This window comes from Bos taurus, chromosome 7, assembly GCF_002263795.3.
Source record: "Bos taurus isolate L1 Dominette 01449 registration number 42190680 breed Hereford chromosome 7, ARS-UCD2.0, whole genome shotgun sequence".
NCBI lineage: Eukaryota > Metazoa > Chordata > Mammalia > Artiodactyla > Bovidae > Bos > Bos taurus.
The window spans coordinates 8,415,263-8,487,351 of NC_037334.1; the positions used below are offsets into that span (position 1 = coordinate 8,415,263).

The following is a 72,089-nucleotide window of genomic DNA, read 5'->3' on the forward strand; positions in this document are numbered from 1 at the left end:
TTTTTAAGAAGCTTTAAAAAATTAGCTTTATTAAGGTATAGTTAATATTTAAAATCATAAGATACTTGAAGTGTACATCATGATGATTTGATTTAGGTATACTTTGTGAAAGGAATTCTCCTTTAACTTACACACTGATTACTTTACACACTTATCTTGTTTTTGTGTGTGTGTGTATGTGTGAGAAAATTTAAGTTCTACTCTCTTCCATTCAGTTCAGTCACTGAGTTGTGTCTGACTCTTTGCTACCCCATGAACTGCAGCATGCCAGGCCTCCCTGTCCATCACCAACTCCTGGAGTTCACTCAAACTCATGTCCACTAATTTGGTGATGCCATCCAACCACTCATCCTCTGTCATCCCCTTATTTCATCTTCAATCTTTCCCTGCCTCAGGGTCTTTTCAAATGAGTCAACTCTTCGCATCAGGTGGCCAAAGTATTGGAGTTTCAACTTCAACATCAGTCCTTCCAATGAATATTCAGGGCTCATTTCCTTTAGGATGGACTGGTTGGATCTCCTTGTAGTCCAAGAAACTCTCAGTTCAAAAGTATCAATTCTGTGTTGCTCAGCTTTCTTTATAGTCCAACTCTCACATCCGTACCTGACTACTGGAAAAACCATACCCTTGACTAGATGGACCTTTGTTGGCAAAGTAATGTCTCTGCTTTTTAATATGCTGTCTAGGTTGGTTATAACTTTCCTTCCAAGGAGTAAGCATCTTTTAATTTTGTGGCTGAAATCACCATCTGCAGTGATTTTGGAGCCCCCCAAAATAAAGTCTGCCACTGTTTCCACTGTTTCTCCATCTATTCACCATGAAGAGATGGCAAATATGCTACCGTCTTAGCAAATTTCAATTGTACAATCCAGTGTTTTCAAAATAGTCATCATGATTTATTTGGTTGGCCAAAAAGTTCATTTGGGTTTTCTGTATGATATTATGGGGTGTGTGCATGTGTATGCATATAAATTTAGATTAGTATTAGACTACCCAGATGAATGGAAAAAGAAGATATGGTACATATATGCAATGGAATATAGCTCAGCTATAAAAAGGAAAGCATTGAGTCAGTTGTAGTGGGGTGGATGAACATAGAGCCAGTTATACAGAGTGAAGTAAGTAGAAAGAGAAAAACAAATATCATTTATTAATGCATATACATGGAATCTAGAAAAAATAGTACTGATGAACCTATTTAGAGAGAAGAAATGGGGATGTAGGTTAGAGAACAGACTTGTGGGCACTGTGGGGGAAGGAGAGGATAGGACCCACTGAAAAAACAGCACTGATACATAAACACTATCATGTGTAAAATAGGCAACTAGCAGGAAGCTTCTGTATAACACAGGGAGACCAGCCTCGTGCTCTGTGATGACCTAGACAGGTGGAAGGGGGGAGTGGGAGGGAGATTCAAGAGGAAGGGTATAATAAATATATGTATATACATTTATGGATATAAATGTATGTGTATATATATATATATATATATAAAAAATTATGACTTATTCACATTGACGTATGGCAGAGACCACAGCATTGTAAAGCAATTAACCTCCAATAAGAAAAAATGTCAAACACATGAAAAGATGCTCAACATCATTCATTATCAGAGAAATGCAAATCAAAACCACAATGAGGTACCATTTCACGCCAGTGAGAATGGCTGTGATCCAAAAGTCTACAAGCAATAAATGCTGGAGAGGGTGTGGAGAAAAGGGAACCCTCTTACACTGTTTGTGGAAATGCAAACTAGTATAGCCACTATGGAGGACAGTATGGAGATTCCTTAAAAAACTGGAAATAGAACTGCCTATGACCCAGCAATCCCACTACTGGGCATACACACTGAGGAAACCAGAAGGGAAAGAGACACGTGTACCCCAATGTTCATCACAGCACTGTTTATAATAGCCAGGACATGGAAGCAACCTAGATGTCTATCAGCAGATGAATGGATAAGAAAGCAGTGGTACATATACACAATGGAGTATTACTCAGCCATTAAAAAGAATATGTTTGAATCAGTTCTAATGAGGTGGATGAAACTGGAGCCAATTATACAGAGTGAAGTAAGCCAGAAAGAAAAACACCAATACAGTATACTAATGCATATATATGGAATTTAGAAAGATGGTAACAATAACCCTGTATACGAGACAGCAAAAGAGACACTGATGTATAGAACAGTCTTTTGGACTCTGTGGGAGAGGGAGAGGGTGGGATGATTTGAGAGAATGGCATTGAAACATGTATAATATCATATATGAAATGCGTCACCAGTCCAGGTTCGATGCACAATACTGGATGCTTGGGGCTGGTACACTGGGACGACCCAGAGGCATGGTATGGGGAGGGAGGAGGGTTCAAGATGGGGAACACGTGTATACCTGTGGCGGATTCATGTTGATATATGGCAAAACCAATACAATATTGTAAAGTTAAAAAAAAAAATAATAAATAAATAAAAAATGTCAGGTTGTATATTTGTAACTCTGGGCTTCCCTGGTGGCTCAGATGGTAAAGAATCTGCCTGCAGTGTGAGAGACTCAGGTTCGACCCCAGAGTCAGGAAGATCCCCTGGAGAAGGGAAAGGCAACCCACTACAATATTCTTGCCCTGAGAATCCCATGGACAGAAGCCCTTGGAGGCTATATTCCGCTGCTGCTGAGTCACTTCAGTCGTGTCCGACTCTGTGCGACCGCATAGACTGCAGCCCACCAGGATGCCCCGTCCCTGGGATTCTCCAGGCAAGAACACTGGAGTGGGTTGCCATTGCCTTTTCCAATGCATAAAAGTGAAAAGTGAAAGTGAAGTTGCTCAGTCATGTCCCACCCTCAGCGACCCCATGGACTGCAGTCTTCCAGGCTATTCCATCCATGGGACTTTCCAGGCAAGAGTACTGGAGTGGAGTGCCATTGCCTTCTCCGCTAAGGGGTCACAAAGAGTTGGGCATGACTGCGTGACTAAATATTTGTAACTACATAGAAAAGTTGTAGGGGGTGGAGATAATAGGGAGAGTGTAGTAAAATCTTTCAGTTACAGGATGAATAAGCTCTCAGGCTCTCATCTTTCTTATAATAGCCATTCTAAAGAATGTGACATGATTTCTTTCTGTTTTGATTTGCATTTTCCTGGTAATTAATGCTGTTGAAACATCTGTTTATGTGTCTGTTTGCCACTTGTATGCCTTTTTGGAAAAATACCTAGGTCATTTTAAGAATATTAATGATTTCAATCCATGAACTTAAGGTATGTTTCCATTTATTTGTGACTTCTTCAATTTCTTTCCTCCATGTTTTCTAGATTTTAGTGTATAAGTCTTTTCCCTCTTTCATAAATTGTGCCAAGTTATTTTATTTTTTATGCAGTTTTAAATGGGATTGTTTTCTACATTTCTTTTTCTGATAATTCATTATTAGAGTCTAGAAACATGAGAGGTATCTGTATGTTGATTTTGTATCTCATAGTTTCATGAAATTTATATATTAGTTCAAAAAGTTCTTTGTTAGAATTTTTAAATATGTAAATATATATATAGTATCATTTTATCTGTAAATGCTGCTGCTGCTGCTGCTGCTAAGTCGCTTCAGTTGTGTCCAACTCTGTGTGACCCCATAGATGGCAGCCCACCAGGCTCCCCTGTCCCTGGGATTTTCCAGGCAAGAACACTGGAATGGGTTGCCATTTCATTCTCCAATGCATGAATGTGAAAAGTGAAATAGTGACAGTTTTACTTCTTCCTTTCTAATTTGGATTCTTTTATTGCATTTTATTGTCTAATTACGGTGGCTAGGATTTCCAATACTATGTTGAATGAAAGTGGCCTGAGTGAGCATTCTTTTCTTTTTTTGATCTTAGGGGAAAGGTTTTCATCTTCTCACCACTGGGTATAATGTTATCTGTGGACTTGTATTTATAGCCTATATTATGTGGTGGTATGCTTCCTCTGTACCCACTCTGTTGAGGGCTTTTATCATAAACAGACATTCAGTTCAGTTCAGTCGCTCAGTCGTGTCTGACTCTTTGCAACCCCATGAATCACAGCATGCCAGGCCTCCCAGTCCATCACCAACTCCCGGAGTTCACTCAGACTCATGTCCATCGAGTCAGTGATGCCATCTAGCCACCACATCCTCTGTCATCCCCTTAAACATTAAATTTTGTCAAATGATTATTCTGCATCTGTTGAAATGATTGGGCTTTCCAGGTGGCGCTAGTAGTAAAGAACCCACCTGCCAATCCAGGAGACACAAAGTTTCAGTCCCTGGATTGGGAAGATCCTCTGGAAGAGGAAATGATAACCCACTCCAGTGTGCTTGCCTGGAAAGTCCCATGGACAAGGGAATCTGGCAGGCTACAGTCCATGGGGTCACAAAGAGATGGACATGACTGAAGCGACTTAGCACAGCACACTGAAATTATCATATGATATTTATCCTTCCTTTAGTTAATTTGGTGTATCATTTGACTGATTTGAGGATGTTTAACCATTCTTGCATCCTTGAAGTGAGTCCCACTTGATCTTGATGTATGATCCATTAGATATATTTTTGAATTATTTGCTAATATTTTTCGAAGATTTTTGCATGTGTGTTCATCAAGGATATCGGTCTACAATTCTTTATTCTTTTACTGCCCTTGTCTGGTTTTGAATCAAGGTAATGCTGGCCTTGGAGAAGGCAATGGCACCCCATTCCAGTACGCTTGCCTGGAAAATCCCATGGGCAGAGGAGCCTGGTAGGCTACAGTCCATGGGGTCGCTAAGAGTCGGACATGACTGAGCGACCTCAGTTTCCCTTTTCACTTTCATACATTGGAGAAGGAAATGGCAACCCACTCCAGTGTTCTTGCCTGGAGAACCGCAGGGATGGGGAAGCCTGGTGGGCTGCCGTCTATGGGGTCGCACAGAGTCAGACACGACTGAAGCAACTTAGCAGCAGCAATGCTGGCCTTGTAAAGTGAGTTTGGAAGCATTTTTCCTCTTTGATTTTTTTGAAAGTTTTTGGAAGATAGATACTAAATCTTTAATGTTAGAATTTATCATTGAAGCTTCTGGTCCTGGACTTTTGTTTGTTGTGAGATTTTTGATTACTGATTCAATATCCTTACTAGTAACTAGTGTATTCATATTTTCTGTTTCTTCATAATTCCCTCTTGGGAAAATGTTTGTTTTGTAGGAATGTTTCTGTTTCTTCTAGGTTGTCCAATTTGTTAGTATAAATATTCATAGTAGTGTCTTGTGGTCCTTTGCATTTCTGTGATATTAATTGTAATTTTTCCTCTTTCATTTCTGATTTATTTGAGCCCTTTCTGTTTTTTTTTTTATGCTGCCATCTTGAACTGTCACCCAAATATTTTATATTAGCCCAACAAGACTCATTTTAGGCTTCTGACATCCAAGAGAATAAATGTGTTTATTTAAGCAACTAGCGTGGAAGTATTTTGCAATTGGACTAGAAGTCAAATGTAGACACTTATTTAATAAAATTTGTTTGCAAGAATAAAATTTAATCTTCTCCATTCATTATCTTAGCTTGAGTAAGGGCATGTTATGTCAAAAACCCATATTAAGTAAATAAAAGCCCATATTAAGTAAAAAACATACTAAATCAATTTGAAGATATTCTGCCTCATTAACTGATACAATGGATTTTTTATTTTATATATGTAAATGTCAACTCTCTTCCTAAGTAATTCACATCAAATTGAGGTTACTCATTTCACTTTAAATTTTTGTGTCCATATTTCTATATTTTTACTTTATATTAATTCAAATGTTCATTATTTTCATTTCCATTCTTTCCCAATTTCTCTCATTTCCTTTCCACAGAGAAGATGTCTGTGTGCATGCACACATGTGTACTCCAGTGTTTATTTGAAAGAAAAAAATGTGTACACACAGAAATGAACTTTAGTCCTTAGCTGTTTTCTTTGGATTAACAAAGAAATGTGCACGCATTTCATTTGTTTCTCATAGCATCCATATGAAGTTTTGTTTAGTATTTCACAACACCTTCATAAACAAGGAAACAGGCTCAGGAGCTTAAATTTTTTCACGATTACATAATAAAGCATGTAAAGCTATGTGCACTGTCAAATTAAACACAAAGAGAAATAGGCATTATGTTCTCGGTTTTGGATAGCTTTTTATTTCATTAAATCATACACTTTTTGTTTATTTACTTATTTAGACTCCACAGGTTCTTCACTATGGTGTGCAGGCTTTTCTCTAGCTGTGGCATGTGAGCCTTCTAGTTGAGGTGCAGGGGCTTAGTTGCCCTGTGGCATGTGGGATCTTAGTACCCAGACCAAGGATTGAACCTGTGTCCCTTGCATTGGAAGGCAGATTTTTAATCACTGGACCATCAGGGAAGCCCCTCAAACTGTACCCTTTAAATATGCAGTTTATTTGAGTAATTATATTCCAATAACTTAATTAAAGGGAAAAGAATTCGATGGTGAATGGCTAAGGGTTGAATCTAGGGCCTAGGCAGTTGATTCTCACTTAACATTGGTGAGAGTTGTCTTCTAACTGAGAAGGAAGTCAAATGTCATTTATGGATATAGAAATGCTGAAATTAAATATAAGTAATTCGCATGAAAAACTCATTTTTTTTCTGTAAATACATCAGCATAGATACAGAAATAACCATAAACCGATTCAAGACAAAAGAGCATGGCATCCTTACTCAACATCACTTCAGTTCAGTTCAGTTCAGTTGCTCAGTCATGTCCGACTCTTTGCGACCCCATGAATCGCAGCACGCCAGGCCTCCCTGTCCATCACCAACTCCCGGAGTTCACTCAGACTCACGTCCATCGAGCCAGTGATGCCATCCAGCCATCTCATCCTCTGTCATCCCCTTCTCTTCCTGTCCCCAATCCCCCCCAGCATCAGAGTCTTTTCCAATAAGTCAACACTTCGCATGAGGTGGCCAAAATACTTGAGTTTCAGCTTTAGTATTATTCCTTCCAAAGAAATCCCAGGGCTGATCTCCTTCAGAATGGACTGGTTGGATCTCCTTGCAGTCCAAGGGACTCTCAAGAGTCTTCTCCAACACCACAGTTCAAAAGCATCAATTCTTTGGCGCTCAGCCTTCTTCACAGTTCAACTCTCACATCCATACATGACCACAGGAAAAACCATAGCCTTGCCTAGACGGACCTTTGTTGGCAAAGTAATGTCTCTGCTTTTGAATATGCTATCTAGATTGGTCATAACTTTCCTTCCAAAGAGTAAGCGTCTTTTAATTTCATGGCTGCAGTCACCATCTGCAGTGATTTAGGAGCCCAGAAAAATAAAGTCTGACACGGTTTCCACTGTTTCCCCATCTATTTCCCATGAAGTGATGGGACCGGATGCCATGATTTTCGTTTTCTGAATGTTGAGCTTTAAACCAACTTTTTCACTCTCCACTTTCACTTTCATCAAGAGGCTTTTGAGTTCCTCTTCACTTTCTGCCATAAGGGTGGTGTCAGCTCCATATCTGAGGTTATTGATATTTCTCCCGGTAATCTTGATTACAGCTTGTCCTTCTTTCACCCCAGCATTTCTCATGATGTACTCTGCACATAAGCTAAATAAGCAAGGTGACAATATACAGCCTTGATGTACTCCTTTTCCTATTTGGAACCAGTCTGTTGTTCCATGTTCAGTTCCAACTATTGCTTCCTGACCTGCATACAGATTTCTCAAGAGGCAGGTCAGGTTATCTAGTATTCCCATCTCTTTCAGAATTTTCCACAGTTTATTATGATCCACACAGTCAAAAGCTTTGGCATAATCAATAAAGCAGAAATAGATGTTTTTCTCTCTTGCTTTTTCGGTGATCCAGCGGATGTTGGCAATTTGACCTCTGGTTCCTCTGCCTTTTCTAAAATCAGCTTGAACATCTGGAAGTTCACGGTTCACATATTGCTGAAGCCTGGCTTGGAGAGTTTTGAGCATTACTTTACTAGCATGTGATATGAGTGCAATTGTGCAGTAGTTTGAGCATTCTTTGGCACTACCTTTCTTTGGGATTGGAATGAAAACTGACCTTTTCCAGTCCTGTGGCCACTGCTGAGTTTTCCAAATTTGCTGGCATATTGAGTGCAGCACTTTCACAGCATCATCTTTCAGGATTTGAAATAGCTCAACTGGAATCCATCACCTCCACTAGCTTTGTTTGTAGCGATGCTTTCTAAGGCCCACTTGACTTCACATTCCAGGATGTCTGGCTCTAGGTCAGTGATCACACCATCGTGATTATCTTGGTCGTGAAGATCTTTTTTGTACAGTTCTTCTGTGTATTCTTGCCACCTCTTCTTAGTATCTTCTGCTTCTGTTAGGTCCATACAATATCTGTCCTTTATCGAGTCCATCTTTGCATGAAATATTCCCTTGGTATCTCTAATTTTCTTGAAGAGATGTCTAGTCTTTCCCATTCTGTTGTTTTCCTCTATTTCTCTGCATTGATTCCTGAGGAAGGCTTTCTTACCTCTTGTTTCTATTCTTTGGAACTCTGCATTCAGATGCTTATGTAGAGAGATTTACAGCTGACTACACACTCATGGGGAGCACAATAGAAGTTGGTACAATTCCCCAGTATATAATTTCATTTGGTAATATAATGTCGAGGCCTTGAATTCAATGAAATGGAAATTTGGGGAAATAAATAGAAAAATCAAGTTCTACTTCAGCAACCTGATCAAAGAATTGGGCTCTGAGATTTTGAGCCCTAAAATCACAGGCATTTCTCCAGCCCCGATAAAACTGGTCCTTATATAGCTGCCATCCCAATGATCCTTTTCAGAGCCCTCTTTATGTCTTTATTCCTCAGACTGTAGATGAAGGGGTTCAGCACGGGTGTGACCACAGTGTACATCACCGAGGAAACAGCACTTGATTGTGAGCTGTGAGTAGCAGCAGAGCTAAGATATACTCCCAGGACTGTACAAAAGAATAAAGAGACAACTGAGAGGTCAGAGGCACAGGTGGAAAATGCTTTATACTTCCCCCGAGCAGATGAAATTCCTAGTATAGAGGAAACTATCTTAGAATATGAGTAAAGAATTCCAGTGAGGGAAATGCCACCATACACCCCAGTTGCAAAATACATCAACAGGTCATTAAGAAAAGTGTCAGAACAAGCAAGTTGAACCACTTGATTAACTTCACAGAAAAAGTGGGGGATTTCCAAGTCTGTACAGAAGGCCAGCCACAACACCATTACGCTTTGTATCAAGGAATTCAGAGCACTCATGATCCAGGAGAGCAGAACCAGCAGTCCACAGACTCAGGGGTTCATGATGACTGTGTAGTGGAGGGGGTGGCAGATGGCCACAAAGCGGTCATAAGCCATCACAGTCAAGAGAAACGCATCCAATGTCACAAAAAGTATGAAAAAATGCATCTGGATGATGCAGCCTTCATAGGTTATTACTTTGTTCTGTGTCCTTATGTTCTTCAACATCTTTGGGATGGTGGTGGAGATGAAGCAGATGTCTACAAAGGACAGATTGGAGAGGAAGAAGTACATGGGGGTGTGGAGGTGGGAGTCTGAGCTGACAGCCAGGATGATGAGCAGGTTTCCAATCACAGTGATCAGGTACATGGAAAGGAAAAGTCCAAATATGAGGGGCTGCAGTTCTGGTTCATTTGATAATCCCAGGAGAATAAATTCTGAAATTGGTGTCTCATTTCTGGGTTCCATGTGATGCAAATGACTTCCTAGAAACAAAAAATAGCATGACTAGTTTTTCAAAAATTGGCATTGCAAACATAGGTGAACTCTAACATTTATATTTTGCATTCAAAAAATATTCATGACTTTGTATAGAAATTTCCCCTTCAAGCCAATTTCCTGTGCCATCTCCAAAGAGGAAAGCCTATCTTACAGTCAGCTTTTCCCCCCAGTAGTCAAGTATTCTACATTCGTAATGAGGGATTTTGTTATGCATTTGAGGGAATACAAATTTAAGACCTACCGAATTCTGGAGAAAGAGGAGAGGGTGCTGAGAGACAACAGATCATGTAGTTCAATGGTGGAGAAAACATATAAGGAAAAAACTTAAAAACTCATACAAATGATCATATGTTGACAAGTGCTGTAAAGGAAAATAGATCAAATATAAAGAAGAGAGTTGACGAGGGTATTATTTTTTACTGCGTGTTCAGGTAGCCTGGAAAACATTTGATCAGAAACTTCAAGAAAGAGGAAAAAGGAGACATGGGTCTCTCTGGGTAGAAGTGTGTGCTAGTCAGAGGGAACAGCTGTGCTTCAAAACAACCAACTCCCTGACTTCCTTCTCTCCCTGTGACTCCCCACTGTGAAACAAGCCCCAAATTCCACAGCTTCAAATCCTAGCCTTGACTCTCTGTGACTGAACCACCACTTCAGCCTTGTGCTGCCTTCACTCACATCAATCTCATGAATATTCAACTTGAGTCACAGCTTCACTTGATGCCACAGGCTCAAGACTCAGAACTTATATGCACCTCCTTAGAGAATCAACCACTCTATTTGGAATTTTCACCCCTCCCTATCTCCAAAACACCATCTTCTTTTTTCAGACTTCTTTTTCAGATCGTTTCTTTCATGAATTCTCCTCTTTTTAAAAAAATTTGTACAGAAAACAGGGGATTTCATTTATAGTCATTTAGATACAGGATTATCATTATGAGGTTTTAATTAATTCTGCATCTGTTATTCTCTGCTAGACTATAAATGCCATACTCTTCAACTCCTTAGATTTTGTTTAGTTGTGAGCAGTACCTGAATAAATACATACTGCATGAAGGAATGAAAAAGACATGTTCTCATAGAAATCTCCAAAAAGGTCCAGGGAAACATTAACAGAGTTTTCAAAGACATGCTGGAGAAACGTTTCCCATATTCTGAGATTCACACCTATTAGAGTTTCAGACTATGTAGTTTGTAAAAATAAAATAGCATAGAAAAAATAAAACGCAAAATTAAACTGTCAGACTGCATCACATACAGTAGGATTTTTCTGATTCTCTTTGTTCAGAAGCCTGTGTTTGTGTATGTTCATGCCCATGCATGCAGGTATGGTTAGATCACATATGAAAGGCATGTCTTAGCTGGGACAGAGTCAAAAAAGTTTCTTATACACTGCGATAAATGCAAGAAGACATTTATAAGAGACCAGTCCCTGCCAAGGGAGAAACAGTATAAATAGAGTACAAGGCAAGAGCAGATTGCAGAAGGAGCAGATGGCAGTGTGGGGCTGAAGTGACCTCAGGCTCAAGGGCCCACACACTGACTGCACTTCTATTCCTCCAGTGCCTCACTACCGTGTCCACATCAGGCCCTCGGTCAATTCTTTATTCCATATTTATTTCTGTGTATTTGTCCACACTTATTTCCATATGGTCCAGTAGTGAATGAGACTTTCCCTTCTATTGCTTTTCTTTCTTTTTAAAAAAGATTTTATTTATTTAATTTTGGTTGTGTAGGGTCTACATTGCTGTGCGGACTTTTCTCTAAATGCAACAAGCGGGGGCTGCTCTCTAGTTGTGGTGCGGCTTTCTCATTGCTGTGACTTCCCATTGCAGAGTCCAGGCTCTAGGGTGTGTGGGCTTGAGAAGTTGCACCTCCTGGGCTCTAGATCACGGGCTCAATAGTTGTGGTGCACAGGCTCAGTTGCTCCACAACATGTGGGATCTTCCTGGATCAGGGATTGGGCCATGTCTCCTACACTGGCAGGTGGATTCTTCACTACTTAGCCAGTACATAGGTCCCCTATCACTTTTATTAAGTGGCATTTTTGTTATTCCTGTGCTTTGATTTTCTTTCTTTCTTTCTTTTTTTTTTTTTTGATGGCAAACCCCTTGGTCACACTCTACTTCTGTTTCTGAGACTTGTCCCACCTGTGATAAACTCCTCATAATATACCCTACAAAATCCTGTAAACACCACAGAACCTATCCCTTCCTTCATGTGATTTGTATCAGATGACACTTTGCAATATATGCGTTTATTTTATTCTGAAATATTTCTCCATTAAAATGTTAGATCCAAATAATCAGAGACCTCACCTGTTTTATACATTCTGTTGCCTTCATAGAGGTATGCATAAAATTACAGAGGAAATGATAGAGCAAAAAAGAAAGAAACAATAACACTCAAATGCCAGTATATGAAACAATGTGCATAGATAATACATAATAGAAAAGCAAATGATTAATCACCCCCCCAAATATATTCAGCCTCCCAGGTAACAAACCTAATGCAAAATTAAGCCTTTTAGCATAATGTGACTCTGTATACTAAATTCAATTTTTTTCAAGTGAATACTCAATGTGAGAAAAGATTCTATGAAATGTGTCTTAAGAACTGTAAGCTTCAGGGTAGTAGCTATTCCATTGACCTGGATCTTCTTTATGAATATAGAACATGCTCAAATATACCCCATCTCAAAAATCAAAAATAAATACATAAAATGTCATCACTTCACTGCAAGTAATTCTTGACCAAATAGTATGTTTCCCTACTCTCTTAAACTGCAAATATCCTTGGAAATATTCAAAGTTTACTGACACCACTGTGCCTGCCATTTCTTATTGAGTCTCCCCTAACTAGGTTTTCATCCCCATCGCATAATTATCAACAATTCTTGAACTGCTGAATGCAATAGGCACTTGTCTTTTTTACATATGAAACAAATTGATCATAAGTTATTAAGACACCCTTGGCTCTGGACCAGCAGTTTGGGCTTTCAGGTGACCTCAGGTAAATGTTTTTGGGTTTCATCCTCTCTGACTTTCTCCTGCTAGGCTTTCAGACTCACCCAGATAGGAAGTCTGAGAGGAAGGTCTCTGTGTGGAAATCCAAATTCCTCCTGAAGGGTTGATGGTGGAGACTGAAGCTCTGAATCCAGACAAGAAAGAAGGAAAGAGTGAAGCGTGGGTCTCTGAACCATACTTAAGAATCCAAATGCAAAACCATGCCCCATTCAGCTCAAGGTGGAGCTGCTCAGACACTGCAGCAGTGGAGATATTTATAGCTCTGTGTATTTGCCTTATCTGCTCATTATACATGTTCAGCACATTTTCCACTATTACCTCAATCTTCAAACACATCATTTCCTCAGGGGAACTTGTCTGGACAGAATTGAATTTTTTCAACTGATTGGTCATTCCCAGGAGACCAGGTTAGAAGTCGTGTATCCAATTCTTATTACTACTCCATGAACCCACCTGTATTCCAGAGTTCTAACACTGACACTTTCTGCAACCCTGAGTCAAAATGTCCTCCAAATCTAAGTCTGAGGAACCTGTCTGGACTAGGTCCCTTGGTTCCAAAAGCACTATCTTGTGATGGGGAATGCAGCTCTTGAGATATCCGGAAAATTATTATTTCCTCCTCCATAATGGATAGAGCTGTGTTCCTTTGCTATGAAAACATAGGTAAAATAATCCCTGACTTCAAAACGCTTTTGACACATCAATTAGGTGTTTTCTGTTTTAACACAAGTAAAAAGCTAGGGTTTAATCCTTTAATCATAAAAAACTTGGTAATGATAAGAGATCCACATGGGTCTTTTAATGCACCATGGACTGAGCTTAGCATCTTATATCTGTTGTCTCATTTGTTACTTTGCAACAGAACATCTTATGAGGATGTACAATTATAAGCTTCATTCTAAATTTGCAAAACTGTGGTTCAGAAGGGTGAGGTGATTAAACTGATTATTAGGGAAATGCAAATCAAAACCACAATGAGGTATCATCTCACTCCAGTCAGAATGGCTGCTATCCAAAAATCTACAAACAATATATGCTGGAGAAGGTGTGGAAAAAAGGGAACTCTCTTACACTGTTGGTGGGAATGCAAACTAGTACAGCCACTATGGAGAACAGTGTGGAGGTTCCTTAAAAAACTGCAAATATAACTGCCTTATGACCCAGCAATCCCAGTGCTCGTCATACACACTGAGGAAGCCAGAATTGAAAGAGGCACGTGTACCCCAATGTTCATTGCAGCACTGTTTATAATAGCCAGCACATGGAAGCAACCTAGATGTCCAGCAGCAGACGAATGAATAAGAAAGCTATGGTACATATACACAATGGAATATTTCTCAGCCATTAAAAAGAATACATTTGAATCAGTTCTAATGAGGTGGATGAAACCTATTATACAGAGTGAAGTAAGCCAGAAAGAAAAACACCAATACAGTATAGTCAACCTAGATAGCATATTCAAAAGTAGAGACATTACTTTGCCAACAAAGGTCCGTCTAGTCAAGGCTATGGTTTTTCCTGTGGTCATGTATGGATTTGAGAGTTGCACTGAGAAGAAGGCTGAGCGCCGAAGAATTGATGCTTTTGAACTGTGGCGTTGGATAAGACTCTTGAGAGTCCCTTGGACTGCAAAGAGATCCAACCAGTCCATTCTGAAGGAGATCAGCCCTGGGATTTCTTTGGAGGGAATGATGCTGAAGCTGAAACTCCAGTACTTTGGCCACCTCATGCGAAGAGTTGCCTCACTAGAAAAGACTCTAATGCTGGGAGGGATTGGGGGCAGGAGGAGAAGGGGACGACAGAGGATGAGATGGCTGGATGGCATCACTGACTCGATGGACGTGAGTCTGAGTGAACTCCGGGAGTTGGTGATGGACAGGGAGTCCTGGAGTGCTGCGAATCATGAGGTCGCAAAGAGCTGGACACGATTGAGCGACTGAACTGAACTGAACGCATGTATATGGAATTTAGAAAAATGGTAACGATAACCCTGTATGTGAGACAGGAAAAGAGACACAGATGTGAAGAACAGACTTTTGGACTCTGTGGGAGAAGGCGGGGGTGGGATGATTTGAGAGAATAGCAGTGAAACATGTATATTATCATATGTGAAATAGATCACCAGTCCAGATTCAATGCATGAGACAGGGTGCTCAGGGTTGGTGCACTGGGATGACCCAGAGGGATGGGATGGGAGGGAGGTGGAGGGGGGTGCAGGATGGGGAACACAGGTACACCCATGGGCTGATACATGTGAATGTATGGCAAAACCCACTACAATATTGTAAAGTAATTAGCCTCCAATTAAATTTTTAAAATAAAGAAAACCCAAAGCTATGAAGTGAGTAAGGTGTGTGTGGTGATTAGAACATGAGAATTTTCTAGTTCTCTTGCTCTAGGTCAGTGGTTCTCAGTCATTATTCTGTATGAGATAGAAGAAAAGGCCTGATAAAGTGAGTTACTTAAATTACATAGTGAAGGTGCCAAGTAGAGCTTATTCAATATGAGTAATACAACTTCTAACTATTCTTTTAGAAAAATAAAAGAAAAAAACTTGAAATGATATATGTCACTTGAAAAGATACTATTCTTAAATTCACATAGACTCAAGAAATAAAAGGGAATTTGCACATATTTCTGATATAAGTTTGGAAGAAAATATGTGAAAGCAGGAAAATGAAATACATGGGAAAGCTTAATAAACTGAATTATTTACATATAAACAGAAGTTGAAGTCAAAAAATGTAAAATTAAGGAAGCAATAGAAAAGACAAATTATATATTCACAGTCTAATGGAAGAATGGCAATTTCTGGATCCACTTATTAGCTGCAGAAGAGTTTGTCCTTTTATTGCTCAATGAATCTTTTCAGAGCCTCTTTTATGTCTTTATTCCGAAGACTGTAGATGAAGGGGTTCAGCATTGGGGTGACCACAGTGTACATCACTGAGGCTATTGCACTTGAGTGTGAGTTGTGTGCATCAGCAGGGTTAAGGTACACTCCTAGGGTTGTACAATAAAATAAGGAGACAACTGAGAGGTGAGATGCACAGGTGGAAAATGCTCTGTACTTCCCCTGAGCTGATGAGATTCCTCGTATGGAGGAAACTATCTTAGAGTAAGAGTAAAGGATACCAATGAAAGGACCACCACTCAGCAGCCCAGCTGCAATATACACCATCACATCATTAAGAAAAGTGCCAGAACAGGCACTTCGGACTACCTGATTGAGTTCACAGAAAAAGTTGGGGATCTCCGGGACTCTACAGAAGGACAGCCGCAACATCATTAAGATTTGTATCAAGGAATTCAGGGCACTCATCATCCATGACACTAGAACCAGCAGTCCGCAGAGCCGGGAGTTCATGATGACTGTGTAGTGCAGGGGGTGGCAGATGGCCACAAACCGGTCATAGGCCATCACAGTCAGGAGGAAGTCATCCAACCCTGCAAAGAGTAGTAAAAAGTATATCTGGTTGATGCAGCCTTCATAGGTGATAACTTTGCTCTGCATCTGGATATTCCACATCATCTTTGGGATGGTGGTAGAGATGAAGCAGATGTCTACAAAGGACAGGTTGGAGAGGAAGAAGTACATGGGGGTGTGGAGGTGGGAGTCTGAGCTGACGGCCAGGAAGATGAGCAGGTTTCCAAACACAGTGATCAGGTACATGGTGAGGAAAAGCCCAAATATGAGGGGCTGAAGTTCTGGTTCATTTGATAGTCCAAGAAGAAGAAATTCTGAAATATGTGTTTCATTCTCTGGCTCCATGTGGTGGAGGGAATGACCTGGAATTAAATCCCCCAAAATGATATGACCACTTTTCACAAAAATGAGCATTACTGGCATAGTCAAATGATACAATTTATATTTTGCAGTCATGAAATCAATGCCTATAATTTTGGTGTGAAATCTTTCCCCTTCAGGGCATTCCCTGTTCCATCTCTGATTACAAATTCCTGTTCTTTTGCAGCCATTTCCCCAAGAGTTCAGGTATTGCATACTTTTAATGAGATTTTTGTCAATCCTTTGGGACTCATAAATTGAGTACTTACCAGCTTCAAGGCAAGAGGTAGAGTGTGCTGAGAGACAAAAGTTCCTATAATTGGATGATGGAGAAATAATGTTAGCAAATACAAAATCATATAACATGTTAAATGGTGACAGGTAAAATGAAGGAAAAGGGGGCATAATGGAGAGAGGCTGGGGTATTATTCTTTACTGGGTGTTCAGGTAGGCTGGCAAAGTAGGTAACATTTGAACAGAGATCTCAAGAAAGAGAGGCCTGCCTGGTAGAAGGAATGGCCGGTGCAAAGGCCCTGAAGGAGACACCTGTTTCAGATATTCAGGCTCCAAAGAAGCCAGTTTCCCAAGGGGAAGATACAAGAGGGAGAGTGATGAGAGAGGGGGCCAGAGGATGCTAAGGAATGAAGTGACCTTCCTGCTGCTACTCAACCTTAAGGTACTGCTGCTGCTGCTGCTAAGTCACTTCAGTCATGTCCGACTCTGTGCGACCCCATAGACGGCAGCCCACCAGGCTTCCCCGTCCCTGGGATTCTCCAGGCAAGAGTACTGGAGTGGGTTGCCATTTCCTTCTCCAATGCATGAAAGTGAAAAGTGAAAGTGAAGTCTCTCAGTCGCGTCCAACTCGTAGTGACCCCATGGACTGCAGCCTACCAGGCTCCTCCATGCATGAGATTGTCCAGGCAAGAGTACTGGAGTGGGGTGCCATTGCCTTCTCCGACCCTAAGGTACACGGAGTCCGTAATTCACAAGTTGTTCTTTGCACCTTATTAATTTTATCTCCAAGGAATCCTGAGCACAAAAATCAATCCACTTTTTGTTTTAATATTTGGTTGACATTCTGTCATCTGTATTTTCAGGAGAACATTTTGGTGTACACAAGTTCACACACACACACGCACACACACACACACACACACACACAGCACTGTGGTGGGGCTATTCTTCTCTCTGTAACTTTTATTTAATCCCATGTCTTTTTCCCCTGCTAGACTGTGAGAACCTTGACACATGCAGCAATATTTTACACATTCGCCACCTTTTCCCTACCCCATTCCGAGCAGATTTAGTGGGGAACTGTAACTAATTCAATATATATTGCATGGACTTGAAAGAATATGGCCTCACAAAAATTACTGCTAATAAAAGACAATGAGAGACAGAAAAGGTGCAGGGGAATACTAGAATAGGCATGGAGAAGAAGCAAGAGGAATGTTTTCATGTTCTCAGATTAGGTCCCATTGGGGGTTTTAACTATGGTTTGCAAAAATTAAATAGAATGTAATACATGAAACACGCAAAAAGTATCAGAGTGTATCATAACTAGTAAGGATACACACAAAATAATTTCTGACCATCTTTGCTCAGTCATATGCGTGGGTAGGTACCTGTCTGTGTGTGGATATGTGTGTTTGTCTATGTTTGTCTATACAGACATGCTAGTGTGCATGTGCAATTGTGGAGTCACGTCTGGTTCTTTGCAATCACCCCAGGATCATGATGTGAAAGGCATATCTTACTTTGGGACTTAGTCAAAAAGTCTGGAATCCACTGCAGTAAAGGCAAGAAAACTTTTAAAAGGGCAGTTCCTGCTACTGAGGGAAAATCAATATGAATAGAGAGCCCAACAGAGGAGCCAGGTTTCAGAGAGAAGAGGGAGCTGTTTGGGTGCTGAAGTACCTTGGATTCAAGGGAGCACAGACCACTGGACCTTTATTGCTCCACTTGCTTCATCATGTCATCAGTGTCAGGTCCCTGATCTAATTTTTAATCCTGTACCTATTCCTATTTGTTTACCACACTAGTTTTCATATGGTCCAATAGTGAATAAGGTTGGCCTTTCTCTTATTTTTCTCTGTGTAATTCTTCTTTGTTACTCTTGGGCTGTAAATTTTTTTTTTTTTTTCCCTTTTGGACATATCCAGTAGGCTTCCTTTTTGACACTAGTCCAGGTTCTGCTCCTTATACATCGTGCGAAGTTCTCCCCAGCTCACACTCCATAATATACTGCATTTGCCACAACTGTCTCCATTCTTCAGATGAATTATTCCCAAGGATGTTATGTTATTCATGCATTTATTTTACTGTGTTCTGTTTTCTCTATTATAATATCCACATGAGCAAGAATCTCCTCTGCTTGGTTCACATTTTTGTTTTCATAAATGTGTACACATATATGGAAAAAAAATTGAAAATGAGGTGGAAACAAAACTAGGTTACATATGGCAGTATAAAAAAATTAAGTGAAATATAATTAAAGTCTGGCAGGCAGATTCTTTACCACTGTGCCACCTGAAAATCCACTAATGAAGTACTTATAAATAAATTAGCCAACCAACAAACAAACATGTCCAAGTCTTGGCTCTGAACTAGTCTCCTGAGAATCTCTTTTGACCTTGGGTAAAATTTTTCGTCTTCCGTTCTCTCTGAATCTTACCTGAAGTATCTGTGAGTCCTTAGACCCACCTAGTTAGGTTCTTTGAAAGGAAGATCTTGTGTGGAAGTCTGAATTCCTTAAGGATGGTTTATGATGGAGTCTGAAGCTGTGTTCTCAGACAAGACACAAGAGGAACTAAAGCCCCTTTGCAGATGCAGGACTCCAAAAGCAATGAGCATGTCTCCTCTACTCTGAGGTGGCAGAAGCGGAAGGACTGCAGCATGTGAGATATTTATGGATGCCTAGATTTAGTCATTAGGGACATTTCCCCCTGTTACTCCATCCTCAAGCATGTGATTTCTCCCAGTGAACTGGTCTAGAGAGAAGTTTCTCGTAATGATTTTCTGTTCCCAAGAGACCAAGTTAGAAGTCAGGTGAATCCTGTTTATACTAATCCTTCTCCACGACTCTTCTGCCTTCTAGAGTTCCAAACTTCTAGCACTTTATCCCAAGTTTTCCCTTCCACACTGACTTTGGGGTCTTCTGGAAATAAGCCCTATTGTCACATATTTGGTGACTTGTCTTTCTGGTGCAGGTTCCAAGGGTTGACACATAAAATGTATGGCACTAAACTGTCATCTTTTAGGAAAAATTGAAGTCGCTCAGTCATGTCCAACTCTTCATGACCCCATGGACTGTAGTCTGCCAGGCTCCTCTGTCCATGGGATTTCCCAGGCAAGAATACTGGAGTGGGTTGCCATTTCTTTCTCCAGGGGATCTTCCCAGTCCAGGGATTGAACCTGGGTCTCTCTCACTGCAGGCAGACTTTTAACCGTCTGAGTAACCAGGAAAAGATCCCTGTAAATGTGAAATCCAGCCTATTTGTGGGTTACTATGCTGGGGGTGGGGTTTTTGAAGAGACTACTTCTCTGCCTCTTCTGCCATGTGGATGTGGTCCTATTATCCTTTGTTGTGGAGCAGATGTTCAGCTGGGGCTTCCCTGATAGCTCAGCTGGTAAAGAATCTGCCTGCAATGCAGGAGACACCAGTTTGGTTCCACGGTCAGGAAGATCCTTTAGGAAAGGGATAGGCTACCCACTCCAGTATTCATGGGCTTCCCTGGTGGCTCAGATGGTAAAGAATCTGCCTCCAATGCAGGAGACCTCAGTTTGATCCTGAGGTGAGATGATCCCCTGGAGGAGGGCATGCAACCAACTTCAGTATACTTGCCTGGAGCATCCCCATGGACAGAGAAGCCTGGTAGGTTACAGCCCATGGGGGTCACAAAGAGTTGGGGACAACTGAGTGACTAAGCACAGCACAGCAGCACAGAGATTCAGGTAGTTTTCTGAGGAGATTTATCCACACGTAGCTGTAGATTAGGGGTGTCCATGGGTTTGAGTTTAGGATTTTTCTATGCTGCCATCTTGTACTGCCACCCCCAACATTTGATATTAGCCCAACAAGACTCATTTAAAGCTTTTGACACCTGAACTATAAAAGCATATATTTTCTTATTTTAAGAAACTTATTTGGCAGTATTGTACAACAGCAACATGAATCTAATATAGACATTTATTTAATAAAATTTGTTTACAAGAATTTATTTTAAACTTCTCAATGTATTCATGAGCTGGCCTTGAATAAGGGCATTTTATGTGGAAAACCGTACGTAGGAAAAAAAAAATCATTTAAATCAATTTGAAGATCTTCTACTTCATTAGCTGATACTGTGAACTCCTCATTCAGTTCAGTTCAGTTTAGTCAGTCAGTCATGTCCGACCCTTTGCGATCCCATGAATCATAGCATGTCAGGCCTCCCTGTCCATCACCAACTCCCGGAGTTCACTCAGACTCACGTCCATTGAGTCAGTGATGCCATCCAGCCATCTCATCCTCTGTCGTCCCCTTCTCCTCCTGCCCCAATCCCTCCCAGCATCAGAGTATTTTTCAATGAGGCAACTCTTTGCATGAGGTGGCCAAAGTACTGGCTTTTCAGCTTCAGCATCATTCCTTCCAAAGAAATCCCAGGACTGATCTCCTTCAGAATGGACTGGTTGGATATCCTTGAGTCCAAGGGACTCTCAAGAGTCTTATCCAACACCACAGTTCAAAAGCATCAATTCTTCAGTGCTCAGCTTTCTTCACAGTCCAACTCTCACATCCATACATGACCACTGGCAAAACCATAGCCTTGACTAGACGGACCTTTGTTGGCAAAGTAATGTCTCTGCTTTTCAATAAGCTGTCTAGGTTGGTCATAACTTTCCTTCCAAAGAGTAAGCGTCTTTTAATTTCATGGCTGCAGTCACCATCTGCAGTGATTTTGAACTCCTCATTACATAATTGTAAATGTTGCCTGACCAGGGTGCCTTGTGATATTATGATAGAAAACGCACCCATTATGCAAGCTGAGATCACCTATTGTACTTTAAAATTTTGTGTTTATATTTCTACATTCTTCTGCTTCATGATAATTCAAATATTCAACCTTTTTTGGGTGGGTCTCTACAGTGTACAGGCTCTTTGTTGTGGTGTGCAAACTTCTTTATTTGCTGTGCATGAACTCGAGAGCAAGCAATCTCAGTAGTTGTTGCGTGTAAGTTTCTCTAGTTGTAGCATGTGGGCTTTAGTTGTGGTGCATGGGTTTAGTTGCCCCGTGGTATGTGGGATCTTACTTCCCTGACTAGGGATTGAAAGCATGTCCCCTGCATTGAAAGGCGGATTCTTAACCACCTGATCAACAGTGAACTCCCAAAATGTTCATTGTTTTCATTTCTATTTCTCTCAGGTTTCCTTTTAACACAGAGGAATTAACAGTTGTGTCCATGTGTGTATATGTGTGTGTATAATTGTGTTTATTTGAAAGAAAAATGCATACAAGCACACAGATAATCAGATACAACATTTACCCTTGTATTCTTTGGACTGAAAAATGAACTACACCTTTCATTTATTTCTCAGAGCATCCACGTGAAGTTTGGCTTAGTATCCCCACAATACCTTCAGAAATATGCAAACTGAGGCTCAAGGAACTGAAATTTCTCATAATTATGTAACAAAGCATTTAAAGATATGCTTTAAATTATACTATCCAATTATACAGAAGTGGAAACATGCAATATGCTCTTTAATTTTTGTATAACTCCTTTAATTTATCAAATTGTACAGTCTAAGTATGCAGTTTTTTGTGTGCAATTATACTCTGATTATTTAATTAAATTTAAACAATTCAATGGTGTATGGCTAAGGGTAGGATGTAGGCATAGATAGCTGGTTCTCATTTAACAAAGATAGGAGATATGTCATCTAACAGGGAAGAAAGCCAAGTATTATTTATAGATGTAAGGACACTGAAACTAAATTTAAGTAATGTGCATGGTAAACTCATTCTTTTCTGTAAACATATGGCTAGTCTTAACAGAACTATAGTAAACTGAAGATAAATTGATTCAAGACAGAAAAGCACTGCAGCCTTGCTAACATCATGGATGAGCCTTAAAAATACAGTATAGAAACTGACAGCTGACTACACACTCATGAGCTACACAAAGAAATCAATACAACTCCCCAGCATAAAACTTCATTGGTAGTAAGGATATTATGGTAACAAAAAAGATCTTCACGACCCAGATAATCTCGATGGTGTGATCACGGACCTAGAGCCAGACATCCTGGAATGTGAAGTCAAGTGGGCCTTTGAAAGCATCACTAAGAACAAAGCTAGTGCAGGTGATGGAATTCCAGTTGACCTATTTCAAATCCTGAAAGATGATGCTGTGAAAGTGCTGCACTCAATATGCCAGCAAATTTGGAAAACTCAGCAGTGGCCACAGGACTGGAAAAGGTCAGTTTTCATTCCAATCCCAAAGAAAGGCAATGCCAAAGAATACTCAAACTACTGCACAATTGCACTCATCTCACATGCTAGTAAAGTAATGCTCAAAATTCTCCAAGCCAGGCTTCAGCAATACGTGAACGTGAACTTTCAGATGTTCAAGCTGGTTTTAGGAAAGGCAGAGGAACCAGAGATCAAATTGCCAACATCCGCTGGATCATGGAAAAGGCAAGAGAGTTCCAGAAAAACATCTATTTCTGCTTTATTGACTATGCCAAAGCCTTTGACTGTGTTGATGACAATAAACTGTGTAAAATTCTGAAAGAGATGGGAATACCGGAGCACCTGACCTGCCTCTTGAGAAACCTATATGCAGGTCAGGAAGCAAGAGTTAGAACTGGACATGGAACAACAGACTGGTTCCAAATAGGAAAAGGAGTACATCAAGGCTGTATATTGTCACCCTGCTTATTTAACTTATATGCAGAGTACATCATGAGAAACGCTGGACTGGAAAAAGCACAAGCTGGAATCAAAATTGCCGGGAGAAATCTCAGTAACCTCAGATATGCAGATGACACCACCCTTATGGCAGAAAGTGAAGAGGAACTAAAAAGCCTCTTGATGAAAGTGAAAGAGGAGAGTGAAAAAGTTGGCTTAAAGCTCAACATTCAGAAAACAAAGATCATGGCATCCGGTCCCATCACTTCATGGGAAATAGATGGGGAAACAGTGGAAACTGTGTCAGACTTTATTTTGGGGGGCTCCTAAATCACTGCAGATGGTGACTGCAGCCATGAAATTAAAAGACGCTTACTCCTTGGAAGGAAAGTTATGACCAACCTAGATAGCATATTCAAAAGCAGTGACATTACTTTGCCAACAAAGGTTCATCTAGTCAAGGCTATGGTTTTTCCTGTGGTCATGTATGGATGTGAGAGTTGGACTGTGAAGAAGGCTGAGCGCTGAAGAATTGATGCTTTTGAACTGTGTTGTTGGAGAAGACTCTTGAGAGTCCCTTGGACTGCAAGGAGATCCAACCAGTCCATTCTGAAGGAGATCAGCCCTGGGATTTCTTTGGAAGGAATGATGCTGAAGCTGAAACTCCAGTACTTTGGCCACCTCATGTGAAGAGCTGACTCATTGTAAAGGACTCTGATGCTGGGAGGGACTGGGGGCAGAAGGAGAAGGGGACGACAGAGGATGAGATGGCTGGATGGCATCACTGACTTGATGGACGTGAGTCTGAGTGAACTCTGGGAGTTGGTGATGGATAGGGAGGCCTGGCGTGCTGCAGTTCATGGGTCACAAAGAGTCCAACACGACTGAGCAACTGAAATAAACTGAACTGAAATTGACATAGAATGGCTTGTTATGCAGCGACAGCTAACTGATACAATAATCCAAATGAACAGAAACAAGAGCAATTGTAACAATCTACAGCATTTTTTTTTTTTTTGGTATATGATCTTATATTTGTGTAGAACATCCATGGTCATTCCATTACCCAAGATTATTTCAGGTAACTATAATAACAATTGACTATTTTCTAGGAAACTAGAAGAGGTGGACAGACATTCCTGTTAGTACAGAAAAACTGGTGTATCTGAATCATATGACTGGGCAGGATGCCAGCCTCTCTTGTGGATCATCCTCTGATCATGAGGAAGGAAGAGACTCCTGAGTTTGAAAGACATGAGAAATGGATGAATTGATGTTGTTCACTCATCATCTTTGTGAACTGGTGACACATCAGGAAAGAGGAGATATTTCATAAAACAACTGAATGAATCATGTTAGAAGGTAGCAATAGAAGTTTTCAAGCACAAACAGGACAAAAATAATGTGACAAAATGTAAAAGACAGTAACAAACCCTTCACCTCAATTAATAAAACCTGTCACTTGTGGGGAGACATCTTATCAGTTCTGTTCAGTTCAGTCGCTAAGTTGTGTCTGACTCTTTGAGACCCCATGAATTGCAGCACGCCAGGCCTCCCTGTCCATCACCAATTCCCGGAGTCTACCCAAACTCACGTCTGTTGAGTTGGTGATGCCATCCAGCCACCTCATCCTCTGTCGTCCCCTTCTCCTCCTGCCCCCAATCCCTCCCAGCATCAGGGTCTTTTCCAATGAGTCAACTCTTTGGATGAGGTGGCCAAAGTATTAGAGTTTCAGCCTCAGCATCAGTCCTTCGAATGAACACCCAGGACTGGTCTGCTTTAGAATGGACTGGTTGGAACTCCTTGCAGTCCAAGGGACTCTCAAGAGTCTTCTCCAACACCACAGTTCAAAACATCAATTCTTCAGTGCTCAGCTTTCTTCACAGTCCAACTCTCACATTCACTGGAAAAACCATAGCCTTGACTTGGTGGGCCTCTGTTGGCAAAGTAATGTCTCTGCTTTTGAATATGCTATCTAGGTTGGTCATAGCTTTCCTTCCAAGGAATAAGCATCTTTAAATTTCATGGCTGTAATCACCATCTGCAGGCATTTTGGAGCCCCAAAAATAAAGTCTGACACTGTTTCCATTGTTTCCCCATCTATTTGCCATGAAGTGATGAGACCAGATGCCATGAACTTTGTTTTCTGAATGTTGAGCTTTTTTTTTTTTTTTTTTTTTACTGTGCCATACGATTTTAATAATGAAGGGGAAAATTATGACTTTCCCTGACTTCTAGAAATTTTCATCAATACATTAAAAATGCATACTACCATTTATAAATGTATAAGGAAATGAGCAAAGCAGTAAAATTAACCTTCATTTTGTATACTATAATTGAAAACATTAGCAGCACTGAGGATTAAAGTGCTTTTAGTCTTTGTAAAAATGTATCCAGAGTCATTTGAACAGTACTTGTCTTCTTCATATAACTTATTTGACAACTTGTAATATTCCTTTCTAAGTCTGCATTAGCTTCTAACATTTTCTCCTTTATTCTTTTAATGTCATGGACTATCTCCACGTCTCTTTAATGTGACTTTTTGCTGGTGTCCCTTCTTCCGGAACATTGTCATTCCTTTTGTCACAAACATTTTCCTTATGTATTTGATAAATTTATCTTTACTATGTTCTCCTGGCTACACATCTGAGTGTCTGGAATGATAGCAATACTGACATTCCCACAGTCAGTTACTTCTTGAATGACATATCTTATGTTGGATTATTTTTTTTTTATCTTTTTTTTTCTTATGTTGGATTTAAATGGATTTAAATTTCACTTTTAGTGTTTCCAGTTTTCTTTTTTTTACTGTACTTGCATCATCGGATGATCCATTTTTGTGAACTGTCATGTGAGTTTATCACTGAGAGACACCGAGGCAACACAACCACATGCTTTGCTGTCTGTGCATGAATTAGCTCCTTAATTAGACTGTTTGTGATCAGTCATTGACAGCCTCTGCAAGAAGTGACATCACTGGTCACTGAGCATGATATCTTGAATTGACGTGATGATTGGTGGACTGTGGAGCTAGCAGTACAGTTTGTAGCAAGTTCATTCTTTAAGCATTGAGCTTTAAGCCACCTTTTTCACTCTCATCTTTCACTTTCATCAACAGGTTTTTTTGTTCCTCTTCACTTTCAGTCATAAGGGTGGAGTCATCTGCATATCTGAGGTTATTGATATTTCTCCAGGCAATCTTGATTCCAGCTTGTGCTTCTTCCAGCCCAGCATTTCTCATGATGTACTCTGCATATAAGTTAAATAAGCATGGTGACAATATACAGTCTTGTTGCTGCTGCTAAGTCGCTTCAGTCGTGTCCAACTCTGTGTGACCACAGAGACGGCAGCTCACCAGGCTCCCCCATCCCTGGGATTCTCCAGGCAAGAACACTGGAGTGGGTTGTCATTTCATTTTCCAGTGTATGAAAGTGAAAAATGAAAGTGAAGTCGCTCAGTCGTGTCCAACTCTTCGCCACCCCGTGGACTGCAGCCCACCAGGCATGTACCCCTTTTCCTATTTGGAAGCAGTCTGTTGTTCCATGTTCAGTTCTAACTGTTGCTTCCTGACCTGCATATAGGTTTCTCAAGAGGCAGATCAGGTGCTCTGGTATTCCCATCTCTTTCAGAATTTTACACAGTTTACTGTGATCCACACAGTCAAAAGCCTTGGTATAATCAACAAAGCAGAAATAGATGTTTTTCTGGAACTCTCCTGCTTTTTTGATGATCCAGCGGATGTTGGCAATTTGATCTCTGGTTCCTCTGCCTTTCCTAAAACCAGCTTGAACATCTGGAAGTTCACGGTTCACGTATTGCTGAAGCCTAGCTTGGAGAATTTTGAGCGTTACTTTACTAGCATGTGAGATGAGTGCAGTTGTGTGGTAGTTTGAGCATTCTTTGGCACTACCTTTCTTTGGGATTGGAATGAAAACTGACCTTTTCCAGTCCTGTGGCCACTGCTGAGTTTTCCAAATTTGCTGGCATATTGAGTGCAGCACTTTCACAGCATCATCTTTCAGGATTTGAAATAGGTCAACTGGAATTCCATCACCTGCACTAGCTTTGTTCTTAGTGATGCTTTCTAAGGCCCACTTGACTTCACATTCTAGGATGTCTGGCTCTAGGTCAGTGATTACACCATCGTGATTATCTTGGTCGTGAAGATCTTTTTTGTACAGTTCTTCTGTGTATTCTTGCCACCTCTTCTTAATATGTTTTGCTTCTGTTAGGCCCATACCATTTCTGTCCTTTATTCAGCCCATCTTTGCATGAAATTTTCCCTTGGTATCTCTAGTTTTCTTAAAGAGATCTCTAGTCTTTCCCATTCTGTTGTTTTCCTCTATTTCTTTGCATTGATCACTGAGGAAGGCTTTCGTATCGCTCCTTGCTATTCTTTGGAATTCTGCATTCAAATGAGAATATCTATCATTTTCTCCTTTGCTTTTCACTTCTCTTCTTTTCACAGTTATTTGTCAGTCCTCCCCAGACGGCCATTTTGCTTTTTTGCATTTCTTTTCCATGGGGATGGTCTTGGTCCCTGTCTCCTGTAGAATGTTACGAACCTACGTCCATAGTTCATCTATCAGATCTAGTCCCTTAAATCTATTTCTCACTTCCACTGCATAAGGCTTTAATAAATAGATGTACAGCATGAAAAAGAAACATTGTGCACAGTCACCAAATGTGTGACTTGACATTTTGCCTCCTAATGGGTCATCTTGATCATACCAGTCCAATTTATTCCAATTTGTCTTTCCATGTAGATTTAAACTGGAAGACACATATTTTTTTTTTTTTTGGCCAGTGACTGTGATAAGCATTTGGACATCAAGGTGAATAACTGAATAAAACCAGGAGAGCAATTATAAAACACATGTTTGTAATGTGAGTGCTAGAAACTTAGCTTTTGATTTCTGAGGCATTCACTTCAAAGACAATTATGGCAAAAAATATATTGCCAGCAGCTATGTAACACAGCTACTAGACTTGTATCCAGTGACACCCCCCCCCCACCCCACCACCCCAACAATGAAGTCTCTTTTAGATTTACCCCCTGGGTAAAGAGAACTTGTGAACTTGTTTCCCTTCTGTTCAGTCACTCAATCATGTCCAACTCTTTGTGACCCCATGGACTGTAGCCCACCAGGCTCCTCTGTCCATGGGATTCTCCAGGCAAGAATACTGAAGTGGGTTGCCATTCCCTTTTCCAGGGGATCTTCTTGACCCAGGGGTCAAACCTGGGTCTCCTGCATTGTAGGCAGATTCTTTGCCATCTGAGCCACCAGGGAAGGGTGGATGCTGCTAAGTCACTTCAGTCGTGTCGGACTCTGTGCGACCCCATAGACGGCCTCCTACCAGGCTCCTCTGTCCCTGGGATTCTCCAAGCAAAAACATTGGAGTGGGTTGCCATTTCCTTCTCCAAAGCCTGAAAATGAAAAGTAAAAGTGAAGTCGCTCAGTCGTGTCCGACTCTTAGCGACCTCATGGACTGCAGCCTATCAGGTTCTTCCGTCCATGGGATTTTCCAGGCAAGAGTACTGGAGTGGGGTGCCACTGCCTTCTCCAAAGGGTGGATGAGCACACTTTAACTGTCTGGAAGAGTTGAATTCATGTAAATGGAAATTCTAGAAAATAAATAGAAGGAGTAAGTCCTGCTCTTCAACAATCTGATCAAAGAATTTGGCTCTAAGGCTTTGAACCCTACAGTTATGGGCACTTCTTGGGCCCAAGGACAATTGCCCCTTTTATAGCAGCCATCCCAATGCTTCTTTTCAGAGCCCTGTTTATGTCTTTGTTCCTCAGGCTGTAGATGAAGGGATTCAGTATGGATGTAACCACAGTGTACAATTGTACTTGAGTGTGAGCTGTTTGTAGCAGCAGAGCTAAGGTACGCTCCTAAGGCTGTACAATAAAATAAGGAGGCCACTGAGAGGTGAGATGCACAGGTGGAAAATGCCTTATACTTCCCCTGAGCTGATGAGATTCCATGTATGGCAGAAACTATCTTAGAGTAAGAGTACAGGATACCAGTGAGGGCAACACCATCCAAAATGGCAGCTGCAAAATACATCACTATGTCATTGAGATACACGTCAGAACAGACAAGTAGGACCACATGATTGAGTTCACAGAAAAAACGGGGGGTCTCCAGGATTCTACAGAAGGACAGCCACAACATCAGTAAGCTTAGTAGCAAGGAATTCAGTACACTCATCATCCAGGACACTAGGACCAGCAATCCACAGAGCTGAGGGTTCATGATGACTGTGTAGTTCAGGGGGTGACAGATGGCCATGAAGCAGTCATAGGCCATCACTGTCAGGAGAAAGATGTCCAACCCTGCAAAGAGCATGAAAAAATACATCCGGGTGATGCAGCCTTCATAGGCTATAAGTTTGCTCTGGTTCTGGATGTTCTACAGCATCTTTGGGGTGGTGGTGGAAGTGACACAGATGTCTACAAAAGACAGGTTGGAGGGGAAGAAGTACATGAGGGTGTGGAGGTGGAAGTCTGGGCTGACAGCTAGGACGATGAGCAGGTTTCCAAATACAGTGATCAGATCCATGGAAAGGAAATGTCCAAAATAAGAGAGGCTGCCATTCTGGTTCCTTTGAAATTCCCAGAAGAAGAAATTTTGAAATTCGTGTAGCATTCCCTGGTTCCATGTGGAAGAGGTGACTGCCAGGAGACAAAAAGTAACATGATCAGTTTCTCAACTATGTGGTTTGTAAGAATAAGATAAAATAGAATATATAAAACACAAAAGAAAATATCAGTGTGCATCATACATAGCAAGGGTTTTTTTGTTGTTGTTGTTCTTTTTGTTCAGATATGTCTGTACGTGTGTGTTCGAATGTGCATGCAATGTGCATGTGTGCGAATTTCTTGCTTGCCTGTGTACATATGCTGGATCACATGTAAAAAGCATGTTGTGCTCTGGGACACAATCTGAAATTTTTTTAATCCCTTGAATTAAATGGAAGAATTGTTTTTGAAGAAGATAAGTTTCTGCTGATGGAAGAAGAATGTGAATAAAGAGTTCAACGAAAGAGGCAAATTGCAGAGAGAACAGGCAACAGTGTGTTCAGACTCAATGGACCACACACTGACTGCACTTTTCCCCTTCACTTAATTATTGTATCCACATCAGACCACTGACTCAATTTTTATGAGTGAGTAAAACTGATCTTTTTCTTACTTTTCTTATGTGGCATCTTTCTTTGTTATTCTTGGCCTTTCAGTTTTGATCTCCTTTTGACAAATCCAGTGGGTCCACACTACTCCTGTTTCAGATTCTCTTCCCACATGCAAAGACCTCACCATAATATGCTCTATAAAGTCCTACATGCCACAAAATCTACCTTTTCCTTCATTTAATTTATATCTGAGGACACTTGGTCATACATGAATTTATTTTACTGTAATCTTTCTCCACTAAAATATTAGCTCTAAATGGACAGGGACTTCATGCTTTGTTCACTATTAATGGGCTTCCCAGGTGGCACAGTGATAATCTGCCTGCCATGCAGGAGATGCAGGTTTGTTCCCTCAGTCAAGAAGGTCCCCTGGAGTACGATAGGATATGGCAACCTGATCAAGTATTCTTGCCCGGGAAATGCCATGAACAGAGGAACCTTGTGGGCTATAGTCCATGGGGCTGCAAAGGGTCAAAAATGACTAACTTGCCGGGGTCCAGCCCCGGTGGATCCAGGGAATTCGAAGCGGGGACGGCGTCGGCGAGGATCAGGAAACAACTGCTTAATTAAACTTTAATTAAGGATATAAAGAGTAATAGAATAAGGATAGCTCAGTGAGGAAATTCAGTGGAGAAAAGAGGCTGAATAATTCAGTCAGAAGGTGAGAGAAAGAACGACATGGGGAGACCATGTTTCGGTGAACAAGGTCCGCACTTTATTTTCCAAAGTAGTTTTTATACCTTAAGTTATGCATAGAGGATAATGGGGGAAGGGGTAGAGTCATGCAGTAAGCCAGGCTTTCTTCCTGCAAACTTATCATATGCAAAAGTTTAGGTGATTTGCATCATCTTCTGGCCCGGAGGCCTGTTAACATTTTAAGAAACTTATTTTTCTCTAAAGGTGATTATTCTAAAGTCAGGCGCCAGCCTCCAAAAAGCATTAGATAAAGTTGCATTCCTACAGAGCAAAGGTGTGGTGGGCTATAACAAGAAAAAGAATTAACTCAAGGGTCCCAGGTTACAAACATTAAAGCTACTACTTACACCAATTATATTAATCAATACACTGCCAGGGACACAGCAGGTAAGGGATATAGAAACTTAGCAGCAAACATTGGCCCAACAAGTGAAAATCCCGTCACCAATACAATTTCTAATCAATTTTTTAACTACTCAAAGGAATCTGTGTTTAGACAGTTTAGAACACCTCCTGCCTCTCACAGTTGGAAGGCTCTGAACAATCACATGTGGCCGGAAAAACCTATTCAGGCAGGCTAGAGGATTTTCAAAGGAGTTTGTAGGTTGAAACACTGTCACACCCAGGAATTATTAACTGGAGCTGTAAGCTAACTCTTTTTTCAGAGAGAGGTAGTGGGGGACAGCCCCCCGTAAAGTCAGAGGTGTAGGTGAAAGCACAAAGCAGAAAGTAGGCAGACTCTAGTTTTGGGGGTAGATGCTTGAGAATTTCCAGGGAGACTCCTGAGGCTTGATCCCGCCTTTGCGTATGCCAAGCCTCCTTCCTCAAGACCTTTGCCAGGGGCGGAGCTCGCTCCCTGCACTAACTGACTTTCACTTTTCTTTTTTTTAAAGCATAAATAAATTCAACCATCCTTATGAAAAAGATAGAAGAAATATTTGAGTGCAGAAGCACATGTTCCACAAGAGGGCAGAAAATGTTATTTACAAAATTGATCTAGTCACAAAAGGCAATTGTAGTACTAGGTGAAAATGGGAAATAAGATGGCAATTTATAGAAAAGGTGGTTTCTTATTTCTAAGGATGTTGAAGAACTTTGTGTGTGTGAAAAGCAATGAGAGGGAGGACAAAATGTGACCAACTGATAACTTTGATCACTCACAGTTTTTAAACTCTCACATAACACAGCAAACACATTATACACTACACACATATAAAATTTAAATGGCAAATATTAATAGGAAGCTTCTTTAAAAATTGTAATTCTTTGTTTAGAAGAATGCAAACCGTTCCCCCCTCCCGCCCCACCATGAATATAGAGACTGGAATAGGGAATCCAGATTAGTTGAACTAGTTATAGCTAAGAGCAGTTTGGGTGAAATAGTGCCATAGAAATGGTGGCTGACACACTTGTGTAGGGGAGGGGGAAAATAGGGAGAAAAAAGCTACATATTTCTCTATTTTCAGCAAGAAGAATTGACAAAGTATTAAAAATATATCTCATTCTCCTGGTCTTCCACATGCTGTAGTGCAATTCCTTTCCTTTCTGAGCTGGAGATGAAATAAATTGTAAAGAAAATGATATAGCAAAACAAAAAAGAATAAAAACATCCAGACACCAGTAGGTAAAGCAAAACATGCATAGACAATTTGCAATAGAGATAGCAAATGGCTAATAAAAACCGCAAATAAATTTAGCTTTTCAGGTAATGAAATAATTGCAAAGATAAATGGTTTATCATATGTCTGTTTGTATTTTAAAAGCATATTTCCCTAATGAATACTCAGTATGAAAGAAGATTCAGTAATATATGTGTCTCAAGAAGTGTAGTTTTCAGGTAGTAGATACTTCTATTGATCTGGATCCTCCTAATGAATACAGAACAAGCTCAAATACACCTCATCTTAAAAATTTCAGAAAAAACAATTACTTCACTGCAAACCTCTCCTGACCAAATAGTTTATTTTCCTACTCCCCTAAACTGCAAGAAACTTCTTGGAAATGTTCAAATTTTAATGATACCACTGGGCTCCCCACTTTTTCCTGAGTGTCATCCAACTAGATTTTCATTCCCATTACTTAGTTGTCAACAGCAATCCTTGAATTGCTGAATCCAACAGATATCTGTCATTTAAAAATATTTAATAAATTGATTATGAATTAATAAATCAAACAAGAAAACAAACATGGAGTTTTCTTGGCTCTGGGTCAGCTGTTTGTGTTCTCAGGTGACTTCAGGTACGTCTTGGGTTTCATTCTCTCCAGCTTTCTCCTCCAGTGTCTGTGGGGCTCTTGGACTCACCTGGATGGAAAGGCAGATTGGAAGGTCTCTGTGTAGAAGTTCAAAATTCCTCCCTGGATGGTTGATGGTGGAGGCCGAAGCTCTGTCTCCTCACAAGAAAGAAGGAAAGAGTGATGGATTGGTCCCTGAGCCAGACTTAGGAGTCCAAGTGCAAAAAGCATCCCTGTTGCAGCTCAAGGTTTAACATGCTTAGATCTTGCAGTAGTGGAGATATTTATAGCTCTGTATATGTTCTGTATCTGCTCATTATACCTCTTTATCACATTTTCCATTATTGCTTGAATGTTGACTACATCATTTCCTCAGGGGAACCTGTTTGGAAACAATGGATTCCCCCCCACCCCCCAAACCCCCTGCCCCCTCCGCCTGCTGATTCGCTATTCCCAAGAGTCCAGGTTAAACATCAGGGGTATTCAATTCTCGTTACTTCTCTACTAAGTCTCCTATCTCCCAGAATTCTAACACTGAAAGTTTTTACAACCCTCAATATTTCTTCCAAATCTAAGCCTGAGGAATTTGTCTTGACTAGATCCTTTGAGTCTCAAGAGCCATAACATAACTGCCATGCTATGAGAATACAGCACCTGATATATCCAGGAAATTACTATTTCTTCTTCAATAAGGGAGAAAACTGTGTTCTCTTGCTAGAACACCGTTGTGGGGAGGGGGACTTTTCCAGGTGGCTTAGTGGTAACAAATCTACCTGCCAAGCAGGAAATGCAAGTTCTATCCCTGGGTTGGGAAGATTCCCTGTAGAAGGAAATGGCAACCTACTTCAGTATTCTTGACTGGGAAATCCCATGGACAGAGGAGCCTGGTTGGTCACAGTCCATGAGACTGCAAAGAGTTGGGCATGCCTGAGCAACTAACACTTTCACTTTCACCCAAACATCTATAATGTACAGGATAGCACCACATACAAATGATTATCATGCCACAAATGCCAATAGTGAGAAGATGAGAAAGCCTATTCTAGGCCAACACTTCTACACATTGTACATAAGAATCCCCTAGGATTCTAGTACTAAATCAGATCCTGATTCAACAGGTTCTGGTTGTCCTGAGGTTCTGAATTTTCAACAAGGTTCTGGGTAACGTTGCTAGTGCATGCATGTCTTGGTCTGTGGATTATTCTTTGACTAGCAAGGCTGTGGTCCTGTGTTAAAGTCTGGACTAGGTAGTTGTAGGTTCCTTTGCACCAAAAATTGTCTTGGCATGTAACTTCAAAAGAATGGTTTTCATCATTAAGAGGCTATAATACATTTTGTGTTTCTTTTATTTACAATCCTTTATTGTTTAGTTGCTAAGTCATGTCTGAGTCTTTTGGGACCCTATTGACTGTAGCCTGCCAGGCTCCTTTGTCCATGGGATACTGAAGTGGATTGCCATTTCCTTCTCCAGGGCATCTTTCTGGCCCAGAAATGGCACCCACATCTCTTATCTCCTGCATTGCAGGTGGATTCTTTGCTGCTTAGCCACCTGGGAAACCCCTTATGGTCCTTAAGTAAATAAGTAAGTAACTGTTACTTGCTCAGTTGTGTCCAACACTTTGCGACCCCATGGACTGCAGCACACCAGGCCTCCCTGTTCATAATCAACTCCTGGAGTTTACTCAAACTCATGTTCATTGAGTCGGTGATGCCGTCCAACTATCTTATCCTCTGTCGTCCCCTTCGCCTCCTGCCTTCAATCTTCCTAGCATCAGGGTCTTTTCCAGTGAGTCAACTCTTTGCATCAGGTGGCCAAAGTATTGGAGTTGCAGCTTCAACATCAGTTCTTACAATTAATATTCAGGACCGATTTCCTTTAGGATGGACTGGTTGGATTTCCTTGCAGTCCAAGGGACTTGCAAGAGTCTTCTCCAACACCACAGTTCAAAAACATCAATTCTTCAGTGCTCAGCTTTCTTATAGTCCAACTCTCACATCCATACATGATCACTGGAAAAACCATAGCCTTGACTAGACAGATCCTTGTTGGTAAAGTAGTGTCTCTGCTTTTGAATATGCTATCTAGGTTGTTCATAACTTTCCTTCCAAGGAGTAAGTGTCTTTTAATTTCATGGCTGCAGTCACCATTTGCTTTGATTTTGGAGCCCAGAAAAATAAAGTCTGACACTGTTTCCACTGTTTTCCCATCTATTTGCTATGAAGTGATGGGACCGGATGCCATGATCTTCGTTTTCTGAATGTTGAGCTTTAAGCCAACTTTTCCACTCTCTACTTTCACTTTCATCAAGAGGCTTTTTAGTTCCTCTTCACTTTCTGCCATAAGGGTGGTGTCATCTGCATATCTGAGGTTATTGAGATTTCTCCCAGTAATCTTGATTCCAGCTTGTGCTTCTTCCACCCCAGCGTTTCTCATGATGTATTCTGCATATAAGTTAATTAAGCAGGGTGACAATATACAGACTTGACATACTCCTTTTCCTATTTGGAACCAGTCTGTTGTTCCATGTCCAGTTCTAACTGTTGCTTCCTGACCTGCATACAGATTTCTCAAGAGGCAGGTCAGGTGGTCTGGTATCCCCATCTCTTTCAGAATTTTCCACAGTTTATTGTGATCCACATAGTCAAAGGTTTTGGTATAATCAATAAAGAAGAAATAGATGTTTTTCTGGAACGCTCTTGCTTTTTTGATGATCTGGTGGATGTTAGCAATTGGATCTCTGGTTCCTCTGCTTTTTCTAAAACCAGCTTGGTCCTTAAGTGACAGCAAATAATAGGCCTATGAAAATTACTTTTGATGATCAGAGTAATGGCCTCCAAATGATGACTACATCCTAATCCCCAGAACCTTTGATTATATTATTTTACATAGCAAGAGGGGATTACAGTAGCAGATGGAGGAAGGTTGCTAATCAGTGACTTTAAGATAAGAAGATTGACTATGATTATCTGGAAGAGACTAATGTAATCACAATGAACCTGTTTCTGCAGAAGAAGAAGACAAAAAGGTTGAAATCAGAGAAAGATTTGAAAATGTTACATTGCTGACTTTGCAGAGAAGGCAATGGCAACCCACTCCAGTATTCTTGTCTGGAGAATCCCAGGGACAGGGGAGCCTGGTGGCTGCCATGTATTGGGTTGCACAGAGTCAGACATGACTGAAGTCACTTAGCAGCAGCAGCTGTCTTTGAAGCTGAAGTGTGAAGTGTGAAGCCTATGAGTCAAGAAATTCTTGTGGCCACTAGAAACTAGAAAAGGAAATGAATCAGATTCTCCTCAGAGACCATGCAGGCATGTTGACTTTAGCTCACTGAGATATTTGCCTTCTGATCTTCAATTGTAAGAGCAAAATATTTTTTTATTTCAATCCCTATTGTGGTAATTTGTTACCGTAGCTATGAATGTATTAATACATGTAATATGGACAATTATTCAATAATTTTTTTAGAAATCGAATTTAAGTTTCTCAATTCATTTTTTGGTGATGCCTTATGTTTTGTTAGTTTCATTTAATTCATAACATATATAATAACTTCCGCTCTCCCTTTTTGGCTGTGCTGGGTCTTCCTGGGGGCACAGTGGCTTTTTCTGTAGTCACAGTGTGCAGAGATTTCCCTTGTTGCAGAGCATGGGCTCTAGAACACATGGGCTCAGTAGCTGTGGTGTGGAGCTCTCTAGTTGTGGTGCATGGGATCATAGCTTTCAGATCAGGGACTGAATCTGTGTCCCCTATATTGGAAGGCTGATTCTCAACCACTGAATCACCAGGGAAGTCCCTATATTGTTAATCTGATAGCAAAAAGTAAACATGCTTTAGTAGAATTTTTTAAAGTATTAAAAAAAAGACAAAATCATTCATCATACCATTACCAATCAGATAATTACTGTGACAAATTATTTCACTGTATATTTATTTGCGTGTTTAAAATTTTTTATTGAAGTATAGGTAACTTACAATATCATATTAGCTTCTGGCATATAAACAATGATTCAAAATTTTATAGATTATGCTCCATTTAAAGTTATTTGATAATATTGGTTATGAATTCCCATGACTACTTCACTGTGTACCCCAACCCAAGCTGTGTGAATGCTCTGGCCCCAACCGCTCCATGCTAAAGCCTAGCACAGATCTGGGGTAGCTGAAGCAGAGGATGTGACTGTGGCTTGCATCTGAGAGGATCCAAAGATGCCTACACAGGCAGAGTATTGGACCTCCATAAGCACGCAAACCCTTATTGTTTCAGGATCCCCCTTTATTGAGACAAAGGCCCCAGTGTGTGAAGAAGGAAAACTTACACTTAAAGAGAACAGAGCCAGCCCTAGCCTGATGAACAGGCCTTCTGCTCTATCAACTTGGGAGCAACGTGACACGAACAGGATGGTGATGGCCACTAAGCAGAGAGGAAGACCCATGTCACACTGTACACCAGGCTCTAGCTCTCCCATCACCAAGGTTATAGCAGCCAGCACCGCCTATGGAAAGATATGACTGTCATCCATGTCAAATCCAGCCATCCCACCAAAGGTATTGGACATAAGCAATCAACATAGAGACACTGCTAAATAAGAAAAGCCCTTTAAGATTACAATAGGTAACTGTTTCACCGAAATTCATTACAGACAGAGAGAAAGTTAAGTAAAATGAAAGTAAGTAGGAACTATAGACGGCAGCCCACCAGACTCCCCTGTCCCTGGGATTCTCCAGGCAAGAACACTGGAGTGGGTTGCCATTTCCTTCTCTAATGCATGAAAGTGGAAAGTGAAGTCGCTCAGTCGTGTCCGACTCTGTGCGACCCCATAGACGGCAGCCCTCCAGGCTCCCCCGTCCCTGGGATTCTCCAGGCAAGAATACTGGAGTGGGTTGCCATTTCCTTCTCTAATGCATGAAAGTGGAAAGTGAAGTCGCTCTGTCGTGTCCGACTCTTAGCGACCCCATGGACTGAGGCTCCTCCGTCCATGGGATTTTCCAGGCAAGAGTACTGGAATGGGGTGCCATTGCCTTCTCCACTTCCCTGGTGGGTCAGTGGTAAAGAATCTGCCTGCAATGCAGGAGATCTGAGTTCAGTCCTTGGGTTGGGAAGATCCCCTGGAGAAGGGAATGGAAACCCATTCCAGTACTCTTTCCTGGAGAATTCCACAGAAAGTCGAGCCTTGTGGGCTACAGTCTATAGGGTGGCACAGAGTTACATGTGACTGAAGCTACTAAATAGCAGCATTCTCATTTGAAAGAGCAAGAAAAAGCCTCTGTATAAATTAAAAAAAAATGTAAGTGAAACAGAAATAAATAATATACCAAAGATTTCAAAACGTTTGTAATAAAAATATATTGATAATAAATATGAATTAGGGAAAAGAATTAACCTAAACACAGATCAATTGAATAAGGAACTAAAAGTCCCCAGGTGGCACTAGAGGCAAAGAACCTACCAGCCAATGCAGAACACATAAGAGATGTGGGTTCAATCCCTCGGAAGATCCTTTAGAGGACGAAATGGCAGCCCACTTCAGTATTCTTGTCTGGAGAATGCCATGGAAGAGGAACCTGGTGAGCTACAGTCTGTAAGGTCTCAAAGAGTCAGACATGACTGAAGTGACTTAGCATAGACCCAAAGATATAAAGCTCTGTATAGTTAAAGCTATGGTTTTTCCAGTAGTCATGTACAGATGTGGGAGTGGGACTATAAAAAAAGCTGAGCACCAAAGAACTGATGCTTTTGAACTGTGGTGCTAGAGAAGAATCTTGAGAGTCCCTTCGACAGCAAGGAGATAAAACCAGTCAATCCTAAAGGAAATCAACCCTAAATAGTCAATGGAAGGGCAGATACTAAAGCTGAAGCTCCAAGACTTTGGCCACTGGATGCAAAGAGCTGACTTATTGGAAAAGACCCTAGTGCTGGGAAAGATTTAGGGCAGGAGGGAAAAGGGGCAACAGAGGATGAAATGGTTGGATGGCATCATCAACTCAATGAACATGAGCTTGACCAAACTCCAGAAGATAGTGAAAGACAGAGAAGCCTGGCATGCTGCAGTCCATGGGATCACAAAGAGTTGGACATGACTGAGTGACTGAACAACAGCAAAAGTATAAAGAAGACCCGATAAAAATATATAATTTAATATCTAAAATAAAAAGCACTCTAGAAGAAATGAAGGGCATACTCAATGACACAGAAGAATGCATAAGTGATTTGGAAGATAGAATAGTGGAGATTATCTAATCATAAGAGCAAACAAAAAGAAATAAAAAAAAAACAGTGCAACATATGAGATCTCTGGGATAATGTCAATTGTGTCAACATTTGCATTATAGGGATTGAAAATGAAGAGGGATAAAAGTGTATTGAAAAGGTATTTGAAGAAATTATGACTAAAACCTTCCCAAACTTAAGAAAGAAACAGGTATCCAAGTATAGGAAGCATAGTGGTTCCCAAAGAAAGATGAGGCCAAACAGACCTACACTAAGATATATTATAATCAAACTGGGAAAAGATAGATAAAGAGAGAATTTTAAAGGCAGCAAGAGAAAAACAGAGTCATATATAAGGGAATCCACATATCAACTGATTTATCTGTAGAAACTTTGCAGGCCAGAAGAGAGTGACCTGATACATTCAAAGCACTGAAAGGGAAAATCCTGCAACCTAGGATCTCCTACCCTGGAAGGTTATCATTTAAAATAGAAGCAGAGACAAAGAAGTTCTCAGACAAGCAAAAATGGAAATATTTCATCAATAGGAAACCTACCCTAAAAGAAAAGGTGTAGTCTTCTCTAAATATAAAAGAAATATCTATAGGAAAGGTAAAATTCCACTAGGAAAGGCAAATATATAGTAAGGATTAAAGATTACTTAAATAATCAGTACATAGATTAAAAGACAAAGATATTTAAAAGTAATTATGATGGCATTGTACAGGAGACAGGGATCAAGACCATCCCCATGGAAAAGAAATGTGAAAAAGCAAAATGGCTGTCTGAGGAGGCCTTACAAATAGGTGTGAAAAGAAGAGAAGTGAAAAGCAAAGGAGAAAAGGAAAAATATAAGCATCTGAATGCAGAGTTCCAAAGATAGCAAGGAGAGATAAGAAAGCCTTCCTCAATGATCAATGCAAAGAAATAGAGGAAAACAACAAAAAAGTGCTTCACGACCCAGATAATCATGATGGTGTGATCACTCACCTAGAGCCAGACATCCTAGAATGTGAAGTCAAGTGGGCCTTTGAAAGCATCAATATGAACAGAGCTAGTGGCAGTGATGGCATTCCAGTTGAGCTATTTCAAATCCTGAAAGATGATGCTGTGAAAGTGCTTCACTCAATATGCCAGCAAATTTGGAAAACTCAGCAGTGGCCACAGGACTGGAAAAGGTCAGTTTTCATTCCAATCCCAAAGAAAGACAATGCCAAAGAATGCTCAAACTACCACGCAATTGCACTCATCTCACATGCTAGTAAAGTAATGCTCAAAATTCTCCAAGCCAGGCTTCAGCAGTATGTGAACTGTGAACTTCCAGATGTTCAAGCTGGTTTTAGAAAAGGCAGAGGAACCAGAGATCAAATTGCCAACATCTGCTGGATCATTGAAAAAGCAAAAGCGTTCCAGAAAAACATCTATTTTTGCTTTATTGACTATGCCAAAGCCTTTGACTGTGTGGATCACAATAAACTGTGGAAAATTCTGAAAGAGATGGGAATACCAGACCACCTGACCTGCCTCTTGAGAAACCTATATGCAGGACAGGAAGCAACAGTTAGAACTGGACATGGAACAACAGACTGGTTCCAAATAGGAAAAGGAGTACGTCAAGGCTGTATATTGTTACCCTGCTTATTTAACTTATATGCATAGTACATCATGAGAAACGCTGGGGTGGAAGAAATACAAGCTGGAATCAAGATTGCTGGGAGAAGTATCAATAACCTTAGATATGCAGATGACAGCACCCTTATGGCAGAAAGTGAAAAGGAACTAAAAAGCCTCTTGATGAAAGTGAAAGAGGAGAGTGAGAAAGTTGGTTTAAAGCTCAACATTCAGAAAATGAAGATCATGGCATCTGATCCCATCACTTCATGGCAGATAGATGGGGAAACATTGGAAACAGTGTCAGACTTTTTTTTTTTTTTTGGCTCCAAAATCCCTGTAGATGGTGATTGTAGCCATGAAATTAAAAGATACTTACTCTCTGAAGGAAAGTTATGACAAACCTAGGTAGCATATTGAAAGGCAGAGACATTACTTTGTCAAAAAAGGTCCATGTAGTCAAGGTTATGGTTTTTCCAGTGGTCATGTATGGATGTGAAAGTTGGACTGTGAAGAAAGCTGAATGCTGAAGAATTGATGCTTTTGAACTGTGGTGTTGGAGAAGATTCTTAAGAGTCCCTTGGACTTCAAGGAGATCAAACCAGTCCATCCTAGAGGAGATCAGTCCTGGGTGTTCATTGGAAGGACTGATGCTGAAGCTGAAACTCCAATACTTTGGCCACCTAATACGAAGAGTTGACCCATTGGAAAAGACTCTGATGCTGTGAGGGACTGGGGGCAGGAGGAGAAGGGGATGACAGAGGATGAGAATGCTGGATGGCATCACCAACTAGATGGAAATGAGTTTGAGTGAACTCTGGGAGTTTGTGATGGACAGGGAAGCCTGGTGTGCTGACAGAAAGAGTCAGACACAACTGCGTGACTGAACTGAACTGATGACTATAATAGACAGTAAAGAGATAAGCATGAATATGTAAAATATGACATAAAAACACAACATGTGGGGTATAGGAGCATACAAATGTAAATATTTAAAATATGTTTGAACTTAAATGACTATCAGCTTATTCAAGTAGATATAATTATGAGTGAAGAAATATGAAATCATGGTAAACACAAACCCAAAAACCTATAGGAGATAAACAAAAATAAAAAAGGAAGGAACTCAAGTATACCATTAAATAAACTCATCAAATCACAACAGGAGAAACAAAAGGAAGAAATGAACAAGAAGAACTATGAAAACAACTGAAAAACAAGGAATAAAATAGCAATAAGTACATAGCTATCAATATTTACATACCAATGGACTAAATGTTCCAATAAAAAAAACATAGCATGGCTGGTTGGAAAAAAAAGTCCTTCAATAAGCTGCCTGCAAAAACTCACTTCAGGGCTAAAGACACAAACAGACTGAAAGTGAGGGGATGGAAAAGATAGTTAATGCAAATGCAAACAACAAGAATGCAGGGGGAGCTCTACTCATGTGAGACATAATAGAGTTTAAAACAAAGGCTATAACAAAAGACAAAGAAGGACATTCTGTAATGATGAAGGGATCGTTACAAGATGAGGATATTACAGTTGGTAGCATACACATACCTAATACAGGAGCACCTATGTATTTAAAGCAAATACTAACAGACATGAAGGGAGAAATTGGCAATAATACAATAATAGCAGAGAATTTTAACACCCTAGTTCCACCAATGGGAAGATCATCCAGATCAATAAGGTATCAGTGGGACTAAATGACACAATAGGCCAATTGAACTAAATTGCTATCTAGAGGAAATTACATCCAAACCCAGCAGAATACACATTCTTTTTAAGTGGAGATGAAATGATCTCCTGGATAGATCACATACAAGGTCACAAAACACCCTCAATCAATTTAAGAGAACAGAAATTACATCAAGCATTTTCCTTGACCACAATTGTATGAAACTAGAAAACTACAGAAAGCAAACTAAAAAAAGCTAGATATGGAACAGGTTATTGATCACAGCTTCAGGATGAATGGACCCTGCTTACCCCTTGTTTTCAGAATTTTAGTCTCTAGAACTGTGAGGCAATAAATTTCTGTTGTTTAAGCCAACTATTTATGGTACTTTGTCATAACAGCCCCAGAAAAATAATACACCGTCTTTAAATATAGTCAAAGTCAAGACACAGTAAGATATAGTGATTACAGAACAGAAAAATTAAACTAATGTTTAGATATATCCAAGATTGTGAAAAATGCCTACCAATGGTTTGATCCTTGCTACTTATGAGAGTCCTACAACAATCCCATCACTGAGAGATGGTGCCCTGCTGAGGAGTCTCCCTAGGGTCCCCTTCAGTCTCTGTTCCTCAAACTGTAGATGAAGGGGTTCAGCATGGGGGTGACCACAGTGTACATCACTGAGGCCACCAGAATTGTCCTAGAGGATGAAATGACTGCAGAACTGAGGTAGACCCCTAGGCCTGTGCTATGGAACAAAGAAACCACAAAAAGGTGAGATCCACAGGTGGAAAAAGCTTTATACTTGCCCCTGGCTGAAGAAATTCTCAGGATGGAGAAGAAAATCTGAGAGTAAGAAAAAAGGATCCAAAAGAGAGGAAAAACAGCTAGAATAATAGCCACAAAATACACCACTATGTTATTGATCAGGGTGTCAGAACAGGTAAGCTTCAGGACTTCAAGAAGATCACAAAAAAAGTGTGGGATCTTCATGTTCATGCAGAAGGACAGCCTCAAGACAGTCAAAGTCTCAAGCAGGGAGCTTGTGACACTGAGGCACCAGGAACCCAGAGTCAGCATCCCACAGACCCAGGGGTTAATGATGACCATATAGTGCAGAGGGTGACAGATGGCCACAAAGCGGTCATAGGCCATCACACTCAGGATTAAAATGTCCAGGCATTCAAATACAAAGAACAAAAATATCTGGATGATGCAGCCTTCATAAGTGATAACTTTGCTCTGTGTCTGGATGTTCCATAGCATCTTTGGGATGGTGGTGGAGGTGAAACCGATGTCTGCAAATGACAGGTTGGAGAGAAAGAAGTACATGGGGGTGTGGAGGTGGGGGTCTGAGATGATGGCCAGGCTCCCAGCAAATGTGACCACGTACAAGGACAGAAACAGCCCAAAGAAGAGAGGCTGCAGGTCTGGGTCCTCTGTGAATCCCAGGAGGAGAAAGCTTCTTGTTTGGTTTATTTCCATGTGGCTGTCGGGTTTGTTCAGAATCAGCTGAAAAGAAACACGGAATTCACTCCAGATAATCATTAGTGCGAATGACAGAAATATCCTTAATCCAAACTCATGGAGATGTCATTCATTTGGGGCTAAAAATTTGATCTATTTGGTAACAAATTGTGGTTGCCATTGCTACTTGGAAAATCTGTTCCTAGGTTCAGTAGCTCTCTCTGAATAAAAAATATTTGGTAGAAATAAGGGGAGAAAAGATCAATAATTGTACCATAAGTTGAAAAATTATAAATAAGAATCTACTATGGAGAGAATTAGGATATAAAAAAGAATCTATTTGACTGATAAAAATTAATGTATTTAATGTATAAAGTCCTAAGTGTAAATCATAGAAAGATTAATGCATGAATTTAGAAAAAGGCATAGGATATTAAAGGTTCATAAAAGAAAGTGTAAAAAGGCAATAAATGTTAGACAAAAATTCTTTCTACTATTTCTCTATGAGGGATACTGTCTTCATTGCTAGAATTTATGTCTCTTCACAAAAGATTAAGAAGGAAAAATTCCATCATGTGGAAAGAAAAATAAAATTTCAAACACTTGCTATGAGAGGATAGTTGATCTGCTTTTCTGGCCTTGAGAAATTAAATCAGCATATAGATCTTTTATAATTAGACACATACTTGTACAAACCCAAGGGGAAATGACCTATAACAAGATACACTAAACTGTGGACAGGAATCACCTTTGAGTGGCAATAAAAGTCTAGATTTTTAGATTCATTTTATCCTACTATTTCTTTATTTTTTTTAATTTTATTTTATTTTTAATCTTTACATAATTGTATTAGTTTTGCCAAATATCAAAATGAATCTGCCACAGGTATACATGTTTTCCCCATCCTGAACTCTCCTCCCTCTTCTCTCCCCATACCATCCCTCTGGGTCGTCCCAGTGCACTAGCCCCAAGCATCCAGTATCGTCACACAGGTACTCTATCTCAAGAGTGAAAAGCATTTTAAAATTTGAAGATGCACTTCAGTTTTACAAAACAAAACTAACTAAAGCAGAAAATTAAGCAAAAAGCAGAGCTAATAAATGAAGAAGAAAAATTTTACAGCCAAGAAATAAATTCCAGTGTTAATTCTTTGACAAAATCAAATAGAGAAAATCAGATGCATAATGAAAGCAATAAAAAGAAAGAGAAGGAACAGAAATGCCTAAAATTAGGAAAGAGAAAAATGGACACATATAGAAGAAAATACTTTACTTTGCAAGATGATATTACTTATAAATCCTCATTAAAAATGGAAAATCTCTAAGAAATAAATTAATTGATTGGTTAATTCAGCATGTAGGATAACAGATCAATAATTAGAAAATCAGAACTTACCTTCAAAATTACCATGGAAATATGTGAGAGAAACATTAAAAGAATTCCCCTTTAAGTATTAAACAAGAAAAGAAAGTTTACAACCACAAATACTATTTACTAACACCCTTGAGATCTGAAATTGTTGTTTGAAGATTATAGATTGGTTTCTGATAATAAATTGAAAGCTGAAAACCTCTATCAGTGAATATAATTTTAATAAGGTAGTGGATATAACACAAATTTGTAAAAACCAATAGCTATGTTAAGGTAACATTCAATTGCAGATGCTGATATATTATATATTGTTCAGTTCAGTTCAGTTCAGTTCAGTCGCTCAGTCGTGTCCGACTCTTTGCGACCCCATGAATTGCAGCACGCCAGGCCTCCCTGTCTATCACCAACTCCCGGAGTTCACTCAGACTCATGTCTGTTGAGTCAGTGATGCCATCCAGCCATCTCATCCTCTGTCGTCCCCTTCTCCTCCTGCCCCCAATCCCTACCAGCATCAGAGTCTTTCCAAATGAGTCAACTCTTCGCATGAAGTGGCCAAAGTGCTGGAGTTTCAGCTTTAGCATCATTCCTTCCAAAGAAATCCCAGGGGTGATCTCCTTCAGAATGGACTGGTTGGATCTCCTTGCAGTCCAAGGGACTCTCAAGAGTCTTCTCCAACACCACAGTTCAAAAGCATCAATTCTTTGGCGCTCAGCTTTCTTCACAGTCCAACTATCACATCCATACCTGACCACTGAAAAACCATAGCCTTGACTAAAAGGACCTTTGTTGGCAAAGCAATGTCTGCTTTTGAATATGCTATCTAGGTTGGTCATAACTTTCCTTCCAAGGAGTAAGCGTCTTTTAATTTCATGGCTGCAGTCACCATCTGGAGTGATTTTGGAGCCCAGAAAATTAAAGTCTGACACTGTTTCCACTGTTTCCCCATCTATCTGCCATGAAGTGATGGGACCAGATGCCATGATCTTCATTTTCTGAATGCTGAGTTTTAAGCCAACTTTTTCACTCTCCTCTTTCACCTTCATCAAGAGGCTTTTTAGTTCTTCACTTTCTGCCATAAGGGCTGTTTTACAAAAATCATTTCTATCTAGTTCCAAAACATTATCATTATTATGGAAATCTCTGTACTAACTACCTGTGTAACTTTTCTGTAAATCTCAAATTATTCAAAAGTGAAAATTGGCAGAAAAAATGAGTGTGAGAGAAAAAAATAGCATTCATAATTAATGTTAAATCTCTTAAAAACAGATTACAATCATTTCAAGACAGCCTTCAGAATGGGAGAAAATAATAGAAAGTGAAGCAACTGACAAACAACTAATCTCAAAAATATACAAGCAACTCCTACAGCTCAATTCCAGAAAAATTAACGACCCAATCAAAAAATGGGCCAAAGAACTAAATAGACATTTCTCCAAAGAAGACATACAGATGGCTAACAAACACATGAAAAGGTGCTCAACATCACTCACTATCAGAAAATGCAAACCAAAACCACAATGAAGTACCATTTCACACCAGTCGGAATGGCTGCTATCCAAAGGTCTACAAGCAATAAATGCTGGACAGGGTGTGGAGAAAAGGGAACCCTCTTACACTGTTGATGGGAATGCAAACTAGTACAGCCACTATGGAGAACAGTGTGGAGATTCCTTAAAAAACTGGAAATAGAACTGCCATACGACCCAGCAATCCCACTGCTGGGCATACACACTGAGGAAACCAGAATTGAAAGGGACACGTGTACCCCAATGTTCATCACAGCACTGTTTATAATAGCCAGGACATGGAAGCAACCTAGATGCCCATCAGCAGATGAATGGATAAGAAAGCTGTGGTACATATACACAATGGAGTATTACTCAGCCATTCAAAAGAATACATTTGAATCAGTTCTAATGAGGTGGATGAAACTGGAGCCTATTATACAGAGTGAAGTAAGCCAGAAAGAAAAACACCAATACAGTATACTAATGCATATATACGGAGTTTAGAAAGATGGTAATGACAACCCTGTATGCGAGACAGCAAAAGAGACACAGATGTATGCATCAGAACAGTCTTTTTTAAAAGAACAGTCTTTTGGACTCTGTGGGAGAGGGAGGGGGCAATGATTTGGGAGAATGGCATTAAAACATGTATAATATCATATAAGAAATGAATTGCCAGTCCAGGTTCAATGTAGGATACAGGAAGCTTGGGGCTGGTGCACTGGGATGACCCATACCATCCTATGGGGAGGGAAGTGGGAGGGGAGTTCAGGATGGGGAACACGTGTACACTCGTGGCGGATGCATGTTAATGTATGGCAAAACCAATACAATATTGTAAAGTAAAAAAAAAAAAAAAAAAAGAAAGAAAAAAATACAATCATTTCAAACAGTAACAAAAATAGACATCTGGAACAGGAACTGGAAACCACAAACATACAATAAATGAGAATGATAAATTTATTATATAAGCTAAAAATTATTGAGGATTACCAAATGTCGAGCACCTGTGCTATGTTTAATAGCCTTAGCTCTTTTTATCATCATCACAATTGGTGTGTGCCTGCTAAGTCACTTCAGTCATGTCTGATTCTTTGTGACCCCATGGACTGTAGGCCACCAGGCTTCTCTGTCCATGGGATTATCCCTGTAGGAATAATGGAACTGGTTGGCATTTCCTCCCCTAGGGGATCTTTCCAACCCAGGGATCAAAACCACTGTCTCCTATGGCTCCTGCACTGCTGGCGGATTCTTTACTGCTGAGTCACCGGGGATGCCCTGTATTGAGGTATAGTTAACAAATAACATTATATTAGTTTCAGGTGTATGGCATAATGATTTGATATGTGTATGTACTGCAAACTGATGACCATAATAGGTATAATTAACAACTATTTCCATACATAATTATGACATTTTTTTCTTGTGATAAGAACTTCTAAGATCTAGTCTTGTAGGAACTTCCAAATATACTATTCAGTATTAACTATAGTCACCATGCTTTACATTATAGTCCCATGGTTTATTTTACAACTGGAAATCTGTATCTTTTGACCTTCTTAACCCATTCCACCCACTGTCTCAGGCAGACACTGAACTTCACTACTTTTTTAAAAGAATGAATATGTGTTTACAGTAATGCAGTGATAATGATTAATATGTATAGATGATCACAGAGTGTTAGGGACAATTTAGGAACTTTAAAGGCATTATCTCCTTGGCTTTCCCGGTGGCTCTGTGGTAAAGTATTTGCCTGCCAGTGGAGGAGACACATGTTCAATCGCTGACTGGGGAAGATCCCACATGCTAAGGAGCAATTAAGCCCCTGTGCCACATTTCCTGAGCCTGTGCTCTAGGGCCCTGGAGCCACAGGTACTGAAGCCTGAGTGCCCTAAAGCCTATGCTCCACAACAAGAGAAGTCACAGCAGTGAGAGGCCATGCACCATGCCTAGACAGTAGCCCACACATGCTGTAACAAGAGAAAAGCCCCTGCAGCAGTGGACCTAACATGGCCAAAAATAAACAAATACAAATTTAAAAAAATGCATTTTATCCTTTAACTTAATCATCTTAATATTATGAAGTGGATAGTACCATGATCCCCATCTTACAAAATTTAAAACTGAGAGCCAGAATCATTAACTAACTTAATGTGAGAAGATGTATAAACAGATCTGCAAGTGTTAACTATATGGAACCCAAGGGATTGTTTCTTTTTTGAACGAATTAATTAAATTTGATAGATGAAAGAATAAAGGTGCATCTTTGATAGAGGAAAATATAGGAACCTGTAACAGCTCCTTAAAAATGTCTAAGATAGTTGGATAAGAACCTCTGGAGACATTTTGGCAGCCAAGGCATCAGTTCCCATTAGAATGGTGAGATGTTCTCAGAATTGGGTTTTAGAAGAGAGGAGGAAGCTGAAAGAGATTGAAAGAGATTCAGGATGTGAATTGTGTAGAATGTTTTAGCAAATGGATTCTTACCATTGTGTTATCCTCATTTGTGCCACCCATGTTAATACTCTGAGAATTCTGCCTGTCTCCGTACCTGTTTCCCATGGCACACCCTCAGTGGGTCTCTAGTTTCCTCGGTCCTTTCTTTCCTGGGTAATGGATGGTCAACTCAGCTCCAAGGAGGTGCAGGGAGGTGACATCAGGCATACATTCTTTGAAAGGGCACCGCTGAACTTCCTCCTTCCTGGGACTGTGGAGCTGTAGTGAGAGGAGAAAGGGACATATTTACCATTTCTGGGGCTTCAGAGGTTGAATTCTCACAACTTCTCATTAAGTTAATTGTTCCATGTCACTCTATTCTAGGAGAAATTTGGTTCCCACGAATGAGGAAGCTAAAACAGAAAGGAGCTTTTCTTCTGCTAGGTTTGTACCCATGGGAGCATCTTGGCTTTGAGATATGCGTACTCCTTCCCATGCACCTTAGTCATTATGCTCTTTTCTCCATATGTCTTGTCTCTAGTGTCCTTTCCCATGAGTATTTCCTCAACATTTCAGTTGAAATCTGTTTGACTATCAAAGACATGCTGGCAAATGGTTCAGGACCACATGAGTCCCAAGCACCTGGACTTGGAGTTGTCAACAAAGACCTGGCACATACCCAACTCCCAACAAAACCATTTCTAATGACTTCTAGTCACACTATTCAAGGTGCAATCTACAGAAGTTTCCAGGCATGCAATGAGAGAAATATGGTAAGGTAAGAGGTGGACGTCTGGCTATATAGGCAGGACTCTGCAGATATCCATAGCTTTACAAGGTCAAAACAAATCCATTAGACCCTCCTTGATATTCCAATCCAGAGGATGGCACCATCTTTATTAATTCATAAGGTACTGTTTTAAAAATCATAATCAACAATATCAAAGCGTTTTCAGAAAATAGGAACAGGCCATCACTTAGGGTGCTTAGGTATGATCTTGCATGTCTGTTGGATTTTACTTCCTTTTCTCCATTTATGAGGGAAGTGCTGTTTTCTGTTCTGCTCATGGTGGATCTGAATGTCCAAGTTTTATAACCACTGGGTGCTTCCTATACTTGAAACATTTTTTCATCTATTTTCTCCCATAATCTGGCTTCTACTTTTAATATCAGCTAACTTGTACCTGTTAATATCACTAATAATCTACTAGTAGCCTCATCTGATGATCATCCATTTAATTATCTTCTGATGTTTGACATTTCAACATTTCATCCTTGAAACTCTATACTTTTGATTTCAATTCCTATTCTCTCTGTCCTCCCATCTTTCCAAACTTTTCTGCTTTTACAGGAAACTCTAATGTCTTAACACCCCACAAAAACACATAAAGTACTGGGGAAAATGGTGAGTATCAACTTCATGAATATGAAAAACTACTGATGGTTCAGAGCAAAAAAGTGAACACTTAAGAAAAAGGCAACTGGAATCAGATTAGAAAACTTTTTGATAATTTAATTTATTATTTCCCCAACATCCTCTTCTTGGGTCAGTAGCAGTGTTGCAGATGGCACCACAGTCCCTGTGTGGATTCTTAGTGATGGAGAACAAAAAGATGTGGCTTTCTGTTTTGACCTTTCTTTTGACTCCTCAAAGGATTTGCAAAATTTACTTCGAACAGAGAGATTCCAAGTTACTTTGCCTAACTTGGAATTTCTCTCAAGGTGGGAAAGCAGCTCTGTGGACTGTGATTGTTGAGCATGTTTAAAGACCAATGAACTACCTCCTGGTGTCTGGGGCAGAAGATATGAAATGGGGCAAACAGTAGGCACACTGAAATTTCTCTGAGGAAAGACTGGAGAGGGAGATGCTTTGGAAGCATGACTATGAAAGTATTCACCTATTATTTAGAATTTAAAAGACTGGGCAGAAAGCCTGATCAGAAAAAAAAGCCCTAATTTCTCACCTCTGACTGATAGTCAAGGCTCTGGGCAAGCAGCATGTGAAGACAGAGGTAAATAATTATTAAATGTTCAGCAGAGGATTAAAAGAAGTCCAAGTGTACACAGGCATGTGAACATGGGCACACACACACACACACACACACACACACACACACACATCCAAACAATAAAGTTTGAGAAAGTTTATTTGGATCCAGAATTTAGGAAATCTATCATTAGCTGATCATTAAGATAACAGAACAGAGACTTTAGTGATCCCATATAGCAAAAAATATAGTCTATAAAATTTAGTTTATAAAAATCATTAAGCAAACAAACAAATACAGTCTACAATAAAACAGCAGTGTATCTCAAGGAGGAGGTACATATCTGATTTCTGAAATTGTGACAATTTAATATTCACAATATTTAGTTTTCAGCAATAAGGAGGATAAATATGAATAATGCATAGAAATGAGAAAGTATGACTCTTTCACAAGAACAAATCATATAGTAGAATCTGAATTTGGGACTCTGGGCTTGTCAGAAAAAGACTTAATATAAACTGTCTTAAATGTACTCTGAGAGCTAAAGAGAGCCATGTACAAAGAATTAAAAGAAACCAGGAGGATGCAAGAATTTGTGTATAAAGGGAGTCCCAGAAGAGTAGTTGAGGGAAAGTGGCAGAACAAATGTTTTAAAAAATAATGACTGAAAAGTTCCCAAAGTTGATGAAAGGCATGAATCTATGTGTTCAGGAAGCTCAAAATATTCCAAGCAGGATAAACTTAAAGAGGTCTATTCTGAGACGTATTGTAATCAAATTGACAAGAGAGAAAGACAGAGAGGACCTTGAAAGCAGCAAAAGAGAAGTGACTTCTCACAGAAGAAGTGTATTAGTAAGATTAACAGTTGATTTCTAATGGGAAGTGTGAGACTTAGATTTAAAGTTCTAGGGGAAAAGCTCTTAACCAGCAAAACTGTATCCAGCAAAACTACCCTTCAAAAATGAAGGATATTATCTATTAACACATTAAGCCATGATACAACTTGCATGAAAAGGCAAAATATTATGAAAGTGAAGGATATTCAATACAAAGACTGTGTATTGTATGATTCCTTGTATATAAACTGCATATAATATGTAGATACATAGAGTCATACATGGAACACTTTTTCAGGGACTAGAAAAGGAAATAATGGGGAGCAACTGTTCTTATAATGTATAAATGGTTTTATGTTGACATGATGAAAATGTTTTAAAACTAGATTGAGGTGGTAGTTGTACAATACTCTGAATGCTCTAAATGATACTGAACTGTTTGTCTTAAAATGGTTAATTTTATGTTATGTGAATTTCAACTCAAATTATTTTTTAAAGAAGGAGAAATTAAGACATTCCCAGATAAACAAGTTGAAGTTTGTTTTGGTAGATATACTTTCTACATAATGCTTTGTGATCAACACAGTCAAAGGCTTTAGCATAGTCAATGAAGCAGAAGTAGATGTTTTTCTGGAATTCCCTTGATATTTCTATGATCTAATAGATGTTCGCAATTTCATCTCTGGTTCCTCTGCCTTTTCTAAATCCAGCTTGTACATCTGGAAGTTCTTGTTTCAGGTACTGTTGAAGCCTAGCTTGAAGAATTTTGAGCGTTTCCTTGCTAACATGTGAAATGAGTTTAATTGTGTGGTAGTTTGAACATTGGAGAAGGCAATGGCAACCTACTCCAATACTCTTGCCTGGAAAATCCCATGGACAGAGGAAGAGGAGCCTGGTGGGCTGCAGTCCATGGGCTCACTAGGAGTCGGACACGACTGAATGACTTCACTTTCACTTTTCTTTCTTTTTTTTTTTTTTAATTTTATTTTATTTGTAACCTTTACAATATTGTGTTAGTTTTGCCAAATATCGAAATGAATCCGCCACAGGTATACCTGTGTTCCCCACCCTGAACCCTCCTCCCTCTTCCCTCCCCATACCCTCCCTCTGGGTCGTCCCAATGCACCAGCCCCAGGAATCCAGTATCGTGCATCAAACCTGGACTGGCAACTCGTTTCATACATATTATACATGTTTCAATGCTATTCTCCCAAATCTCCCCACCCTCTCCCTCTCCCACAGAGTCCATAAGACTGATCTATACATCAGTGTCTCTTTTGCTGTCTCATACACAGGGTTATTGTTACCATCTTTCTAAATTCCATATATATGCGTTAGTATACTGTATTGGTGTTTTTCTTTCTGGCTTACTTCACTCTGTATAATAGGCTCCAGTTTCATTCATCTCATTAGAACTGATTCAAATGTATTCTTTTTAATGGCTGAGTAATACTCCATTGTGTATATGTACCACAGCTTTCTTATCCATTCATCTGCTGATGGGCATCTAGGTTGCTTCCATGTCCTGGCTATTATAAACAGTGCTGCGATGAACATTGGAGTACACGTGGCTCTTTCCCTTCTGGTTTCCTCAGTGTGTATGCCCAGCAGTGGGATTGCTGGATCATAAGGCAGTTCTATTTCCAGTTTTTTAAGGAATCTCCACACTGTTCTCCATCATGGATACTAGTTTGCATTCCCACCAACAGTGTAAGAGAGTTCCCTTTTCTCCACACCCTCTCCAGCATTTATTGCTTGTAGACTTAAGGATCGCAGCCCTTCTGACTGCTGTGAAATGATACCTCATAGTGGTTTTGATTTGCATTTCTCTGATAATGAGTGATGTTGAGCATCTTTTCATGTGTTTGTTAGCCATCTGTATGTCTTCTTTGGAGAAATGTCTATTTAGTTCTTTGGCCCTTTTTTTGATTGGGTCCTTTATTTTTCTGGAGTTGAGCTGTAGGAGTTGCTTGTATATTTTTGAGATTAGTTGTTTGTCCATTGCTTCATTTGTTATTATTTTCTCCGATTCTGAAGGCTGTCTTTTCACCTTGCTAATAGTTTCCTTTGTTGTGCAGAAGCTTTTAAGTTTAATTAGGTCACATTTGTTTATTTTTGCTTTTATTTCCAATATTCTGGGAGGTGGGTCATAGAGGATCCTGCTGTGATGTATGTTGGAGAGTGTTTTGACTATGTTCTCCTCTAGGAGTTTTATAGTTTCTGGTCTTACATTGAGATCTTTAATCCATTTTGAGTTTATTTTTGTGTATGGTGTTAGAAAGTGTTCTAGTTTCATTCTTTTACAAGTGGTTGACCAGTTTTCCCAGCACCACTTGTTAAAGAGACTGTCTTTTCTCCATTGTATATTCTTGCCTCCTTTGTCAAAGATAAGGTGTCCATATGTGTGTGGATTTATCTCTGGGCTTTCTATTTTGTTCAATTGGAAAAGAAGAACTAAAAGTCTCACTGTTTGCAGATGACATGATCCTCTACATAGAAAACCCTAAAGACTCCACCAGAAAATTACTAGAACTAATCAATGATTATAGTAAAGTTGCAGGATATAAAATCAACACAGAGAAATCCCTTGCATTCCTATACACTAATAATGAGAAAACTGAAAGAGAAATTAAGGAAACAATTCCATTCACCATTGCAATGGAAAGAATAAAATGCTTAGGAATATATCTACCTAAAGAAACTAAAGACCTATATATAGAAAACTATAATACACTGGTGAAAGAAATCGAAGAGGACACTAATAGATGGAGAAATATACCATGTTCATGGATTGGAAGAATCAATATAGTGAAAATGAGTAAACTACCCAAAGCAATTTATGGATTCAATGCAACCCCTATCAAGCTACCAACGGTGTTCTTCACAGAGCTAGAACAAATAATTTCACAATTTGTATGGAAATACAAAAAACCTCGAATAGCCAAAGCTGTCTTGAGAAAGAAGAATGGAACTGGAGGAATCAACCTATCTGACTTCAGGCTCTATTACAAAATCACTTTTCACTTTTATGCATTGGAGAAGGAAATGGCAACTCACTCCAGTGTTCTTGCCTGGAGGATCCCAGGGACGGGGGAGCCTGATGGGCTGCCATCTATGGGGTCGCACAGAGTCAGACACGACTGAAGCAACTTAGCAGCAGCAGTTTGAACATTTTTGGCATTGCCCTTCTTCGGGATCGGAATGCAAACTGACCTTTTCCAATCCTGTGGACACTGTTGAGTTTTCCAAATTTATTGGCATATTTAGTGCAGTACTTTGACAGCATCATATTTTACGATTGAATCAGATATACTGCGCTTAGTTGCTCAGTTGTGTCTGACTCTTTCTGACCCCATAGACTGTAGCCCATCAGCTTCCTCTGTCCATGGGGATTCTTCAGGCAAGAATACTGGAGTGGGTTGCCATGTCCTTCTCCAGGGGATCTTCCCAGCCCAGAGATTAAACCCTGGCCTCCCACACTGCAGGCAGATTCTTTACTGTCGGAGCCACCAGGAAAGCCCTGAATCAGATGCATATGTGTTAACTGGAGCCACTAAATTAATGTTAATAAAGGAAATTGTTGTCTAAGGCAGTGCACCAAGTGTTTACTCAGGATTCTGAAAGCTCTTGTCACTCAGATGGGATTTGCCCTTTCACTCTCGTCAAGGTTGGCTGCTGAATTTTCCCCAAATACCTCAATACCCAAGCCATTATACAACATCACTGCCTCAGTTTTACTACAGGGTGTGGATTATCATGTGTCATGTCTCTAGCCTATGTTAAGAAATATTCAAAAACCTTACAATGTTTTTCAGTTCCTTGAAGGAATTGGCTGGAGACAGTGCTTTCTTCATCACACAATGTGACTGTTTTATGAGAATTAGGAAGATCAATGTCCTTTTGAACAAGATCTTCCTGCTTGTATCAAGCAATTGTTTGTTTTAATGTTCTGGATACTGTCAATCTTGTGATTGCTCATTATAGATTGGTTATGTAACTTTTCCGTTCCCCTCTTCCCTTTTGACAGAGCCTGATTATATCTGGAAGCAGTCAGATGCCCAGCAAAGATACCATATTTTCCACATCCTTTTCAATCATAGACAGTCATGGACAATATGTTAAGGTATTGGGTGGGAATATTGAAATGCTCAGTAGCAGCCTTTTCTCTTTCTATCTGGAATTTGCATAAGACGATGAGACTCTTGGAGCTGACATATCTTGGAAAACTATACGTTACACATGCAGGAACAGAGAGGTAGAATGAACCCTGAGACATTGTTCATGTTCTTCTTTTATGAGGGAGATAAATTAACCCTTCAGTTCAGTTCAGTTCAGTCACTCAGTCGTGTCCGACTCTTTGCGACCCCATAAATCGCAGCACACCAGGCCTCCCTGTCTATCACCAACTTCCGGAATTCACCCAGACTCACATCCATCGAGTCAGTGATGCCATCTCATCCTCTGTCGTCCCCTTCTCCTCCTGCCCCCAATCCCTCCCAGCATCAGAGTCTTTTCCAATGAGTCAATTCTTCGCATGAGGTGGCCAAAGTACTGGAGCTTCAGCTTTAGCATCATTCCTTCCAAAGAAATCCCAGGGCTGATCCTCAGAATGGACTGGCTGGATCTCCTTGCTGTCCAAGGGACTCTCAAGAGTCTTCTCCAACACCACAGTTCAAAGGCATCAATTCTTCGGCGCTCAGCCTTCTTCACAGTCCAACTCTCACATCCATACATGACCTCAGGAAAAACCATAGCCTTGACCAGACGGACCTTTGTTGGCAAAGTAATGTCTCTGCTTTTGAATATGCTATCTAGGTTGGTCACAACCTTCCTTCCAAGGAGCAAGCGTCTTTTAATTTCATGGCTGCAGTCACCATCTGCAGTAAATTAACCCTTAATTCGTAGGTAAACAATTTACTTTTTTTCTTTTATGTAACATGACTATCTTTTCAGGAAAATAAGATGAAAGTTACTTGGGATAGTATATATCATTTGAGAAGAAATTATTCTTAAGAAATCCTTGCTGTTCTATGAATGAAATAAAAATATCCAAATATTTCAGATCAAAACTTGGGAAACATTTTGTGTCGTGGGACAAAAGATAAATGGGAAAACTTTATCAGACTCAGGAAGTGAATTGCAAAGTGAGTTACTTAAATTGTATAAAGAGGTGGAGACAAAGAAATGGACACTCATGGAAATCAATAGAAGGAACAAGGTTTATTTCCACAATGGATCAAGGAAAAGCAGTTCCTGGCTCAGTTGCTCTTTGTCCTGCAATCAAGGGCACTTCTTGAGATGCAGGAAAGCCATCCTGGTTAGAGCTGCTGTCCTATAAATGCTTTCAGAGCTCTCTTTATGTCTTTATTCCGCAGACTGTAGACGAAAGGGTTCAACATGGGAGTGACCACAGTGTACATCACTGAGGCTGTTGCACTTGAGTGGGAGCTGTGGGTACCAGCAGAGCCAAGGTACACTCCAAGGCTTGTACAATAAAATAAGGAAACAACCAAGAGGTGAGATGCACAGGTAGAAAATGCCTTATACTTCTCCTGAGTTGATGCTATTCTATATATGGAGGAAATTATCTTATAGTAAGAGTAAAGGATTCCAGCCAGGGGACCAATGGCCAGAAGCAGTGATGTAAAATATATCATCATGTTGTTAAGAAAGGTGTCAGAACATGCAAGTTGGATGACCTGATTGAGTTCACAGAAAAATTGGGGGATTTCTAAGTCTTCACAGAAGGTCAGATCCAAAACTATTAAACTTTGTAGCAAAGAATTCAGGACACCCATGATCCAGGACACCAGCACCAGCACTCCACAGAGCCAGGGATTCATGATGACCGTGTAGTGCAGGGGGTGACAGATGGCCACGAAGCGATCATAGGCCATCACAGTCAGGAGTAAGTCATCCAACACTGCAAAGAGTACAAAAAAATACATCTGTGTGATGCAGCCTTCATAAGTTATAACTTTGCTCTGTGTCTGGATGTTCCACAGCATCTTTGGGATGGTGGTGGAGGTGAAACAGATGTCTACAAAGGACAGGTTGGAGAGGAAGAAGTACATGGGGGTGTGGAGGTGGGAGTCTGAGTTGACAGCCAGGATGATGAGCAGGTTCCCAAATACAGAGATCAAGTACATGGAGAGGAAAAGCCCAAATATGAGGGGCTGAAGTGCTGGTGCATCTGAGAATCCCAGAAGAAAAAATTCTGAAATTCGTGTATCATTCTGTGGTTCCATGTGCTGGAGGTGACTACCAGAAAAATTTAAAAAGATTAATTTTCACATAAGCAACTTGATAATTTAGAATTAATAACCGACTTAAGAACCTAGAATTAATGCTATGTTTATATTGTAGAGCCAATATATTAATTTCTGTATTTGGTGGCTTGCCTGGTCCTCATTAAGGGGATCCTTATTCCATTTTTATAGAATTCCTTTCCCACTGTCAGCCTGATATTCAAGCATAGTGTATACTACTGTTTTTGAGAATATCTTTCATGCATTTGAGGAATATATATTGACTACAGACAATTCTTCAGGCATAGCCAGAGCATAGGGATGTTTAAAAATAAGTCTTTACAATCTAAAGACTTATGGCAGTGAGAAAATATAATCAAACAAAAATAATAACAATGCAACATGTTTAATAGCTCAGATGCAATGAAGAAAAAGAAAGCATATATAAAGGAAAGAGTGGATAGAATGTGTTATTTTTATTGGGACTTCAACCAAGACATGCAAATAAGGTAGCACTTTAACAGACACCTTAAAGAAGAACGAGAGAGAGAGAGAGAGAGAGAGAGAGAGAGAGAGAGAGAGAGAGAGAAAGTTATCTGAGGAATATGTGCCTGGCAGAAGGAACAGCCAGTGCAAAGGCCCTGGGGAAGAAGTGTGCTTCAGAAGCTCAGGGCCCAGAATGAGCCAGTGTGTGGCGGGAAAAGAATAAGCCACAGAGTGATGAGGGATGATATTAGAGGATGTTGAGGAGGGAGGAAACCTGTCTGCTGCTGCTCAGGCTTTAAGACACAGGGAGCCCATTGTCCACACTATGAATGTAAATCTTACACTTTATTAATCTCATTGTAAAGGCATCTGATGAATTGAAAATGATCACTTCCTTAGCACTTTCTTGAATGAGTTATGGTCTCTGTATTATGAGTTACTTTGGAATACACCATTCCAGGTACCCCTACTCTGAGCACTGCTCTCAGTTCACAAAGCATGCACACACACACACACACACACACACTCACACAACATTCCCAGGCCTCCTAATCAATGTTATTTCCATGTTCCTTCATTCCGTCTCACACTGTTTCACTGTTTAGGCTCCGAGTAGATACAACTCTAGCTGTCCAGATCAAATATCTTTTCTCTAGAGAATTTAGAAATGGTACCCAGAAATTCTTAAGACTCCCATGGACAAATAGACTTGGGCTCCATATTGGTATGTCCATTTTTCTGCTTTGTAATTAAATAAACATGAACAATCTGTCCATAAACATACAGAAAGAGGACTGAAAAGGACTCGAGAAAGAAAATATCTAATAAACTCAGGTGATCCCTGAGAGACTTTGAGACAGATAAAGCTTCTTTGGTTTTTGGCAGCCTAATTAACCCCATTTGATGCCAAGCAAAAATAATAATAATAAAATTGCTTAAAAGATAAAAGTGGTAATAAATATATGATGTGAAACACTTTAAAGATTGAATGCCCCAAAATAAATTTAAAAAATAACATAAACACAAAACAAAACACAAACAAAAGATGAATGCCCCTAGTGAAAACTGATCAGAGAAAATAAAATAATAATTCACAAAAGGAAATATACAAAATAAAATATGCTTTGACTGTTGTTAATATCAAACAGAAGGAGACTTGTTTTTCCTGTGACTGTCCTGTATTTGACCCGTTGTTTTCTATGTAATTGAATAGAAGATTAGGGAAGCCCCTTTCTCAGTTTTCTCATGTGGTATCTTTCCTTTGTTTTTCTTCTACTGTGGGTTTTGATCTCATCCTGATAAGTCCAGTGGGCATACTTTAATATCAGTCTTTATCCAACATGCAAAGACATGCAAGGACCTCCTAGACAATAGCCTGTAAAATTCTATACATACCATGACAATCCCATCCTTTCAATAGCTGAATAACTTTATATGATTTAAGCCTGAGCACACTGTGACAGATACATTTTTCCATTGTACTCCAACTTCTCATTATAATGCAAGATCCAAGCAAGCAGGATTTCACCTGTTTTGTTCACTTTCCTATTTTCAAACGTATGCAAATATATGTGCTGTGTTCAACTGCCCAGTCTGACTCTTTGCGACGCTATGGACTGAAGCCCACTGGGCTCTTCTGTCCATGGGATTTTTCTGGCAAGTTTACTGAAGTGGGTTGCCATTTCCTTCTCCAGGGGATCTCCCAACCCAGGGATTGAACCCGTGTCTCTCATGTCTCCTACACTGCAGACAGATTCTTTACCACTGAGCCACTGGGGAAGCCATGCAAAAATATGTGCACCTACAAATTTAAATAAATGTGAAGTTATATAAAGTAAAAAGAATGACAGAGAGGATGAACCAGGTTATACACAGTAGTTTCAAAGGAACTATATTCAACATAATTGAAAGATGCATCAAAAGCTTACTGCAATGAGACATAAAATAATTTGATGACTTCAACATGGACTGATAATTAAGCTGAAAATCACATAGACATAAAAGAATATGATATATAATATTCCTAGAAATTTTGGCACTTAGCAGGTGCTTAATTTTTATTTGTTGAATGAATCAATAAATTAGGTCTCAGTATGTAAGGGTATTTAGTATGTCAAGGTCATATTTCAATAGGTTTGAAAAGGTTGGATTGTTGACTTAAATCTGGCAGAGCAGATATCTAATTGGAAGAAAATTAAGTTGATTCCCAGCTTTGGTCCTACTGCAATGAATCAGAGGGATTATATATTCACTGTAAGAGTAAGCAATACCCTCAGGTGAACATTTAGAAAACCACACATAAAATCTACAGGAAGGCCAACTATCTTATTTTTTTCCTTTTAAACTTTGTATTTTATATTAGTGTATAGCCTATTAAAATCTTGTGAGAGTTTCAGGTGGACAACAAAGGAATTCAGCCATATGTACACAGGTATGCATTCTCTCCCAAATGTCACTCCCATTGAGGCTGCCACATAACGTTGAGCAGAGTTCCCTGGGCTATACAGTAGGCCCTTGTTGGTTATCCATTTTAAATATAGCAAGAGGGCCAACTATCTTAACTAAGGAAAGAAACTCAGAAGTAAGAAGATAAGATACATTTAACTAAATACAATGTAAAACATTTTAATAGCCAAATCACTGTTCAAAAGTCAGTTGAGAAACTGTAATTAAAAAATAAATCATTTGAAAAGTTGACAGTGTTAGAATAATAGGCATAAGGCATATGGGCATAAAATAATATAGGCAAGTCAAAATGGTGATCAAATATATGAGTCTTTGATCAAAGTCAGGAATAGTTGGAAAACAATAAATACCTCTTTCACAAAAAAAATGTTAAAGAGCTGTCACATTGATTGGGATTGGGACTTTTAAACAGGTAGTAAAGGAGTTCACTAATGCTTCTGACAAATGTAAAATGTTCCAAGTTTGGGGAAGCAGGCTGAAGAAAGGTATAGCTATTAATAGTACAGAAGTTCTTTAACTGGGGGTTTCTCAGTCTCAGCACTATTGACCTTCTAGGGCAGGTTGGTCTCTGTGGTGGGGTCTGTCCTGTGCCTTGTAGGATGTCTAGAGCTTCCCTGGTTTCCATCCACTCCTTTTCTGTGTGACAGACAGACATTTTCCCACACATTGCTCAATGTCTCCTGGGAGAAAAATCACTCCTGGTTAGAACTACAATTTGAACTTCACAATCTCACAGTATTTTTATAGCCTTGTTATAACAGCAGCAGAATAACAAAGAATATGAAGGATCTTCAAAATTATGAGCAGCAGAGTCCCATCATACCATTTTTTTTTAAACAATGAGAGGATTTTATATAGTTTGTGGTTCTACTTATCTACTGATAACACAAAACAATGGTTCTCAAAGAGTCTCTGAGAACTTTACAAAGGAGTTCTGTGACATCAAAACTGTTTTCATAGCAATACTAAGACTGTTTTCACTCTGGTTCCATCATGAGGGTCCAACAGAGGGTTCTACAGGCACATGACATGTGGCATCCCAATAGCTGAATGTAGAAGCAGACATGAGATCTAGTTGCCTTTTCCTCCCACCCAGGGATATTTTAAAATTTATTTTTAATTGAAGGGTAATTGCTTTACAATGTCATGTTGGTTTCTGCCACCATTGTGGCATATTACACAGCCACTGAAAGAATGAAATAAACAAAAGGAGTATCTACGATGTACATAGGATTCTATTCATGCATTTTTAGAAAAGCATATGAATAGGCATGTGTGCATGATATAGAAACAAATTTTAAGTGAAAGTAATAACCCTCAGCAGTAAAGAATCTGCCTGTCATTCAGGAGAACTGAGGGAGATACAGGTTAAATCCCTGGGTCAGAAAGATCCCCTGGAGGAGGGCATGGCATTCCACTCCAGTATTCTTGCCTGGAGAAACCTATGGACAGAGGAGCATTGCAGGCTACAGTCCATGGGGTTGCAAAGAGTCAGACATGACTTAGCAATGACAGAATCACAACTTATGAAAAAACTGTCAGTAAGAATGAATTAGGTTAAATATAGTGGTTTCAAAACAACTGTTTATAACAAAATTTAATGAAAATCTACATCTAACATATAAAAATATAAAACAGTAATAATTTAATAACATCAGTATAGGTCACTAATCGAAGACTAAATTATCAGAGACTTGGACATAAAATAATATAACAAAACCTTTTGAAGTGGGAGGTAGTATCTGTGTTATAATTTCATCTTATCTAAAGCTTTATGAGTTTAAACATGTTTATTGAGATATAGGTTGTTTCTAGTCTTATGGTAAAAAAAATAGGTCTTTTTTTTGTTGAATATCTTCAAATGCCTAAGGGGATGTGAGTTTTAGAAATACATCTAATCCCAAAATGCCAAACAGAACAGTAAGGAATAAAGGAATGTGAAAAATAGTCAGCAATATATATAAAGAGTGATTTATTATCCTTAAGGGATGCAGGAGAACTTTCACTTTTCATTGTCATTTTCATTTAAAACAAAGATTCACAAGTGAAAATTACTGGAATGAAAGCCATTTTAGTAAAAAAAAAAAGAAAAAAGCAATAGAGAGAAACAATAAAGCTAATAGGCTCAACTCCACAATTTATAAATTATCATACATTCACTACATGTATGTCTACACATACATAAAAGAACTAAGTGTCATTGTCTGCTGCTGCTGCTAAGTTGCTTCAGTCGTGTCCGACTCCGTGGGACCCCATAGACGGCAGCCCACCAGACTCCCCCGTCCCTGGGATTCTCCAGGCAAGAACACTGGAGTGGGTTGCCATTTCCTTCTCCAATGCATGAAAGTGAAAAGTGAAAGTGAAGTCGCTCAGTCTTGTCTGACTCTTAGAGACCTCATGGACTGCAGCCTATCAGGTTCTTCCATCCATGGGATTTTCCAGGCAAGAGTACTGGAGTGGGGTGCCATTGCCTTCTCTGAGTGTCATTGTCTAGTTGGTAACAAAAATAGCAATTTCTCTTTTGAAAGAAAGCAGTCAAAATGAGGAATAAAAATGCTCTGACCCACTTTGTTAAAACAAAGGACTCAGACTATTTGCAATAGAGAATGTAAGTGGTTAACTAACCCATGAAAATATATTATCTCATAGGGAATGAAATAATTATAAAGTAATGTTTATTTGCATATAATTTTTAACCTATTAATTTTTTTTTTCTATGTGAATACCCAGAATGAGGGAAGATACTGTGAAATGTATGTCTCATTTACGGCTACTGCAAGTATGTATTTGCAAACTTTCCCTGGTCTGGATCTTTCTCATCAATGTGGAAACAAAGTCAATTATGCTCCATTTTAAAAATAAAAGAAATGCCATCATTTCACTGTGTATCTTGCCAGATCAATATTTTACTATTCAATATATTACTATTTACTATTTACCCCTTATTAAAAAGATCCTTGGGCTTATACTCTACTATCATTTAAGTATCACAAATGACAATTGCTTTGCTGAGATCAAGTTCCCTTCTCCTTTGGCATTATAAATAAATACATTAATTTATTAAGCAAGCTAGCAAATAGCTACAGTGATCTTTGGGCTCAGAATTAGGCTGCAATGGCCCTTGGGTGACCTCAGGTCACTTTCTAGGCTTCTATTCTCTTTGATCTTTTCCTGCAGTATCTACTGAAATCTCAGGCTCACCTTGATGGGAACTCTGAGAAGAAGATCACTGGGTCAGATGGGGCGCTGACCTGACGTCAGGGCCGCGGCCGGGACAGTTGGCTCGGCGGCGGCGGAGCGGCAGGAGCGGCGGCGCGAGCGGGGCCGCGCGGCGGGGCGCGCAAAAAAAAAAAAAAAAAAAAGAAGATCACTGGGTGGAAGTCTAAATTCCTCTCTGGATGACTGATGATGGAGACTGAAGCTCTATATCCAGACAAAGCAGCAGGAAGGGGGCAAGCCCTGGTCTCCAAGGAAGATTTAAGAGTCTAAACAACTGTGTTCTGTGCAGACTAAGGTTGCACATGCCCAAGGACTGCTGCTCCCTTTATCTGCTCATTAAGAATGTTTCCTTTTTGTTACTCTAGACTGGAAGAACATGATTTCCCTCTGGGACACTGCTCTGACAAAAAGGAAAGTTTCCAGCTGATTTCCTGCTCCTAGGAGACTATGTAGATAAGCCAGGTAATTCAGGTCTTGTTACTCCTCCTACATTAACACTCCTGTCTTCAAGAGCTTCTAGCACTTCATCACAATACTGATTTCGAATTTTCTCAAAAGTCTAATACTGAAGAATTTGCCTTAACTAACACTTTGGATCCTCAAAGCATTGACTTGTGGGGTCAAATCAGTATCTCAAGACAATAATTATTCTCCTCCTAAGAAAAGAGGGTAATACTGTGTCTTTAAATAAAAAACAAAACAAACTGGGGCACCAAATTCATTGGCTTCAGGATAATATTTTAAAAAACAATTAAGAATTTCAAACTTATGCCACAAGTTCACAGATATCATTAGTTCTTATTATAAAATACTTAGTAGTTACAGTAGGAGGTACACTTAGATTCTAAGCACCGTAACCTAGTTTAGCATAACAAAGAGATTCGACTTATTTTTTTAATGAAATTTCAATCTATGAAGTAATACTTTTATAAACTCTATTTTCCATTGTAGAAATGTATCTTCAGATCAGATCAGATCAGTCGCTCAGTTGTGTCCAGCTCTTTGTGACCCCATGAATCGCAGCATGCCAGGCCTCCCTGTCCATCACCAACTCCCGGAGTTCACTCAGACTCATGTCCATTGAGTCGGTGATGCCATCCAGCCATCTCATCCTCTGTCATCCCCTTCTCCTCCTGCCCCCAATCCCTCCCAGCATCAGAGTTTTTTCCCATGAGTCAACTCTTTGCATGAGGTGGCCAAAGTACTGGAGTTTCAGCTTTAGCATCATTCCTTCCAAAGAAATCCCAGGGCTGATCTCCTTCAGAATGGACTGGTTGGATCTCCTTGCAGTCCAAGGGACTCTCAAGAGTCTTCTCCAACACCACAGTTCAAATGTATCTTAGAGGGATTTAATATTCTGTCCAGTATAAACCAAGTAAGGAGTGGAGTCTTGATTGAAAATGCCATCAGGATGCTTCTAACTCTCAAACTCTGAGGCACTGGTCATCAACCAGAAATGATTTGTCCTCTGGGGATATTGGCAATGTCTGAATTGTTTTTCAGTGGCTCAGTCATGTCTGACTGTCTGCAACACCATGGACTGCAGCATTCCAGGCTTCCCTGCCCTTCACTATCTCCTGGAACTTGCTCAAACTCATGTCCATTGAGTCGATAATGCCACCCAACCATCTCATCCTCTGTCATCCCCTTCTCCTCTTGCCCTCAATCTTTCCCAACATCAGGATCTTTTTCAATGAGTCAGTTCTTCACATCAGGTGGCCACAATATTGGAGGTTCAGCACCAGTCCTTCCAGTGAATATTCAGGGTTGATTTCCTTTAGGGTTGACTGGTTTGATCTCCAGTGGCTCTAAAATAACTGTAGGAAACAAAGTATATAGAAGAATATTAAACTAATTTATATAAATATTAAATGTTTGTCATTAAGTGACCGTGATATAAGTGATTAATTCACGATTATGTTGCCAAAGCCTTGGGAATAAATGAACGTAACAAGAGCCTTCTGAAAGAGGATATAATGTATCTAAAAGTTATAATTTTATCTTATATAAAGATATATGGATTTAAAGATGTTTTGGAAGATAATCTTCAATCAAGTGTAAAAGAGAATGCCTTGCAGCTGATGGACAAAGGTGACACAAGTTTCAGAAACAGATCTATTCATAAAGAACAAAAGAAAGAAAGAAGAGTAAGCGAGATTTGAAATCTAGTTGTACGTAGGCATAAAGGGTGATATATTAGAACAAAGCATGCAGAAGAACCTCCACTTTGTATTTTGTTTGAAGTACAGATTCTCAAGTGAATAACAATAAAGTGACAGCTCTTTTCTTTCTGTCAAAAAAGGGGAAACACATTATGAATGACTAGATAGAAGTAACCACACAAAATGTATACATTTTTACTTTCTCCCTAGTAAATTTATATGTATATAAATGAACACATGGAAAACAGCTAGCTGGTGAAAACAAAATCTCCAATTTGTTTGAATAAGTACAAATAAAAAGGGAATAGAAACACTGAGCCCTCAAAAAGTAAAGAACTCCCACAGATAATTATGATACAGATGGTATATGTCTAACAAACCTGAAGACACATTCAGCTTCATAAGTGAATTGCAAAGTAAAACTTGTTAACACATCTCTTTTCACATATAATTTTATTTCATGTGAATACACATTCTAGATGATACCATGAGAGGTATATCTCATAAATTTCTTTTCAAGAAAATATTTTCAAGCATTCTTTGCTCTGGATTTTTTTCATTAGTATAAAAAGTCAAATAAGCCCCATTTTAAAAAGAAGTGTCTTCACTTCATTGTGTATCTATCTTCAGCTAATGCCCTGTTCCTCTACTTCAGTTAATTCCAAAGATCCAGGATCAGATGGTAGTTGTATGTTTAATTTTTTCAGGAACTTCATACTATTTCACATAGTGGCTGTGACAATTTACATCCTCATCAATAGTGCACAAGGGTTCACTTTTCCACACATCTTCAGCCACATTATTTATCTCATCTTTTCTGTAATAGCAACTCTAAATGATGTAAGACAATATTTCTTTGTGATTTAGATGTTGACTTCCCTAATGGTTAGACATGTTGAACATCTTTTCATGTACTTGTTGGCTGTTTGTATGTCTTTTTTTAAAGAATAAATTTCTATCAAGTTTTTTGCCTGTTTTCTAATTGGATTATTTGAGTTTTGCTATTGAGTTGTAGGAGTTCCTTATATATTTAGAACATATTTAGATATAGGGTTTGAAATATTTTCTTTCATTCCATCAGTTTCCTCCAACACTTTGGCCACCTGATGAGAAGAGCTGACTCATCAGAAAAAACCCGATGCTGGGAAAGATTGAGGCAAGGGGAGAAGGGGATGACAGAGGACGAGATGGTTGGATGGTATCACCAGTTCAGTGGACATGAGTTTGAGCAAGCTCTGGGAGATGGTGAAGGACAGGGAATCCTGGCGTGCTACAGTCCATGGGGTCGCAAAGAGTCAGACACGACTGAGTGACTGAATAACAACAACAATCAGTTGCCTCCTCATTTTGTTGACTATTTTACTGCAAAGATTTTTAGTTTAGTATTTTCCCATTTTAAAATTTTTATTTTGGTTCCTTGTATTTTTGGTGTCACGTCCAAAGAAATCATTGACAATACCAATGTCAGGGAGGTGTTCCTTGTACTTTATTCTAGGAATTTTACAATTTTAGTTTTTATGTTTAAGTTTTTAATCCATTTCAAGTTAAATTTTTATTTGTGCAGGATAGGGATCCATTTTGTTCTCTTTATTATTCAGTTTTATTAGCACATTTTTTGAAGACACTGTTCTTTCTTAATTGAATTTTCTGGGCTCTGTTAAATAATAGTAGATGGCGTATAAAAGGGTTTATTTTCAGGCTCTCAATTCTATTCAGTTATGGCCATTTTTATGCTAGTAGTATACAGGTTTATTTTTATTTATTTATTTTTTTAAATTTTATTTTATTTTTAAACTTTACATAATTGTATTAGTTTTGCCATTACTATAGTTTTATAATGAAATTTGAAATCATGAAGTATGATGCCTCCAACTTTCTTCTTTTATGAGATTGTTTTGGCTATTTGGGATCTTTTATGATTCCATAAAAGCTTTAGGATTTTAAAATATATTTCTTCAGTTAATGCCATTAGAATTTTGTTAGTGATTTCATAGAAACTTTAGATGGATTTGAGAAGTAAGGACAGTCTGAAAATACTAAATCTTTGGATCCACAAATAAAGAAAATCTTTCAATTTATTTGTGTCTTGGTTCAATTTCTCTCATCAGTATCTCATAGTTTTGTGTGTCTTTCACTTCCTTGGTTAAGTTTACTCTTAGGCATTTGTAATTTTGATGCTATTATAATGTTGTTTTAACTTCTTTTTTGATGGCTTACTATTAGTGTATAAAGGAACATTTTTGTATTGATTTTATATTAATGTATATTGATGTGGTATACTGAAACAGCTATTTTGTCTATTGTTTCTAACAACTTTTGGTGAAGTCTTTAGGGATTTATATTCAAACAGAGACAATTTTCTTCCTTTTGATTTGAGATGATTTTTATTTCTTTTTCGTGTCTAACTGATTTAGGTAAAACTTTTAGTGCTATGTTGAATTGCAAACGTGAGAGTGACACCCTTGTCTTGTCCCTTATCATAGAGAGAAAACTTTGAAACTGTCGCTGTTGAGTATGATAACTGTGACTTGTCACATCATTTTGAGGAATGATCCATCTGTTCTAAATTTGTTGAGACTGTATCATAAAAGGAAGTTGAATACAAAGTTGAATTTTTATTTACTTTATCTTTAGTTCTATCAGTGTTGTGTGTGTATCATGTTTATTTCTTTGCACATAGGGAACCACCCTTATATTCTAGAAATAAATCTCACTTGATCACGATGTATATTTCTCTCTTATTGATAGTTTATGCATCTATGTTAATTAGGAGTATCAGTTTGTCATTTTCTTTTCTTGTACGGTCTTTTCTGGTTTTGACAGCAAGGTAAGAGTGTCCTCGGAAAATGAATTTGGGAGTGTTCCCACCTCTTAAATCATTTGGTGGACTTTGAGAAAAATTTTTAATTCTTTAAATTTTGGTAGGATTCACAGTAAAATCATAAGTTCGTTGCTTTTGTCTGCTTTTTGTGCTGCTATTTTTGGGAAGTTCATGGTTACTGATTTATTTGCCTTATGCTTTATTTGTTGGTTCAGACTTTTTATTTCTTCACAGTTTTGTCTTGGCAGTCAAAGCCCTTCAGCAATCAGCCTGTCAAGTGTATTCTGACAGTATTCACAGATGGAGGTGCTCAAGGCAAGGAGTAGAGTGTATTTTAATTGGAGGCTAAGAACTTTACAATACTGTTGTGTTTTGCCACATATGAATCAGCCATGGGTGTACATGTGTTCCCCATTCAGACCCTGCCTCCCACCTCCCTCCCCATCCCATCTCTCAGTATCATCCCAGTGCACCAGCCCTGAGCACCTTGCCTCATGCATTGAACCTGGACTGGTGATCTATTTTACATATGATAATATACATGTTTAAGTGCTATTCTCTCAAATCATCTCACCCTCACCTTCTCCCACAGAGTCCAACAGTCTGTTCTTTACATCTGTGTCTCTTTTGCTGTCTCACATATAGGGTCATCATTACCATCTTCTAAATTCCATATATATGCATTAACATATTGTATTGGTGTTTTTCTTTCTGACTAACTTCACTCTGTATAATAGGCTCCAGTTTCATCCACCTCATTAGAATTGATACAAATGCATTCTTTTTAATAGCTGAGTAATATTCTATTGTGTATATGTATCATAACTTTCTTATCCATTTGTCTACATGGACATGTAGGTTGCTTCCATGTCATGGCTATTGTAAACAGTGCTACAGTGAACATTGGGATACATGTGTCTCTTTCAATTCTGATTTCCTCAGTGTGTAGGCCCAGCAGTGGGATTGCTGGGTCATATGGCAGTTCTATTTCCAGTTATTTAAGGAATCTCCACAATGTTCTCCATAGTGGTTGTACCTGTTTGCATTCCCACCAACAGTGTAAGTGGGTTCCTTTTTTTCCGCAACCTCTACAGCATTTATTGTTTGTAGACTTTTGGATAGCAACCATTCTGACTGGTGTAAAATGGTACCTCATTGTGGTTTTGATTTGTATTTCTCTGATAATGAGTGGTGTTGAGCATCTTTTCATGTGTTTGTTAGCCATCTGTATATCTTCTTTGGAGAAATGTGTGTTTAGTTCTTTGGCCCATTTTTTGATTGGGTCACTTAGTTTTCTGGAATTGAGCTGCAGGAGCTGCTTCTATATTTTTGAGATTAGCTGTTTGTCAGTTGCTTCATTTGCTATTATTTTCTCCCATTCTGAAGGCTGTCTTTTCACCTTGTTTATAGTTTCCTTTGTTGTGCAAAAGCTTTTACATTTAATTAGGTCCCATTTGTTTATTTTTGCTTTTATTTCCATTAATCTGTGTGGTGGTTGATAGAGGATCCTCCTGTGATTTATGTTACAGAGAGTGTTTTACCTATGTTTTCCTCTAGGAGTTGTACGGTTTCTGGTCTTACATTTAGACCTTTAATCCATTTTGAGTTTATTTTTGTGTATGGTGTTAGAAAGTGTTCCGCTGCTGCTGCTGCTAAGTCACTTCAGTTGTGTCCGACTCTGTGCAACCCCACAGACGGCAGCCCACCAGGCTCCTCTGTCCATGGGATTTTCCAGGCAAGAGTCTGGAGTGGGGTGCCATTGCCTTCTCCAAGAAAGTGGTCTAGTTTCATTCATTCACAAGTGGTTGACCACTTTTCCCAGCACCACTTGTTAAAGAGATTGTCTTTTCTCCATTCTATATTCTTGCCTCATTTGTCAAAGATAAGGTGTCCATAGCTGTGTGGATTTATCTCTGGGCTTTCTATTTTGTTCCATTGATCTGTGTTTCTGTCTTTGTGCCAGTACCACACTGCCTTGATGACTGTTGCTATGTAGTATAGCCTGAAGTCAGGC

The 72,089-nt window shown here is 39.5% G+C and overlaps 3 protein-coding genes and 2 pseudogenes across 3 annotated transcripts; all 5 read right to left on the bottom strand.

Moving 5' to 3' along the window:
• Positions 8,766-9,698, bottom strand: OR7A111P (olfactory receptor family 7 subfamily A member 111, pseudogene; annotated as a pseudogene).
• On the bottom strand, positions 15,603-16,427 carry OR7A100 (olfactory receptor family 7 subfamily A member 100). Its single transcript, XM_059888858.1, has 2 exons — positions 16,073-16,427; positions 15,603-15,787 (listed from the first exon to the last, which is right to left on the bottom strand). Exons 1-2 carry the CDS (start codon positions 16,425-16,427, stop codon positions 15,603-15,605), a joined length of 540 nt encoding a protein of 179 aa, XP_059744841.1.
• OR7A144P (olfactory receptor family 7 subfamily A member 144, pseudogene) lies at positions 29,176-30,101 on the bottom strand (annotated as a pseudogene).
• Positions 43,683-44,615, bottom strand: OR7C71 (olfactory receptor family 7 subfamily C member 71). The gene has a single exon (NM_001390739.1). The coding sequence runs from the start codon at positions 44,613-44,615 to the stop codon at positions 43,683-43,685; it is 933 nt and encodes a 310-aa protein (NP_001377668.1).
• A 13,376-nt stretch (positions 44,616-57,991) lies between these two features.
• OR7A93 (olfactory receptor family 7 subfamily A member 93) lies at positions 57,992-58,921 on the bottom strand. Its single transcript, NM_001389754.1, has one exon. It carries the CDS (start codon positions 58,919-58,921, stop codon positions 57,992-57,994), a length of 930 nt encoding a protein of 309 aa, NP_001376683.1.
• Positions 58,922-72,089: the final 13,168 nt, after the last annotated feature.

Excerpts from the sequence above, each read along its gene's own strand:
- OR7A93 (NM_001389754.1), bottom strand. The coding sequence starts at position 58,921 with ATGGAACCACAGAATGATACACGAATTTCAGAATTTTTTCTTCTGGGA.
- OR7C71 (NM_001390739.1), bottom strand. The coding sequence starts at position 44,615 with ATGATTATCTGGAGTGAATTCCGTGTTTCTTTTCAGCTGATTCTGAAC.
- OR7A100 (XM_059888858.1), bottom strand. The coding sequence starts at position 16,427 with ATGTACCTGATCACTGTGTTTGGAAACCTGCTCATCTTCCTGGCCGTC. Across the intron at positions 15,788-16,072 it reads TCTAGTGTCATGGATGATGA|TTGTCTCCTTATTTTATTGT; the intron begins GTGCCCTGAATT and ends CTCACCTCTCAG.